Here is a 68,505-nt window from a genome sequence, read left to right on the forward strand (position 1 = left end):
CTCACCCCAAGAGGCAAGAAGAGGCCCTGAGGAGTGACCCCAGGCGACAGCAGCAGTTCACACCACACACACCACAGCTGTGGCCGTTTGGGCCGGAGCTGGCACCTCGCGCCGTCCACTCCAGTGCACGCTGCTGACCGGAAGCTGCCGCCTTCGGGCCCCGAGTGCCTTATGTGGCCCCTGAGCCAGGAAGGGGGTGCACCTGGGGGTGAGGGCGGGGCTCACCCTCCCTGAACCAAGGGGGACTGTGTGCTCGCCCGGGGATGGACTTGGGTTCAGGCTCAGGAAAATCACATTGAAACATACGTATCGAGTTATATATTTGCTACCTGTGCATTTTTTAAGAAGCTTTACTATCAATTTATGCAAACACCCCTCGGGCGTGTTTCTCACGGTGACCTGCCGGCTGGCTCCTCATACTCTGGAGCCCCGGGCATGCTGCCCAGGCCCAGATGGGTTTGTGTGGTGCCCAACCACAGATTTTACACTTATTTTTGTATTGTGGTTCCTATGATACATACCAGGGGATTTTTACACATTTGTGAATAACTGTACAGTTTTAATAAAAGTCGTTTTGAATCTCAGATGATCAGACCACACCCAGAGGTGCTGTTAGAGCTGAAACCATGGGCAACATCAGCCACTGTGTGTCCTGGCCCCCCACTCAGAGGGCCAGGGCCTCACCCCAGTTCTCACCCAATGAGGAGGGAGCCCTCCGCTCCCCTGGCAGCACCGGTTATCAGATGTGAATGTGGAAGAATTCCTCCCATAGGTTGGGGGTCAAGTGTGCCTGTTGGGGGTTGTCAGGGTGGCCCACACAGGTGAGTGAAGAAGACCCGGACTTCTGGGCGCAGAAGCAGTCTGCGAGGGCGGTCTCCAGGCCTCCCCACCTCGTCATTCCTCCCACCCATGAGGATGGTGGAGCCCACGGGAGCAAGAGGGAGATGGGCAGCGTTCAGCACCCGCCGGGTGGCCAGCGCCTTCCTCCACTCAGCTGCGCACAGGGAGAGGGAAGGCCCCGGGTCCCCCAAGTCCAGGCCCTCCTGGCTCAGCAGAGTGACAGCTTGGTCTCAGCAGGCGGTAGTCGCGGGAGCCAGGCTGCTGATCCGGGGCTCGGGTCAGGCCTCCCCCGCCCCCAATTGGCCTGGGTTCCTCCCCCAGGCCTCCGCATACACACTCTACGGGGTCCGAGCCCCAGGAGCGGTCCGCAGTGGCAGCTTCCAAAGCAGGCTCCTCTGCAGCGGGATCCCGGGGCGGCGAGCGGCGCGCCCTCAGCAGGGATGGGGCAGAAGGGGCTGGCGGCTCGCTACACGCACGCGCCAGGAGCCTGGATCGGGCCAGGGCCTCCGAGCTGCGGGGTCTCGGGGAGTGGACCGGGGCGGGGCCTGGGGGCGGGGCCGGCAGCAGGCGGGGCCCCGGAGCTGCGCGCCCCGCGCTCGCGCTCAGACGCCCCGCGACCCACGCGCACGTTCGGCTCTGTGTTGCCCGCCGGAGCGGGCAGGAGCACCATGGCCTTCCAGGGCAGGAAAAGCGTCCCCCGGACCACGGTGAGCCCGGGGGCGGGAGCGGGGCCGCGACCCTGCTGGACTCTGCAGGCGCCTGCGCGCGCCCGGGGCTGCTGGCCGCGTCACGGAGAGCCCGGGACCGAGCCCGCTGTGCGCCGGGACTTCTGCGCTCCCGAGGCCGGGGCGGCGAGTGCCAGCTCGGTGACGCGGGGCGCCTTCCTCCCCGGGCCGCATCGCTCCAAAGTGCTGCTGTCTTGGCAGTGCGGGGTGAGGGGGGAGGCGGCAACGCCGCAGCTGGAGCTCTTTGTCCGAGACAAAGGCATTTAGCCACCCGCACAGGGCCCGGGACCTCCTCCCCCTCCCCTCCTCCAGCCACCCAGCTGGGGTTCAGGGGCCTTGAGAGAGGACGGGTAAGTCACTGCGGGCCACCCACTCGACAGCCCGGCCTTAGCCGGGAGATGACTCCTAGTCCCAGAGGACTGAATGGCAGGCTGACCAGGACGGCGTGGCAACAAAGCCCATCTCAACTCCCTCCCACCGCCCCCCCACTCACGCGCCCCCACCCACAGCGAAGGAAGGAGGGAGGGCGAGGCAAGCCGGGCGAACCGGGTGCCTAGGGCCAGCCTGGTCTGGACTTGGCTTTAACGTGGTGCTGGGCAGCCTCATGGGCTTTGGCCTTGGTTCACTGCTCCCTGAACCCTCCCCTGCCCCTGCATGGGCCTCCTGCCCTCCCCACCCCACCACTGTCCTCGGTGCAGCCAGTGGGTCCAGTTGTCAGCCTGGGACCCAGTCCCAGTGGGTTGGAGCGAGGGTCAGTGGGGTGGGTGCACCTCCCAGGCCCCTGGGCTCCCAGCAGCTCTGACCCCCAGGAAGTGCCAGGACCTGAGTGTTGGAAACCTCCCCTGGAGGAGTTAGGCAGCTAGGGGGTGGGAGCGAGAGGCGGGCAGAGCATGCCTGGCTGCTGGCCAGTGCTGAGCTGGGAGCAGGTGGGCAGTGGGCAGCTGCAGGACACAGGGGGTCAGGCCCTGGGGTTGGGGTCAGCAGCCAGGGTGTTTTCAGCTGCGTGGCCCTCGCTGCCACTACACAGCCTGGTGTGAGTGCAGGCCTAGGCAGCTCTGGGGCTCACAGCCATCTCTGGGTTCCTTGGAGCGCTGGAGCTGGATTTTATGTGGACCGGACTGGTCCTGGCTGCAGGCCACCCTGGGTAGGAGCTCTCTGTGGACTGGTCCTGGCTGCAGGCCACCCTGGGTAGGGGCTCTCGGTGGACTGTGCTGGGGCTACTGACTCTGCAGACTGTGTGGACCTGTCGGAAGGATGATGTCATTGCCTCCGAGGCCATGACAGGGCCCCGTGGGCCTGTTGCTCACTTGGGTTCTCTTGATGTGAGACTGGTGGCGTGGGAGGAGCCGGGAGCCCAGGGATGGCCACCAGTGGTGGGGGGTGCCCAGGACTGGCCGCCGGTGGTGGGGGGCACCCAGGGCTGGCCGCCAGAGATGGGGGTGCCCAGGGCTGGCCATGGGGTATGGGGGTGCCCAGGGCTGGCCATGGGGGATGGGGCACCCAGGGCTGGCCATGGGGGATGGGGGTGCCCAGGGCTGGCCACGAGGGCTGGGGGTGCCCAGGGCTGGCCACAGGGGGGTGGGGGTGCCCAGGGCTGGCTGCTGGGGATGGGGGTGCCCAGGGCTGGCCGCAGGGGATGGGGGTGCCCAGGGCTGGCCACAGGGGGGTGGGGGCGCCCAGGGCTGGCTGCCGGGGATGGGGGCGCCCAGGGTTTGCTGGTGTACCCCATGCTGCTCTGTTTCTCTGTCCCCTTTGGGTTTCGTTCCTGGTCCCTCCGGGGGCCTGTGGAGTGGTGCTGTGATGTCCACCTCTCCCCAGCTCAGCCTGTACAGCAGGCCCCTGTCGCCCCACCCTCTCCAGTGCCCACTCCTCCCCACCACTCTGTGTGGTGGTCCCAGCCTAGGCCCTCCCCTCCCCCAGACAGTGCCCTCCCCCCGGCTGCAGCCGGCCCCCATTGGTGCCTCCACCAGGAGCAAGGTGCTGTCTGTGAAGCAGCAGCCACGTGTGTGTGAGCCAGCTGATGCCTATCAGTCAGTGCCAGGCCCCCTTGGCAGCAGTGGGAGCGGGTAGCCGGAGAGCCCTTGCCGGGTGGACAGTTTGGCAGTTGATGTGGTGTCTGGCGGCCCCATGGTCCTGAGCCCAGGCTGCTCTGTGGCCAGGATGTGACTTTGGGGCCCACGTGGGGTTCCCAGCGGCAGCACCCTCTGCCATGTGGGTATGGGTTGCAGGTCTGGGCAGACAGCTCGGTCTCCGTCACCGGAGGTGGGGCAGCACTGACTGGTTTTGCTCCTGGCAGAGTGACCGGCTGCTGATCAGAGGGGGCAAGATCGTGAATGATGACCAGTCCTTCTACGCCGACGTGTATGCAGAAGACGGGCTGATAAAGTAAGTCTTGTTGCAGAGCGCGGGCCCTCGCGCCAGCTGCTCCGGGACGCTGGCCCCCGAGCAGGGTAGAGCCCCCCAGAGTTGGGTCCCGAGGCCCTGTCGGGTGTTCACAGTGCTAAGCACAGAGCGAGGCCAGGCATGAGCAAAGTGCTTGGCCAGTGCAGCCAGCCTGTCCACTGCCACCAGCCCCTCAGCAGGAGTGCCCAGGGAGCCTGGAGCAGTTCCATGCCGGCTGGTCTGGCCCCAGTTGGAGGGCACAACCCAGACTCCCCATCCTGGTGCTTTCAGACAAATCGGAGAACATCTCATCGTCCCCGGGGGCGTTAAGACCGTCGATGCCCACGGCCTTCTGGTGCTTCCCGGAGGGATTGATGTCCACACGCGCCTGCACATGCCCGTCCTGGGCATGGCCCCGGCTGACGACTTCTGTCAGGGCACCAAAGCGGCCCTTGCCGGAGGCACCACCATGGTCTGTGAGTGTTGGCGCCCATCCACCAGCTGGGTGTGGACCACGAGTGCTGCTGTGGGTGGACAGCTCTGAGCAGTGAGCCACCACTGGGATGGGTCAGCCTGTCCGTGCACCCACTGTCTGCCCCTGGGGTACAGAGTTGGTGGAGGTGATGGGGAGGCGTGTGGCAGGGAGGAGCATCCTGGTCAGCACTGTGGACAGCGCCCGGCTCCTCACTGGGGCTGGAGCTCCACAGGCTCCCCGCTGCCTCTCACACTGCTTGGGGTGCCAGCTTTCCAGAAGTGGGGTGGCCTGAGCCCAGGCTGTCCCTTTTCTGTCCCTGCGCAGAGAGGCTGGGGAAGCAGAGGGAAAGGTGGCCTCTAGCCTCCCATTTCCCACATCTCGGGAGCAGGAAGGAGGCGGTGGGGGGCTTGGTGCTAGAGGCCAGCTGACCGGCTGCCCCCACAGTGGACCATGTGTTCCCCGACGTGGGTGTGAGCCTGCTGGCCGCCTATGAACAGTGGCGGGAGCAGGCAGACAGCATGGCCTGCTGTGACTACTCCCTGCATGTGGACATCACTCGCTGGCAGGAGAGCGCCAGAGACGAGCTGGAGGCCCTGGTCAGGGACAAGGGTGAGCCTGGTCGGGGACAAGGGTGAGCCTGGTCGGGGACAAGGGTAGCCTGGTCGGGGACAAGGGTGAGCCTGGTCGGGGACAAGGGTGAGCCTGGTCGGGGACAAGGGTGAGCCCCGAGCCTGGTCGGTGATAAGGGTGGGCCACAGGTAGTCCCTGAGCCGTGGCTGTCGTCTGCCTTTGAGCCAGGGGAGGGTGCGGAGGGTGTGGCATGTCCACGCAACTGGGCCTGGAGGTTCATGGGCTCTACCAGCCCCAGAGATGCCCTCTGAAGCCCTGAAGGGTGGACCAGGGCTCAAGGCCCTTCCCGTGGCTCTAGCCATGGCCTCACCCCAGTGCCCTCCCGTGCCCGGGGCCGCTGGACTCGCTTGGCTCAAGGTTTGTCCCCCATGCTCGCCAGTCCCTGCACCTCTTTGGCGGGCACCATGAACCCTGCAGGCAGGGCACCTCAGGTGCTGACAGCAAGCTGCTGCCACTGACCCTGCTTCTGCAGACAGCAGATGCAGCAGACGTGGGGGCGCCGGGCCAGCAGCCAGCACAGGACCCTTCAGCTGACCCCTTGCAGGGTGGGGGCGCTGGGCCAGCAGCAAAGCACCATGGCAGGGCAGGGCTCCCTGAGTGACTCCGCCCACTCCTCCCACAGGTGTGAACTCCTTCCTGGTCTTCATGGCATACAAGGACAGGTGCCAGTGCACGGACGGGCAGGTACGGCAGGCTCAGGCAGTGGGCACGGCAGGAAGTCCCAGGCTGTGGCTGACTGGCTGTCCTGTCTCCTCAGATGTATGAGATCTTGAGTGTCATCAGGGACCTGGGTGCCTTGGCACAGGTGCACGCCGAGAACGGGGACATCGTGGAGGAGGTGAGGGCAGGGACGGGGGTGCTCAGAGGTGAATGCTCAGTTCCACAACACCTTGAGGGAGAGAATGCCAAGTGTGCTAGGCTAAATGGTACCCGGAGTCCAAGGCCACGCGGCCTGGTCAGAGTGGGAGCAGGAGCCCTGGTGTCATGGCTCAGGCCTTCCTAGAGGAGGTGTCCTGTCCCCCAGTCTAAGCCACAGGGGCCACAGTTTCCTGGGGAGACCTCACCCCCCTGGCAGCAAACAGCCTCATCCTCCTTGCACACCCCTGGCAGCATAGGCAAGGGACTGGGGCGCCCCCATACTGCACTGGGGACTGGCCAGCTGTCCTGACCCCCATTCTGTGGGGCTGCATGGTCTGGGTGGCCCATTGGCCCCACACCCGTGTCCCATCCCCACACTCCGGTCCCACACCCTACCCTGGCTGCTCTGGCTTGTCCAGGAGCAGAAGCGGCTGCTGGCACTCGGCATCACCGGCCCGGAGGCCCACGTGCTCAGCCACCCGGAGGAGGTAAGCACCCACAGGCCCCAAGGCCATGTGCTGGCAGCTCCCCAGACCCTCTCACTGCTTGTCACTCCCACCCTCACCTTGGGGTGGCCAGGGTGGGCCCTGGGGACTGTGGGAGTCAGCCCAGACCCGGACATCGGGCCCCAGGCTGAGGCCTCGCCCCAGAGGGGTACCCTCATGGGTCCCTGAGGGATTCCCCTGTCCACCCTGCCCCAGGCTCTCATGTGGCCTGAGCCCTGCTGTGTCCCCAGGTAGAGACTGAGGCCGTGTTCCGGGCCATCACCATCGCCAAGCAGGCCAACTGCCCCCTGTACGTCACGAAAGTCATGGGCAAGGGTGCAGCCGACGTCATCGCCCAGGCCAAGCGCAGGGGTCAGTGTCCAACCAGAAGGCAGCCGAGGCTGGCCCAGGGAGGACGCAGCTGCCCCGAGGGCCTGCAGGGAGGGGCTAGACCCAGGCCTCCAGAGCAGCAGCCGCCGCTTCCCCCACCCCAGGCACCGGGACAGAGCCCAGCTGAGCGTGTCTGTCCCCCAAGGGCCACACATGGCTGTGGGGACATTCACGGCTGTGGTCAGCAGGGCCCAGGCCGTGGGGCCAGGTGACTCAGCAGTGGGAAAACGAGGTCAAGCCTGCATGAAGGGTCTGGGTCGCCGATCTCCCGTGTTCGACCTGCCCTCCCAGCCTCCCAGGAGCCACTGGTTCTGGTCCCACAGAGGCTTTGTGGCTCCGGCATGGGTGACAGGCTCAGGACCCACCTGGTGCACAGGGATGAGGGACTGTGAGGTCTGCCGGGCTGGAACCGTACCCCTGCCCCCCACCTGGCTCATGGGGCATTGTCCCCTGTCCCTGGCAGGAGCTACCTCAGCATGCAGCCTGAGTCCCATAGGCAGGCCCTCGGGTCTGGGGCAGGTCAGCTGGGTAGGCCGGGAGTAGATCATGGCCGTGCATGGCCCAGCTGCCCGGGGGCTTGGGGGTCCAGGCACCCACTGCCCCTGCCGCAGTACCTTCTGCCCAGGCTAACCAAAACCTCCAGAATGGGGGCCTGGTGGGGTATTCACCAGGCACTCATGGCCTAACCTATGGCAGGCGTGGTTGTATTTGGGGAGCCCATCACTGCCAGTCTGGGCACTGACGGCTCACACTACTGGAGCAAGAACTGGGCCAAGGCCGCGGCTTTTGTCACATCACCACCCATCAGCCCAGACCCCACCACTGCAGCCCACCTTGCCTCCCTGCTGTCCAGGTGAGTGGCCCTGGGCGGCCCCTGGAGCCCCAGAGCTGGAGCCCCAGGGCACCCCATCAGAGCGGCCCCTGGCCCCATTCCTCACATCCTATCCATGCCCCAAGAACCCCCTCCTGCCATGGCCAGTTCCTGGCTGTACTGCCCGGCAGGTGGGTGGGAGCCAGTGGGGGTGAGGGTGCCCTTGACTCCTCTCACCTCGCCCTGTTTTCAGTGGGGATCTGCAGGTGACAGGCAGCGCCCACTGCACCTTCACCACGGCCCAGAAGGCCGTAGGCAAGGACAACTTCACCCTGATCCCCGAGGGCACCAACGGCGTCGAGGAGCGCATGTCGGTGGTCTGGGAAGCATGCGTGGTGAGTGTGGGAGTGGTGGGGGTGGCAACTCTGAACAAGACCCCAGCACCACAGCCGGCTCTGCCCTCCTGTCACCAGGCCTCAGGGAAAATGGACGAGAACGAGTTTGTGGCGGTGACCAGCACAAATGCCGCCAAGGTCTTCAATCTGTACCCCCGGAAAGGGCGTGTAGCCGTGGGCTCGGACGCGGACCTGGTCATCTGGAACCCCAAGGCCACGAGGGTTATCTCGGCCAAGACCCACAACCTGGTATGTGCGGGGAGACCCCTGAGGTGTGGAGACAGGCAGGGCTGGCCCACGGGAGGAGAGGTTTAGCAGCTGCTCCCTCGTGGCCCCAGGAGTGGCTGGCAGGCAGAGGGGCTGGCTCCCCTGCGTGGCATTGAGGGCGCCTGGCCTGTCCCCCAGAACGTGGAGTACAACGTGTTGGAGGGGCTGGAGTGCCGGGGAGCCCCCGTGGTGGTGGTGAGCCAGGGCCGCGTGGTGCTGGAAGACGGGGTCCTGTCCGTCACACCAGGCGCCGGCCGCTTCATCCCCCGCAAGCCCTTCCCGGACTTTGTCTACAAGAGGATAAAGGCACGCAACAGGGTGAGTGCCCATGGGAGCGGGCTGCTGCAGGGCAGCGGTGAGGGGGCCTCCCACAGGCCGGGACCCTGGCACCCCATCAGCTGCGGGCACATGTAGTACTCCTGCCACCCGGGAGGGGGTGGTTGTCGCAGGTTGGCAGGACGGTGCGCACCCTCCCGCTGCCTCCATCCTGCCTCAGTATCAGGCCTCTGATGGGGAGGGGCTGGCTGCCCAGCCTGCGGTGCCTGCCCTTGGGGAATCTCGGGAGGCTGTGGCAGAGAGCAGCCCTCGCCCTCCTTCAGGGGGGTGATGTGGCCCCAGCCCTGGGGCACGTGAGGGAGGATGGGGGCGGACGGGCAGAGCCACTCGCCAGCTGGACCTCACACCAGCCCCCCGGCCCACAGCTAGCGGAGATCCACGGCATCCCCCGAGGCCTCTACGATGGGCCAGTGCATGAGGGGCCGGTGCCCGCCAAGCTGGGGGGTGGTGCCCAGGCCCGTGTGTCCTGCCCTGGCAAGATCTCAGTGCCGCCCGTGCGCAACCTGCACCAGTCAGGATTCAGCCTCTCGGGTGAGTCGCGCTGGGGGAAGCCCCAAGGCTGAGGGACATCTGGGGGCAGCCTTGGCCGCCTGGGGGACTCCCAGCCCGGGGCCGCCTGGGAGGAGGTGCCTACAGCCTCCGGGGGGCAGGTGCCAGTCAAGGCCCTAGCCTGCCTCAGTCTCCCACACACCACCCACCCACAGCTCTCACTGCAAACAGCAGCTGCCAATGCCTGCCTGGAGGGGAGGGTGGTCCCTGCTGGCCCCCAGCACTGGGACCAGGCTGCTGCACCTCACCCCCATGGGTTCAGCCTAGACCTTGCTACTCCAGACCATAGGGGCCTGTGGGCACTTTGCTGTACACCTAGGGTGACAGGGCCTGCCAACCTCGGGGAACAACCCCCTGGATGCATCGGCATGGGGGTGGCTGAAGTCCTGGGCTCCTGGACAGCCAGCCCACACCCACCCCTGCTCCCCTGGCAGGCTCACAGGCGGACGACCACATCGCCAGGCGCACAGCGCAGAAGATCATGGCACCCCCTGGTGGCCGCTCCAACATCACCTCCCTCTCCTAGACCTGGGGACCACATGCCTTCCCAGAGGGCCAGTACCCGCCCCTGCCCCGTCAGTTTGTCCCTCCTAGAACCTTCAAGGTGCTGCTCCCGCCTGCTCCTCCCCCACAGGCGCACCCTTGGGGACCCCCAGTCTGGTCCTGGAGAACAGGGACCAATTTCACTGCCAGTGCAAGGTGGCTCAGCAGGGGTGGCCCTGGTACCACCAGGTGCTTCGTCAGCTGCAGGGAGGCAGCCGAGGAGTGGAGCTCCGGCTTGGGAGCCCTGCAGGTGCAGGCTGCCTTCCTGCGTTCACCACTGCCGCCCTAGCCGCCCCCGTGCAGGGAGGCGGAAGCCCCGGGCCGCTGCGTGCCCAGGACAGGGCTGTGAATTCAGGGATTCCACAGAAACCAAGTTCCCCAGCCTGTGCCCCCTCCGTGAGAAGTCCCTGGGGGTGAGAACACTTGTAGCTTAGTCGGACACACGGTCCCCAGGGTGTTGTGCCCAGGTGAGGCGGGGACATTAAAGGTGTCTGCTTGGAGACTGCTGTGTGTGGGGGCCCTGACTTCCCCCCCATGTCCCTGCCGACTGCTGGGGAGGGGCCTCAGGGTCAGAGGGAGGAAGGACCCCCATACCCTACAGGTGTGAGGGGCTGTGGAGTCCGCTGGAAGGAACCAAAAGCTTCCAGAAATGGCCTTAGCTGCCAGCTCTGCACTGCAGATGGCAGAGTCCCTCTGCCCAGGCCCACCGGCCAGAGGGCAGTGCACGCCTGAGCCCCCAGGCTGACACCCTCCTTGTGCCCGAGGCCTAGGCCTCCAGTCAGCGTGGGGCAGGTGGAGGCTCCATTCCAGGCACAGCCACATCTCCTCCAGGTTCCCCAGTCACCTGGGTCCCGGCTGAGGTGGGCAGGGCATGGGCCCAGGTGCTGAAGTCTGCCCTCTGTGGGCATGGCCCTGAACTCCCCCAGCGGAGACTGAGAGTGCCTGGTGGCCGGGCGGGACACAGCACACGGGCGCCGATACGATGCTTCTCAGCTGTAATTCTCGGCGGCGGTGGGGACTACAGACTGCCGCGAGTCAGTTCCAACAGAAAACATACCCCGTGCCCCTCCACCTCTGTCCCTGCCGGGGAGATGGCCCACAGCCTCAGGCAGTGAACGTGTGATGGTGGGGCCCAGTGCCAAGGGCCACGTCCAGCTGAGCCTGGGAGAGCCCAGGTTACCAGGCACACAGTCCTTGGCCCGGACATCCACGACCTGCCAGCTAGTGGGCAGAGGGGCCACAGCAGGGGGAGGAGAGGACACTGCAGGTGACTGGGCCAGGTGGCACTGGCCTCCCTGGCCCCCACCTGCCCTGCCCGGGCACTCATAGTTCCTGGCAGCTGTAGCCACGGCCTGGTGTCGCCATGCACCCTGGGTGTGAAATATGGCCAGGGCCCCGTCGAGGAATGCAGTGCTGGGCCTCCCACGACGGCGCCAGGTCTCCAGCCTGTGGCGAGTTGGCCCTGGGGCCTAGCTGCTCCCGCCCGAGGGACACAGGGAGCCACACATGGGCAGGGCAGAGCGCTCCGCCTCGTTGTCTGCCCCAGACTCTGGCTCAGGGACAGGGGCCGGCTCATTCATCAGGTCCTGGCTCCTCTTCAGCCTGGGAGAGAGATGGGGGCTGTGCATGCCATGGCCTCTCCCTGCAGCTCAAGGACGGGGTTCCCAGCCTCCCCACTCCAGAACATGCTGGGCACTGAGCGGGGCTGAGTGGACAGGGGCAGGGCCTGGCAGCTGGCAGCCAGCAGCCGGCATGGATCAGCCTATATCCAGCCAGAAAGAGCCCTGGACCGTGCAGGTCCCATGTCTTGACAGGATGGGGGCCACAGCGACACCCCCGCCCCAGACCCTCCTGGGTGAAGCAGAGAGAGGTTCCTGAAGAAGGGAGGGCAGACATGGGTTCCACGTGGCCTGTCTCATCTGCCTCTCTGTCCCCCAGCACCTGAGCCTGGCACTGGGCAGGCGGCTGTGAGCATGGGGTCCTGACATGAGCATCCCAGCCCCCACACTCACTTTTCCCTGTTGAAGATCACAAAGTCTTGCTGGATGGCGTCCAAGCAGTCCTGCAGATAGTCATTCTCCTGCGACGTAAGGGGCACAGCTGAGTCCTTGGCAGCTGCCAGCGGGCCTGCCACCCACGGCTCCCCCCACCCCCACAGCCAGTCGCCAAAGCCCCAGGCTCACAGTTCCCAGGTAGCCTTGTCCAGGAAGGAGGCGGACCAGTGCAGGTGCCTCGCTCCTGGTCCGGGGAGGGTGGTTGCCTCTCCACGGGCTGGCAGGTTCTCTGGAGCCCCTGGCCTACCCAGGGCTGGCATCTGCACCCCCCATGGGAAGCCTGCCACCCCGCTCCCTGGCACATGAAGAATTTCCTTTCCAGAGGAGACTGGCCAATGCTGGGGGTGGGTCACCTGTGCGGCTTTGACCACAGCCTTCCCAGGGTCGCTACGCGAGGGTGAGCACAGAAGCAGGAGGGGCCCCCAAGAAGCCGTGACATCACTGTGGACTGGCGCAGAAAAGTGGGGTCACAGCCACAGGAAAACAGGGACGCCACCAGGGGAACATAGCGCCTTGCCCCCACAGTGACCATGCATGGTTCACAAGCCCACCCAGCCCCCTGCCAGATGGACAGAACACCTCAGGCACAGGCCCGCCTGACCCAGCACCTGCTCCCCTGCGTGCCACCCACACACCAGCAGGTGGCTCCAAGGCGAGAAACTGCAGTGCTGTGAGCAACAGCACATGTCGTGGGACACAGAGTGGGCACACGGGGCAGCACCCACGGGAACCTCACAGAGCTGTGGCTTGTCAGTAAAGGCCCCCGTGGGAACAGGGCTGGTGCACGTGGGACAGGACCCACAGACAGATCACGAGACAGCCCTTGATTGGCGCCCCAGATGTGTAGGGTGGAGTGGGCATGGGACAAGGCCTGGGCGCTCCCCACAGTGGCACAGGGCCCAGCAGCTCGGCTCCCTACACATTTCCTCTTTGGTGGTCAGGAGGCAGCAAGAGGGGCTTGAGCATGGGGGCCCCAGCACTCAGGGCAGGGGCCTGGATGGAGCTTCTGGCTTGCCACCCCTCCCAAGAGCCAGGGAGCAGTTTGACAAGGTACCATCCATGCACAAAGTGCACGCCGGAGGAAGAGAATGGACAGCAGCTGAGAAGTTCCAAATGCGTCACCCGAGGTGCGATGCTCTCAAGGTCACACAGGACACCAAGAACTCAGACGGGGAGGGCAGGGGACAAGGATGGCCGGACGCCCTCCTGGAGCCCCAACCCCACGAGGGGCCCACTGCTGGGAGAGGTCTTCCCCACGCCAAGCAGCCATCATGCCTCAGGAGAGGCAGGGGCCCTGGGACCCTGGAGGCAGGGCGCAGACAGTGATGGTGGTTCAGGCCACTGCCAGAAGCAGAAGCAGCCCGGCTGCATTCCCCTGCCCGCGTCCTCCCAGGGCTCAGCTCTGCCGGCACCTTGGGCCAGGCTTGTCTGCCACAGCACACCCTGCTGTCCCAGTCGCCTGTGGTGACTCATCCCACAGCCAGAGGCGCGCGTATGCCTGCACAGTAACGCTCCCAGCCACTGCCGTACCTGCGTCCTCAGCCATACATGTGCCTGGGCACTAAGGAACCAAGCACTGACACACCTGGGCAGCTAAAGCACTCTTCACAGGGCACGGAGAGGGTCACCTGACAGTCCTCCCACGGGTACCCAGCCTGCACTTCAGCGAGCGGGAGCGGGCTGCACATGCAGGGAACCAGTAAGCGGGAGAGGGTCACACGCAGGGACCAAGTGAGTGAGAGGGGGCCGTGCGCAGGGACCCCCAGAGAGCAAGAGGGGCCACGTGCACAGGGACCAAGTGAGTGAGAGGGGGCCGTGCGCAGGGACCCCCAGAGAGCAAGAGGGGCCACGTGCGCAGGGACCCAGCAACCCAGTGGGCGGAAGGGGGCCGTGCGCAGGGACCCCCAGAGAGCCGGAGGGGCCACGTGCATAGGGACCCAGCTACTCACAAGCAGGAGGGGGCCGTGCGCAGGGACCCCCAGAGAGCCAGAGGGGCCACATGCACAGGGACCCAGCGACCCACAAGCAGGAAGGGGGCATGCGCAGAGCCGCTGTCTCACCGACTGGGAGCTGTCCCGGCTGCTGTCTCGGGATTTGCTCTTGGCCAGCCGCTTCTTCTTCTTGTGCAGGGGCCGCGACTCCAGGATCATCTCCTCCAGCTCGAAGGTGGGGTCGCAGTGCAGGCGGCCTTTCTGCGGGGGCACAGGGCATTGAGCTGACCATAGCCCCCCACCCCACCCAGGGTCCGCGGGGTCCCACGAGGCTTACATTGGGCACAAAGCCCGGCTCCACCTTCTTCTCGCTCAGCTCATCCCACAGCACATCAGCCAAGGCCGGCGCCGCCTGCATGTCCTGGAGGCTGGCAAGCCGGTGCTCAGGGTTCACGGTCAGGAGCTGCAGGAAGCCCTGGTCAGTGGCCTGCACATGCTAGCCAGCCCAAGGCCAAAGCCAGCAGAGGGGCACTGCACGCTCCACCAGCAGGTGGCACCCAAGACCCATCTGACAGCCCCCTTCCCAGGCTCTGGGGGCAGCAGAGGGCCATTAAGACCAGGCCACTTTAGCCCAGTAGAGGATACAGGACGCCAGGCATCTGTGACGGTCAGGGCGCCTCCTGCCGGGCCCACAGTGACCGGGCAGCCATTTTCCAGGAGAGCCCATGTGAGGTTCTGGCCAGGGGCTCATGTGGGTCCATCCCTCTTTCCACTCAGGCCCATTTGAGCCAGACTCCCGCCTGGGAACGCCTTGGAGAAGCATGGTGTCAAACAGCTCTTGCAAGGGCTGGCCCAGCCTATGCACAGCAGACCCCACGCTCTGAGGGACCCCCTCAGACGGTAGCAGCCACAGCAGCAAAGCGTGGCTTGGAGTGGTAGCTCTGCCAGCTGCGGAGGGGCCTGACCATGGCCAGCAACAACATGGATCCACCAGCAGGTAGGCCTGGGCTCCCACATGGAGCCTCACCCCAGGAAGTGCCCAGGCCTGTTATAGTGGGCACAGCAAGGTCAGGAGAGCTCAGAGTCCAGCATGGCCTGCACCTGCCCCGTTGTCAGCCCCCAGGGGCCTGGCCCAGGGACCAATGCCCATGCTGTGGGTGCCAGGGCAGGTGGGTAGGCTCACCTTCCGCAGCAGGGCTACCGTCCCCTTGGACCAGGAGGGCGCATACTGCACGCTGGCCGTGCCAAACAGCTGCACCAGGGACTCCACAGCGTTGCTCGAGTGGATGTCGTAGGGCCTCTGCGGGCGGGCGGGCAGACAGCTATGCAGGCCACTGCCACCCCCAGGCACCAGGACAAGTCCTCCTCCCACCCCAGGGAGGGTGCAGTTCTGAGCACGAGAGGGAAGCTGGTGGGTACAGTGAGGGCAGTGCCCAAGACTGTCCCACTGGACACAGGGCTGGTGGCCCAGGGGGTCTGTACCCATAGGGAGAGCCCCAGAGCTGGGGTGGCCCCCTCCCTGCCCCCTCCCCAGGGACACAGCCTGCGGCTGAAGGTGGACCCTACCCATCCCCGTAGCAGCTCGTAGGCCATCACTCCCACCGACCACCAGTCCACCTCAAACGAGTAGCCTGTCCCGCCGTTGACAAAGGAATAGAAGATCTCCGGAGCTGGCCGAGGAGAACAGCAGCCTGTTGGAGCACGGCACCCCCAAACCTGGCCCAGGGCCCCTCACCCTCCAGGTGGACACCAGGCCACCCACAGAGCCACCCTCTGGGCACTTCCCCACCTCAAAGGAACACCAGGGCAAGGGCAGGGACAGGTCATCAAACGGGAGGGAGGGGATGAGGCCTGAGCAGCCATGGGCGGGGCCTGAGCAGCCATGGGCGGGGCCTAAGCAGACATGGGTGGGGCCTGTGCAGTCATGGGCGGAGCTTGAGCAGCCATGGGCGGGGCCTGAGCAGCCATGGGCGGGGCCTGTGCAGTCATGGGCGGGGCCTAAGCAGACATGGGCGGGGTCTGGACAGCTGTGGGCGGGGCCTGAGCAGCCATGGGCGGGGCCTAAGCAGACATGGGCGGGGTCTGGACAGCTGTGGGCTCACCCATGTAGGGCTTTGTGCCAGCTAGTGCAGTTGCTCTCTCTCCCTCCTTGACGATGGTGGCAATGTTGAAGTCAGTCAGGTGGGCATGTCCTGCGGGCACAGCACAGGGGCTCAGGGACGGCCCTCCACCTGCCCAGCCTGTCCACCTCCTCCAGTGTCCCCACCCCTCACCTTGCTCATCCAGCAGGATGTTGTCAGGCTTGACGTCCCTGAACAAAGCGGGGGAGGCAGCTGCTGCAGGCCCTGGTGGAGCGGGGGACTCCCCAAGGTGCTCCTCAACCCACGGCCATGGCCCTGCTGACACTGGGACCAAGCACCTCTGGACAGGGCAGGAGCCACCTTCTCCAAGGCCTGGGCACAGCCAGCCTCTCGATCTAACCTCAGCACCCCACCCCCGAGCTGAGCAGAGCAGGCACTGCAGACCTTGCCCTGCCCAAGCCCCAGGACTGGGCAGAACTGACCTTCGGGGCACTGCGTGGGCCTTGGTGGGTACCCAGCCTGCCTCCCCAGGACACAGGGGGCCAAGCACGGGTGGGAGCTGTGCCATGGTGGGCAGGCAGTCCCCAGTGCTCAGGTCTGAGAAGGTCAGACAGGCTGGGCTATAGGCTCAGGTCTGACAAGGTACTATGTCAGACAGGCTGGGCTATAGGCTCCACTCAGTTGCCTCCTCTCATCTGCTTGAAACCGGCATGAGTGGAGTATGAGTCCCCAGGACGGAGGGGGAAGCCAGGAGGCCAGTCAGGGCTGACCTCCGTCCATGTGAGCCTCCGGGGTTTGGCCTCAGTGGGGGCTGCTGGATGTGGTCTGCCCCAGGCAGAACCAGGGACACTGGTCAGCTTGAGAGCCAGCCAGCAGCAGGTGCTTGGGCAGGTGCAAGGTGCATGAGCCAGATCCGACTCTGGCCAAAGCCCTGGCTGACCTGGGCAGCGGCCTGCCTGTCTGGCACACACACCTGTGGATGATGCGCTGGCTGCGCAGGTAGTCGAGGGCCAGCGCCATCTCACACACGTACAGCCGCACGGTGTCCTCGGAGAACTGCACATTCTGCTGCAGATGGTAGCGCAGGTCCCCGCCCAACAGCAGGTCCACCACCATGAACATGTCTTCCTCATCCTGGAAGGAGTACCTGCGAGCAGCAAGACAGGCCCTGCTGGGCCCTGCCACCCCAGGCAGGGAGGAGCATGGCACCCACAGGGCAGGAGCCACCCTGCAGGGCACCAGCCCACAGCCCTGACCTGAGACCATGGAGACAATGGAGTAGGCTGTCCTGAAAGTGACCTGCCTGGGGACCAGACAGCCACAACTAACAGGTGGACAGCAGGCAGTGTTCACCGCTGGGTGCTTCAGCTGCCCCGTCTCCTCTAATGTAAATCAGACATGAGGAAGAAGAGGCGCGGCGAGTGGCTGCCCCATGGTGACCACAGCCACAGTGCCAGGCGGGCCATGGTGGTGGCACTGACAGGAACACGATGCAGACGATGGCAGTGATGATGTCATTGAGGACGATGATGGGGGAAGTGACAGCAAACACTTTAAAATGTCCACTCGGACCAGCATCGTGGCTCAACTGGCTAATCCTCTGCCTACAAGCACTGGCATCCCACAGGGACACTGGTTCACATCCCAGTTGTTCCACTTCCCATCCAGGTCCTTGCTTATGGCCTGAGGGAGGTGGAGGAAGGGCCGAGTCCTTGGGACCCTGTACCTGCGTGGGAGACCGGAAGAGGCCCCTGGCTCTTGATCAGCTCAGCTCTGACTGTTGCAGCCATTTGGGGAGTAAACCAGTGGGTGGAAGATGTTTCTCTCTTTCAAAATAAATAAATAAATAAATCTTTAAATAAAAACTTAAAAAAAAGATTCCCTCTGTGACTGGTTGGAGGGAATTCTCTGTTCATCAGCTGGCCCTTCTGACAGCAAAGTTCCTGCAACTTCTCGGTCTTCACGTGGGCAGAGCTGAAGCCAGTAGTCATGCCCTTGGTGGCACGCAGCCTGGAGAAAAGGAGATGTGGACGGGGGCCTGGGCAGGGTCGTGAGGACCCCCATGCCGGGTTCCCTGTGAGCAGCCCACAGGAGCAGGAGGCCTCTCCACCTGCAGGCGTGGCTGGGCTGGCCCTACCCTGCATGGCTCTGAACGGCAGCCAACCCCGGCAGGCTGCCAGGGTGGGGGTGGTCACTGCAGGGAGGGAAGAAAAGCTGCCAACCCAGACGGGCCCTCAACCCCCAGGACTGCCCTTGGAAGCAGGGTGGTGTGTATATGTGTGTGTGTGGGAGGATGTGGTGGGGGGATGGTGTGTATGCGTGGAGGAGCATGTACATGGGGCGTGCGTGGCATGGGGGAGTGTGTGCATGGGGTGTGCATGGTGTGTATGTGTGGGGGAGCGTGTGCGTGGCGTGGGGAGCGTGGCGTGGCGTGGGGAGCGTGTGCGTGGCGTGGGGAGCGTGTGCGTGGCGTGGGGAGCGTGTGTGTGGCGTGGGGAGCGTGTGCGTGGCGTGGGGAGCGTGTGCGTGGCGTGGAAAGCGTGTGTGTGGCGTGGAGAGCGTGTGCGTGGCGTGGAAAGCGTGTGTGTGGCGTGGGGAGCGTGTGCGTGGCGTGGAGAGCGTGCACGGCTTGTGCCTGAGTGGGGCGCCGCTCACCACAGGTTCACCAGGAAGCCGTGTTCCACCTCCTGCAGGATCTGCAGCTCCCGGAAGACATTGCGCACCTCATCGCGCTCGATGCACTGCTGCTTGTTCATGTACTTCATGGCGTACATCTTCTCTGTGTCCCGCTTCTGCACAATGCACACCTGCCGGCAGTGCGGCCCCAGCTCAGCCCCGCCCACAGACTCTGCTGCCCAGGGCCCTGGGCCTCAGTGGGACACAGCTGCACAGTGCCCCCCGCAGCTGTCGTCACCTCCCGGTCACCTGCCCCTTCCTAGACCCAGAGGACAGCTGTGGAGTGGACAGAACCCCCCTGGGAAGTTCTCCAATCGACTGCAGGTGCCAGGCCCTGGAGGGACAGACAGACCTGGCCAAGGGCGGGGAAGTCCAGAGCTTGGGCACCACCTTAGCTCCCTGGAAGGCACAGCCTGGCTGAGGCCCTGGGAGCTCCAGGCCTACAGGTGCCACCAGCCTCCTGGGTTGCTGACAAATTTCTGTCCACCAGGAAAAAATGCAGCTATATCTAGGGCTCCAAGCTGGGCTTCTTGAAAGCCAGGCGCTCACTGGCCAGATGCTGCGCACATGGTCAGTACCCTTAGACTGCCCCAGAGAACCAGTAGAGAACACTCTGGGCTCAGCTGACCCCTGCACAAGCCTCCTTCCCCAGCAGCAACTGCTCCATCCACAGCCATAGCTACTTCCCACGGTGCCAGATAGGGCACTGGCTCCTGGCAGAGGGGTCCAGGCAGTTCCGCCCCCTGCACCCCTGGCTGGGCCCCAGCAGGCCAATGGGGCAAGAACAGGACACATGCAATGGTGCGGTTCTGGGCCTCCACCTGGCACCCTCCAAGGCCAGGCCATCATGTTGGCTCATGAGACAGCCTTGGGGAGTTCCACATGGGCCCCGCCTCCTGATGAGGATCTTGGGGGTCTCTTCACCACCCCCATCTCCAGGGCCACCAGCCCTGGTGCCTGCTGAGGGGCCCTGGTGCCTCTCTGCCGTGGGACAGCCACGTCCCAGGATGGAGCACGGTGCTTGCTCAGTTCATGGTCACCAGGGCCATGGGAGACACGCAGGTGAGGGGAGCACCTCATGGGCATTGCAACAGGAGGAAGTGGCTGGTCAGGACCATGGACTCGTCACCTCTCAGTCTTTCGGCTGTGATCAAGTGTATGACCAAGGGCTCTGAACACCCTCTTCCAGGAGCAGACACCCTTTGGCCTTAGCGGCACTGCTGGATACGTGGGGTAGAGGGTGCCCAGCGGAAACAGTCAAGGAGGCATCCTCCACCCTGGGTATGGCAGCTGGCATGGAAGGTGCTGGAAGCTGCACTCTGGCTGGCCTGGTGGGGGCGGGGCCCATCCGCCCCCAAGGAGATCCCGAGGCGCTACAGCCATAGGCCATGGCCCTGCCTCATGTGAGGGCCATTTCCGCCCCTCCGTGCCCCTCACATGATCCACTGCTCTCTGGGGCTTCCTTGGAGGAAAGGAGCTGGCCCCCACTCTCCTGCTGGGCACGGGGGAGGCAACTCTGGGCTTGCCTGCCCTGACCCAACCTTCAGCCCTCACGTGCCTGGGCTCAGGGGTCTTGCTAGGCAGTGTGAACAGGGGACACGGTGTGCCTGGACTGCTCCCAGGGGCACAGGCTGCCCCATCCTGGCATGGCAGCCAGCAGGATGCCCACTGTGACTTGCACCAATGGTGCGACCCACAGCCACTGCACTGTGGCTTCCACAAAACAAGCACCTCCACCAAGACGGCTGGAGCACCAGGCCTCGGCCAGGAGCAGAGTGACCTGCACAGGGCCCCACCCAGTCACAGCAGGGGACTCAGCCCAGACCCCACAAATGGACAGCACGAGGGGCAGCAGGCCTTGTCTCAAGTCAGTGTAGAGGGCACCAGGGCCTCCCAGGGCCGTGATGGCCTGCACTTGCCTGCACCGGCTCTGCTGAGAACCTCTGTGGGCCCAATCCTGGCTCTGCCAGGGACAGGTGCCACTCCCCGGCCAGGCTACACACTGACCACCATTGATTGCTGTGGTGGTCACCTGTGCTGGTCAGGGCAGCCGTCAGAGCAGGGAGGTGTGAGCTCCTGGCCTGGGCTCTCACGTGGGATGTATCTATTTTCAGACTCAGCCGGCAGCTGGGCGACCCAGACAGCAAGCCACTCATCCACGTGGAGTTCTAGCCCACTTAGTGCAGGCACATGGCAGCCTCCACAATCCACAGGCGAGGCCACCAGGCCACACTTCTTTGCTACTGCGGTGGCAGCAATGAGGGCAGCTGTCCCGGCCATCCACGCTCCTGGGGTATTGGCCAAGGGGCCCAGAGCCCAGGCACAGCATACGCAATCAGTGTCCACGGCAGCAGGCTGGGCCCTGACCTGTTGCCCGGAGGAGGCCTCTGCCGCCATCTCCACAGGCCACCTCATCCTCCACTGTCCCCAGGGCTGATCGTAGGCACAGCACCCCACTTCCAGCCATGGCTGGTGTACCCGACTTTACTGCAGAAAGGTCAGCTAGATGCCCTGGGTGGGAGGCTGAGTGGGCACAGCTGGAGCGGCCAGTAGCCCCGGAGAGGGTGATGGGGGGGCTCCAGATTGGCTGCTGATACCCTCCTGTGACCCCCAGGGCCAGCATGTGGTCCTAACGGGGGGGGAGCACCTCTGTGTGTGCACACACGCAGGCACGAGGACTCCCTGTGGCCCGAGAGGCAGGAGAGCACACGGTAGGTAGGCCGTGGGCAGCTCGCTGGCCGCAGAGTGGCGAGCATGGGGCTGTGATGCTGGCATGAAGGCACCAGTTCCTGGGCAACCAGAGAAGGCCAGCCCAGCACTCACACCCTTTAGACACTGCTGGCCACCACAGAATTCTAGTGGCCACTGCCAGCTTGTCCCTTTGCCCAGGCCTCCACAGTGCTCAGGTGTGCGAGGCCATTGGTCAGCCTCTCTACACTCAAAGCATGCAGGTGAGGTCTCCAAGTCCAGGGCCCAGACCCTGTATGTCCCTAGGGGAGTGGCCAGATGTACAACAGAGCAGCCATGTCCAGGCTGCATGCTGCTGGACGCGAGTGGACACACCAGCCCACTGAGGCATGCAGGCCACTTTTCAATGGGGCTGCCAACACCAGCACCCTGAGGGCAGAGTCTCACAAGCAAGCACTCAGGCAGGGCTGGGTCCAGCAGCCCATCCGAGGCTGACCAACAATGCATCTGCATCCAGAACTCTGAGCTCCTAGCGGCCACGTCTCACGATGGATATGGGAAGCCCAGGCCCAGCCTGTGTGGCACAGAAATATGGCCAGAGGGCCAAGCTGGGCTGTGTATTGCCTTGGCAACAATGGCTGTCTTCTGCTCAGAGGGCAGTCAGGAGGTGGGTAAGTGAGCATCCCTGGGGCCAGCCTCTGCCCCTGCAGGGACACACAGCAGTCCTGGGCCAGCCTCTGCCCCTGCAGGAACACACAGCAGCCTGGGGTGGCCTCTGCCCCTGCGGGGACACGGAACAGCCTGGACCTTGCAAGCACTTGAAATGCACAGCACAGGCCTCCTCCTCAAGTCCCAGGATGGGTGTCACTCCTCCCAGCCTGGGTCACCTGCCTTGGCCAGATTACGTGGCAATGGCAACCACAGGCCCACTCAGCTCCCAGGAGCACAGGCTTGGTTTCTTTGAAGGAGGCAACAAGGCTTTGGGCGTTGGAAGATTCCAGAGCTGGAACACAAGGCTGTTAGTACACACAGCCCCAGGAAGCTTCATGGAAGCCTCACCACGGGTGCAATAAGTCTGACGCGTGTGACGGAGGTGCAGGAAACGCCATTCCCGGGCTTGGTCAGCTTGGGTGCCACCTTTCCTCCCAGCTGCCTTGACGCATGCGTGCACCCGGTTCCATCTCAGGTTTACTTAACAGCCTTGGCTGGGTCTACATAGGAGCTCAAGGAAGACATATACAAACTGGAGTGCAGGGTGGGCGTGGAGGGCGGACGCCCAGCGGCTGAGCATGGAACTTGCGCCCACCATGTGCACGCTGCCCTCAGGCCCAGGCTGCACACAGGCGAGTACAGGTGCGGCTCCGTGAGTTGGGGGCAGGGGCAGCCTGCGGGAGGAATGGCACTGCCCACTGCACCCGATGGCCACCCTCACGTGCCCCAAACCAGACCCTCGCAGCCAGCTCCCAGCCAGCACCCCTCCCTGGAGAGCAGAGCCCGGAGTTGGAGCAGCAGGACGGCAGGGCCTCGGCCAACAGCCGGTCTGAGCTGACAAGCCCCCCATGCTCCCCGGAGCAGGGGCCTTACCTTGCCAAAGCTGCCCTTCCCAATGGCACGAAGGATCTGGAAGTGGTCAAAGTTCACTGCAAGAGAAGCAGAGGCTGGTGAGGCCAGGAGGCCTGTGCCCGCGACCCCTCCCTGTGGCACCCCAGCAGCCTGCCCCGGGCGACCCCTCCCCGCAGCAACCCAGCAGCTTGCCCTGGGTGACCCCCCCCACGGCACCCCAGCAGCCTGCCCCGGGTGACCCCTCCCCGTGGCACCCCAGCAGCCTGCCCCGGGTGACCCCCCCACGGCACCCCAGCAGCCTGCCCCGGGCGACCCCCCCCCCGTGGCACCCCAGCAGCCTGCCCAGGGTCCCTCACCCTGGAGGATGCCTCAGGACACAGGGTTAGCCAGGGAGGGAGCAGACAGGCCCAGAATGCCAGACCTCTGGACTCAGTCCAGGCACCCACAGCCCTGCACTGGCAGCCACCCCACTCCACCAAGAATCCTGAAGGTGGCCAGGTTCCCTAGGAAGCTGTGTGCACACTGAACAGGCCTGGGCATACCATAGGCAGGGAGGCACCTGAGGCTTGGGAGAGGGCCAGGGTCTGTGCAAAGCAGAATTTCTGCAACTTCCTCGCAGGGACATCCATCCTAATCACCAAGGTCCCACCAGGGATGCACACCACAACCCGACGAGCCGTGGCCAGCCGAAGCAAGGGGCTCCTTGTCCCTCACTCTGCAGCCCAGAGGGTCACCCCACTAGAGAAAAGCATGCGCTCTCGGAGGGGCAAAGGCAGGGAATAAATACAGGTCAGAATCACGTTTCACACCAGCTCCCCCTCCCCCACACGCGGGATGCCATCATGGAACCACCCCGGGGCGCACGCCCGGGGCACTACTGCCTGGGACCCTGCCCGCTCATAACAGCCTCGGCTTCCCAGGAAGGGTGCGCCCTCCCTGGCTTCAGCCTCCACCAGGCCAGCCTTTGAGGGTAGGTGGCCTCAACGGGAGGTGGCACCTGGCATGCCCACAGGGAAGTGGCTCGGGGGAGATGCAGGTGGGACGGGAGAGCCACACTCCCTGAGGCAGGCTTCGCCAACTTCGCCTTGGCTGAGTCCCCTTAGAAGCCAGAGCAGATACAGTTCCTGAGGGACAAGGGATGGCTGCAAACTCAGCCAGCGGGGCCCAGGGAGGGGCCGTTGCAGCCTGACACCCAGGCTCCAGCCGCAGGACACCTGGCTGCTCACAGGCAGTCCTGACTCAGCCCAGGCCGGGGGCAGGGGGCCCTGCCCTGCCAGGGATAGCATCAGCACACTGGACTCCCAGGCCACATTCCAGGTTGGGGCTGGGGCCTCCCATACCTGTTCACCCTACCCAGTGCCCGACCAAGACCCGGATGCCCATTCCCATCCACCCTACCCAGTGCCCGACCAAGACCCAGATGCCATTTCTAGCTGCTCAGGGATGCTGGCTAAACTGCTGGCAGGGACCCTCTCTCAGCTCTGATACCCAAGGGCAGAGCCAAGTGGCCCCTGGGGCCAAGCCAGAACTGCCACAGCCACGCTCAACCTTCCCAAAGCTAGCCCGTCCACCAAACCCAGCAGAGGCAGGGCCAAATGGAAAATGGAGGGCCCAAGTTGGGGGTCCTCCTCCTCCCTGGAGGACAGGTGCCAGGAGTGGGCGCTGGGCTCCACAGGGCCTCTGTGGGGGTTTCTGATCAGGGCAGAAGCCAGGGCCTGGAGACCTGGGGACCTGGGGCCCAGTGACTGGGACCAGGCGGCTATGGGAGCGCCGCCCACTGTGACGCAGCATACAGAAACACCGCGCCCCTGTCCGGCCCCTTCTCACAGTGCAGCCTCCGTTGGCGAGTCACTGGCCCTGGCTGTGAGTGGCTCGGCCAGATAGCGCTCTCCTAGATGCAGTGATCTCGACTCTGGGTGTCAAGGCTTCACCTCTCCAGAAAGCTCCATATGCAGAGCCGCCGCCCACCCGGGCCAGGCTGGGGAAGTGGGTCAGTGGGCCCGGTTGCTCCACGAGCCCAGCCAGGTCCTCCCTGGGTGCACTGGCTGACCTGGCTGCAGCCTGGTCCCCCTCGTGCCAGCCTGGATGCCTTCACTGGGAACAGCAGCCCAGAGCGAGGCCCGGACAGCAGCTGCCACCCCACCTCACACCTGTCGGCCCAGACAGCAGCCACTGCTCTGGTACCCGGTGATGGCAGGGCTCAGGCAGGACTGGTGGGCAATGCCAGACACTGCACACTTCTGCCTGCAGTGCCCCGCCTTCCCCGGGGAGCTGGGTTAGTGCTCCCCTGCTGAACAGGCAGGAGGGTAAAAATAGAGGCTGAGTCACCTCCACTGTCACAAACGATGGCTACCTCCCCCAACCCAGAGCTCGGGGGAGCTCTGCCCAGGGGTGAACCTGGTGGGAGGACAGCTGCCCACCATCCAAGCACCAGCTTCTACAGGGTTACCAAGGCAGGGGTTAGGCCCAACCCCTTGTCCACACTGGGAGGGGGTCCCACTGGGAGAGGGGATACCTTGGGGCCTCACATGCTAGAGAGCTTCTTGCCACCATTTCCTGCTGTCACACGACTCCCCAGCTCTGAATGTTCTTGGAACAAGGAAAACCCTCTGTCCAGGCCACACAGACACCTTAGGGACACTCAGCACCCCGGCCAGCTCCCCATGGCCTACAGGCAGCAGGTGCCACTGTGGCTGCCTGTAGGGCCACAGCTGAGGCTGCACCCACTTCACATATGGGAAAGCTGAGGACCCCTCCACACACACCAAACAGCAGAGAAAGGCGGGTCCTGTGCCCCTTGCTGGATGCCCAGCCCTAGCCAAAGGCCCCGGCCAGCGCTCAGGACATCTCAGGACCCAGAGGTCAAGCACAGGGTGCAGGATCTGCTTTTCTCCGACCTTGGACTCCAAGTCATGCCCAGGTAATGGCCACCACCCATGACGATCCAGCTGCTGCCTTTGCTACCCCCACATTCAAGCAGCAGGCCAGGGACCCATGGCTCAAGGACAGCCCCTTTCCAGCTCAGAACAGGTCATGTCCCAGCTGAGCTGCTGTGGTCCTTGGGTTCCAGAAGGGTTCTGCCTCCTGCTGCCTCCCTCCTCCAGTGTCACTGCCAGTGAAGCGTGCCAAGCAGCCACTGTGACTCCATCCTGTCTCACCCAGAAGGCTCTGGAATAGCCATTGTCAGACTCTGTGACCCCGCCCCATCTGGCCCAGAACCACCTGGCGCTGGGAGCCAGCACTGCTCCATCCTCACGCATCAGCCGATCAATGCGGCCTCATGGCCGGCCACAGCACAGCTCCCCAGGGCCCAAGGGGAGGGGAGTAGAGATGACCAGGAGTCGCCACAGTGGCCGGGCCCTGGGCTGCTCCTGAGTAGTCAGAGTGGATACCAGAGGAGGTGGCAGGAGTACCTGGAGCCTGGTGGAGCACGGGGGCAGGTGCCCAGGCCCAGCCCAACAAGGGAAGGACACCCCTCCTCCTGCTGCTCCCAGCCACGGCTTCCCCAGACTGTGCTGCCAGACTTGGCCCTAACCCCATAGCCTAGAGGCCTGGTGCCTAGGGTGGGCATGGGACACTCCCCAGAAGGCCCAGGGTCATTGTGGCCAGGTCAAGGCCTCCCACATCCCTCAGCCTTGGTCCTTGCAGGAAGACAGCCCAGACCTGGGCCCTGAGCAGCAGCAAAGTCATGAGGGCGAGGTTTGGGGGCAAGAGGAGAGAGACAGGGACCCCCACCTGGGGCCAACATGGGGACACCCCCACCCCGAGGCTTCCCAGGAGCCCCTGGGGCCACTGTGTAAGAGGCACAGGGTCTCGGCAGCTGGACTCACTGTACCTGTGCCCGCCAACCCCTGCTAAGGATGAATCACAGGCCTGACCCTCCAACCAGGTCCCTACAGACCCCAGGAAGGTGCCCAGAGCAAGCCCCCTTACAGGAGGTTCAAGGCCTGGGTACAGGATGGGGCGGGTTCCCTCCTTTGGCCCTGTAAGCCAGGGCTCCCACCTCACATGTTGTGCAGCACCCAGTCTCCCAGCCACTGAGGCCTATGAGCCCATCGAGGAGGGCAGAGGGGGACTTTCCTGGCCAGAAGGTCCCTCCCTGGGGGCTCAGACATAGGTGAGAAGTCACTCCTGTTCACCCCAGGCATGGCAGGTTGGTGACTCACCAGCTCACAGCCCCAGGCCCCTGTCCAACGGGCTGTGCTGGATACCAGCAGTGGACAGAAGGGACTGTCAGGGCCTCTGCCTCAGGGCACAGCCTGCAGGCCTGCTGGACTGACCACCCTGGAGACAGGGCAGGCACTCCCAGGCAAGGCCTCCACAGCCCTGCAGCAACCCCCTCCCGTCCCCTCTGCAGTCAGGACACACCCAGTCCTGCCCAGCTCCCTTGGGGTCTGCGCCAGTGCTGTAGTGAGCCAGGACCCATGGGCCCAGTCTGGACACGAGGCCTGGCCCTCAGTCTCAGCTAAGCAAAGCTCTGACCCGGTCACAGCCGCACCCTGGGGAGGCCCTGCTGGAGACAACTTTGGACAGAGGCGAGGGACAGGTAGGACAAGAGACTCCCAGCCACCCCTCTCCAGAACACTGAGGTTAGCAGGGAGCAGGCTGCACTCTGGGACACAAGGGAACCTGCGGTCCCCCATCTCAGACACCCAGCCTCCACCAGTGCCACCTCCCCTCGAGGCTCCACAGCCCTCCTGGAGTCACAGCAGTGACCTGGCAGCGCCCCACGTCCCACACAACTAGGAAAGCAGCTCAGGATGTTGCTATGGCAACAGTGTCAGCGCCTGCGTCTGCTTATAGCCTGGGTGGCGCATGGGTGTCCTTACACCCAGACACACTGCATGCCACCCCCAGGCCCACACCCACACCTGTGGGTCTGCAGACGGCCTGCGGGCCACCCACAGGCCCACAGCCTGTGCATGGCTCTGCACCTGCACACCTGCGGGTCTCCATGTGTTGGGGCCTGTGTGTGCTGTGTACACACCATGCAGAGGCAAACGCATCCTGTACAAGGCCTCTGTGTTTCATCCGACAGACACACTGCCAGGGTAGAACCTGCCACCTCAGTCTTTCTCCACCTCACCCACAAGCACTTGGAGGCCCTGCTGAATGCTGCTGGCAGGAGCGGGAGGGGACACTCGGAAAAGTGGTCAGGGCAGGCACGGGTCCTGCAGCCCCACAGGCTGCTGACAGCTACCACAGTCAGACCCCACAGCATTCTGCCAGGGCCCAGAGCTGCAGATGCAGTTCAGCCCAACAGTAGGGGAAGCAGGCACAGGCCACATGGCGCCTCAGCCCCATGCCAGGCAGGGTGAGGAGAGGCACCTGGCACAGTTCAGCCCATGCAGTAGGGGAAGCAGGCACAGGCCACATGGCGCCTCAGCCCCATGCCAGGCGGGGTGAGGAGAGGCACCCGGCACAGTCGAGCTGCTACATGATCCCTGCTGGCTTCACTTCTGACTGCTGCTCTGTGACGAAATGTGTAGACTTCTGACAAAAAGCCACCATGTGGAGATGGGACTTCACAGGCTGCACAGCTGGAAGGGGTGACCCCCACACCAGGTCCAGTGGGAGCAGCCATCCTACAGACTACTCCAACCACAGAACAAGCCTGGCCCATGCAAACGCACGTGTCCTGGCATCCAGGACTGGGAGGGCCCAGCACCTGCCATCCAGTGCCCCCTTGGCAGATACAAGCTCAGCCATTCAGGGGTCAGCACAGATGGTCACATACTCCCCAGGGACACAGGCTGACGGGCCTTCTCTCAGGACATCCTGCTCCAGAGGACATAACGCCGATGGTGGGAGCTGAGCCAGGGTCACCACAGTGTCCCCAAGAACTATCCTGTTACTACCGGCAAAGGGCCCTCCCATAAGAAGGTGGGAGGATTGTCCTGTTGCTGCTGGCTCCAGCAATGGTTGCAGTAAGTCCAGCATCCCCGGACCTGTGGTGTCTTTAGGTAATGCTGGCCTCCACCAGCTGCAGTTCCACAGGACAGTGGGTGAAGACGAGATGAATGGCCCTGCTCCCAGGGTGCTGCCCAGAGGGAGCACTGAGCACAGCAACACGGCCTGCAAAAGCTAAGGGCAGAGAACCACGCTGGGACGAGGCCAGGAGGTCAGAGGTGACTCCATTCTCCGTCCAGCTTGGAGTTGTGAGCAAACGCCCAGAGAGGCAGTGTGCAACTTCCCTCTTTTGGAACATGAATGATGGGAAAGCAACAAAACATCTATGCTTTTACTCCAACTCATACTGAAGACATTTTTTTCTTCTTTTTCCCAGGGAGTGAAAGAGAGAAAAACAGAGCAAACAAGTCCTCCATGTGCTGGGACAGCTGAGAGCCAGTTACCTGGAGCTCCATTTGAGTTTCCAGTATGGAGGGGAGGAACCCTGACCTGAGCCACCCTTTGCTGCCTGCCCAGGTGCACCAGCAGGGAGGTGGGCATGCAGGGAGGGCAGCCAGGACCCCAACCACTGCTTTGATAAGGGTTGCTGGAGCTGAGCCCACTGCGCCACCAGGTCGGTCACTCGGGCTGACCTGCTCTAAATCCTCACCCCTAAGGGCTGATGCAGGTGGTGGCCTAGGTGCTATTCACTATTGGTGTGGATTTAGGTAACCGAGGACCACAGCTTTGAAAAAGGCAGTGATGTGCTGAGCCACTGTAGTCCCCACTGGAGAAAAACAACAGTAAAATGCATTAATGTAGAGGGAGGATCAGGATGATCAGCTCAACACAGGGGATCAGGTCAACACCACAGACACCAGGGATCAGGTCTACACTGGGGGATCAGCTCTACACCACAGCCATCAGGTCAACACCACAGCCACTAGGGATCAGCTCTATACCACAGCCACCAGGGTGATCAGGTCTACACCACAGCCACCAGGGATCAACTCAACAACACAGCCACCAGGGATCAACTCAACACCACAGCCACCAGGCCACTCCTCCAGATTTGAGGAGGGACAGGCCAAGTGGCTGCATTGGGTAAGGTGCCAAGACCCTGCTCCCAGGGCACAGCACATCAGCCACCCCCATGCAGTAACCCTAGTATGGATGGCAGGGAAGGACACCAAACCTTGGAAGGCACATGATCATCTCAACCAAGGTTCATGGTGATCCCCGGAAGGAGCATGAATCTGCAACTCACGGGGAAGTGAATGAGAGGCACACATGCAAGCTCTGTGTGCAAGTGCACGGCTGGGTGTGGGTCACATGGGCTGGGTGTGTGTGTACACGGGCTGTGTGTGTGTACACAGGCTGGGTGTGTGTGTACACAGGCTGGGTGTGTGTGTACACAGGCTGGGTGTGGGTCACACAGGCTGGGTGTGTGTGTACATGGGCTGGGTGTGTGTGTACATGGGCAGGGTGTGTGTGCACACGGGCTGGGTGTGTGTGTACACAAGCACGGTGTGTGTGTACATGGGCAGTGTGTGTGTACACAGGCACGGTGTGTGTGTACACGGGCAGGGTGTGTGTGTACATGGGCTGTGTGTGTGTGTACACGGGCAGGGTGTGTGTGTACATGGGCAGGGTGTGTGTGCACACGGGCAGGGTGTGTGTGTACATGGGCTGGGTGTGTGTGTACACGGGCAGGGTGTGTGTGTACACGGGCTGGGTGTGTGTGTACACGAGCACGGTGTGTGTGTACATGGGCTGGGTGTGTGTACACAGGCACGGTGTGTGTGTACACGGGTTGGGTGTGTGTGTACATGGGCTGTGTGTGTGTGTACATGGGCAGGGTGTGTGTGTACACGGGCACGGTGTGTGTGTACATGGGCAGGGTGTGTGTGTACATGGGCAGGGTGTGTGTGTACATGGGCACGGTGTGTGTGTACATGGGCTGGGTGTGTGTACGTGGGCTGGGTGTTGGTCATATGGGTGGGTGTGGGTCACTTAGGCTGGGTGTTGGTCACACGGCCTTGGTGTTGGTCACATGAGCTGGTTGGGTGTGTACACAGGCTGTGTGTGTATGTTCTCGAGCTAGGTGTGGGTCACACAGGCTGGGTGTGTATATATACTCAGGCTGGGTGTGTGTGCACTTGGACTAGGTGTGGGTCACACAGACTGGGTGTGGGTCACTTGGGCTGGGTGTGGGTCACTTGGGTTGGGTGTGGCTGCTGAGACAGACAGGAGGAGCCCCAGCACTCAAATCGGCGCCTCCACTTCCCATCCAGCTCCCAGCTGATGCTCTGAAGATGCGCCAAGTGCCTGGGCCCCTGCAGCCACAGGGGAGATCTGGAGGAGGCTCCCAGCTGCAGCCCAGTCATCCCTGACTGCTGCCTCCCCCTGGGGAGTGAGCCCACAGGTGGCCCTACTCACTCTCTCCATGTCTCCATGTCTGGGTCATTCTAGCTTTCAAATAAAAAAATAAGGACTTTTAAAGGGCCAGACCCCTGCCCCGTGCCCTCCGAAGGCCCCAGCTCGTCCTGACTGCAGATTTCCGGCTCAGACTTTGGAGTGAGAGACTTCCAAGCCTGGTGTAGCCCAGTGAACACAGATGCTCAATCACCCGTGGAACGCAGCCAAGAGGAACTCAGCAACCCGGAAAACCAACTGTGGAGTGCCAGGCTGGTGTAATATCCCCTAATCAATCAGTGCCAGAATGAAGGAGGAAATCTTACCACCACCACAAATAACGGGGAAGCGCGGCAAGTTCCAGCAGCCATTAATGAGGGCAAACAAAACCAGTGCGCTGAGAAGACGGAGGCAGCGGGCAGCACTCCAGGAGGGGCTCCAGCAGGGGCTCCTCTCAGCTCACGCTGCGGGTCCCTGACGGCCACACGGGGAGAACTGACAGTGGCTTCACCCACAGACAGAGACCATGGCGGGGCAGCCCCAAGAGTCACCAGTAAGACTAGGAGCGAGCAGGAAATGCCAAGACCATGACAAACCCAGCAACACCTGAAATCATAGAACAAGTCTGAGGAAAGCCAGGAAGGCACCTCAGGCCAGCCGTCATGGCCTGAGCCACAGGCCAGGGCACCCCAGGCCAGCCATCGTGGCCTGAGCCACGGGCCAGGGCACCTCAGGCCAGCCGTCGTGGCCTGAGCCACGGGCCAGCTGTTGTGGCCTGAGCCACGGGCCAGGGCACCTCAGGCCAGCCATCATGGCCTGAGCCACAGGCCAGGGCCACGGACCAGCTGTTGTGGCCTGAGCCACGGGCCAGGGCACCCCAGGCCAGCTGTCGTGGCCTGAGCCACGGGCCAGAGCACCTCAGGCCAGCCATCATGGCCTGAGCCACGGGCCAGGGCCACGGGCCAGCTGTTGTGGCCTGAGCCACGGACCAAGGCACCCCAGGTCAGCTGTTGTGGCCTGAGCCACGGGCATCACAGAGACCCTAGACGTCCTCAGAAAACCACAGGAGCGCCCACCCCTGCAACAATGAAAGGATGCAGAGCCACTAGGGCCACTACGCTCACTGTACTTGCCAGGAGTCAGTCAGGTACGGATGACCAAGGGCAGACCCAGGTTGGCAGGGCCACACCCACAAGCAGGCCGGCAGTTGTGAGCCAGCATGTGCCCAAAACGACAAGGAAAACTGAGATCCAACACCCATCCACATGGCAAGGAGGAGGAGGCCGAAGACCAGGGTAGGGCAATGGCCAGGACACAGGCAGCACCCCCTAGAATCTCTGAAGAACCCCTGGTGCGGAGCGGGCAACAAGGCCAAGAGAGGCTGGCACAGGCCAGGCCATAAGGAAGAACAAACCACCAAGCTACCCCCAAACGACAGGCTCTCCTCTGCCCCAGCGGACAGCCAGCTCCAGTGGCTGCAGGCATCCCCCCGCCCCAGGTTTGTCGGGGATGGGGGGTGTCTCCAAAGGCAGGAGCAGCCACAGCACTGGGCACATTTGTCAGCTCCGGGTCACAGCCCTAAAACAAGAGAATTGGTGATGTAAACTGAATTTTGGGACATGCTGCATTTCCACGGTAGAAGAATAATGCGCCTTCTGATCGGCACAGACAAGCAACCACTGGGACAGATCTAGCACAGGACATGTGGACCCCATGTCCCAACACCTGCCACCAAGAACAGAGGCACTTAGAACCCAGGAGAGCAAGCAAGTATGCCACCCTGAGCTAGTGTCCCCAGAAGTGACTGACATGCTTCCCGCATCCTTAGTTCTACAGAAATGGACGTGTCGCTCAAACTCAGTGTAACCTCTATAAGTCCCAAGATTGCCAAGGCCATTGTGGACTACAAAGACTCCGAGTCCACCACGAGCTGCCACTGAGGAGGCACCGCAGACACCCCACCCTGCCCCAGGCCCCTGGCCCTCGCAGTTCAGGGCCACCATCTCCCGCGAGCACACGGGCATGTCTGTCTCTCTCCACACCCACATTGGCTCAAGCCAATAAGCGGCAAGGCACCTGCAAGGCAGAGCTGTGTGTGGCTCCTGAGTGAACACACCTGTCCCCACCCCAAGGTTCCCCACCACAGACATTCAGGTCAGCCTTGCCAAGGACGCCTGCCCAAGGCCTGCAAGTGGTTTTGTGTGTGTAGCTGTGCGATCTGTGTGTCCCTGGGTGTGTGTGTGTGTGTGTGTGCGTGCGTGTGGCTGTGTCCGTGTGCAGGGAAGCCCCGGCGTGTGGCCCTGCTCTACCCTGCGACAGGGCCTCCCGTGCTGTGGAGCTCCCCGGGCGCGGGAGGAGCTGTGTCAGAGCTGCACTCGGCTGAGAGGCTGCCACTCGACAGCAGGTGTAAACACAGAGACTTCAGGCTCCTTCCAATTACGCCACTCTGCTGAGGAGTGAGCGCCCGTCCTCTGGAGGATTGGGTCCTTCAATTAAAAGGAATTTGAGTTCATTTGGTGAGCAGTTTCATGAGATTCCTGCACAGAGGTCTACTGCAGACGCTAGGGGTTGGGGCCCCAGGCTGGTTTGGGAGAGGAAGGAGTTCAGGCCCTGCCTGGCACTAGGGCACAGGTCATGCCTGGCTCTGGGCAGGTGGGCACAGGCCCTGTATGGCACTAGGTGGGCTCAGGCTCTGCCTGGCTCTGGGCAGGTGGGCACAGGCCTTGTCTGGCACTAGGTGGGGACAGGTCCTGCCTGGCTCTAGGGGGCTCAGGCCCTGCCTGGCTCTGGGCAGCTGGGCACAGGCCCTGCATGGCACTAGGTGGGCACAGGCCCCCAGGCCTCTAACCCATGCTGCTCTTCCCTGTGGAGCCCCCACCTCCTAGTCACACAGCCATGCCTGCAGCCCCCACACATCACCCACCACAGCCAGCCCTTGTGCTGAGCCACCACCGAGCCGCTCATGTGGAGAGGCCTCCCAGCTCTGTCCTGTGATGACAGGACAGTAGCCGGAGCCACAAAGGATGGACAGAACCACAGCAGCCAGCTGGGAGCCAGCGAGGCCCTGCCGGCCCTGGCTGCTGTGGCAAAGAGCAGCTGAGCCCCACGGACCGCCAACAACCACCACTGCCTGTCACTCAGCGTGTCCCCTGCACCCGCAGGGCACCTGGCTCACAGGAGGTGTTGGGAGGAGGCCAGCTCTGCACCGCACCTGGAAGTGGGCTGGGAAGGGTCTGAGGATGGCAGAGGGCAGCGAGGATGCTGGAGACTACGAGGAACCAGCAGGAAGAGGCCAGGGAGCCTGGGGCGAGCTCAGTAGGGAGACGCAACAGGCAGAGGCAGGTCTCCATGTAGAACTGGGCCCAGCATTCCATATGGGTTCCAGTTTGAGTTCAGGCTGCTCTACTTCCTATCCAGCTCCACGCTAATACGCCTGGGAAAGCAGCAGAGGTTGCCCCACGTGCTGGGCCCCTGCACCCACACGGGAGGCCAGATGGGGCTTCTGGCTCCTGGCTTGGACCTGGTCCAGCCTGGTTTTTGCAGCCATCTGGATGGAAGAGCTCTCCATCTTCCTAAGCTTGCCTTTCACATAAACAAAGTATCTGCCCAAGTCCAAGGAGAGTAAGGTTAAGACCCGCACGCCACCGGCACCAAGAGAAGAAAGGTGGAGACACAGGGCAACACCCAGGCCAAAGCAGGGCACAGGCAGAGGGCACAGAATGCCTCCCCAGGTCCCCTTCACACAGAAGCCTAGCTTCAGGCTCAGTCCTTGGAGGGCCACGTTTATGCCACCCACACTCCCCACAGCGCCCAGCCCTGGCACGGCCATCCCCACTGGGTTGCACCCACACCCCCCACAGTGCCCAGCCCTGGCACGGCCATCCCCACTGGGCTGCACCCACACCCCCCACAGTGCCCAGCCCTGGGACAGCCATCCCCACTGGGTTGCACCCACACCCCCCACAGCGCCCAGCCCTGGCATGGCCATCCCCACTGGGCTGCACCCACACCCCCCACAGTGCCCAGCCCTGGGACAGCCATCCCCACTGGGCTGCACCCACACCCCCCACAGTGCCCAGCCCTGGCACGGCTATCTTCAGCGCCAGTCCTCCCCACAAGGAGCCTGAGCAGATAGCCTGGGGGTGTGCCCAGGAACTCAGCACAGTGAGACTGCATATGGGGAGGGCCAGATGTGACAGTGGACAGGTGGGTGATGGCTCACACTTGAGGACACCTGAGGAAGGGCGGTCAGCGCAGATCCTCCAGGCAGGGCTGGGCAGCAGCGTCAGCACTGTCCTGTGAGTGCACCGAGTGCAGCAAGCTGCCCCATGACTGAGCACACGGCCTGGTGACTAGCCAGGCCAGTGCGCACAGAGCACCCCAAGGCCACAGGGCTGGTCACAACATCCAGCAGCAGGCCAGCATTCATGCTCTCCAGCTTCAAGGACTCTCAATCACCAGCACAGCTGAGACCCAGCCCTGGCCTGTACAGCGACGGGCGCTCACTGCTTCAGCTACAGGAGTCCCACTATGGGCAGGCAGACTCACGCCTGCCCTACCCGGCCTTGGGCTCAGGACCCGCTGGGCTCTGGACCCACTGTGCTTGGACCCCACTGGGCTCTGGACCTGCTGGGTTCTGGACCCACCGGGCTTGTACTCCGCTGGGCTCTGGACCCACTGGGCTCAGGACCCACTGGGCTCGGACCCCGCTGTACTCTGGATCTGCTACATGCTCGCTTCTGAGAGGCCTGGTACTCATCCTGCTGTCCTGTGAGCCCACACCCGGGGATGTGACAGCCACCAGGAGCGGCTGCCATGGACAGACCAGGATCCCTGGTCACCATCACAGGGAACCCATGGCTGACAGGCAGGGCCTCCCCATCGGGGGCAGAGCAAGAAGCAGGTCTGAGGTAGCAGTTACGCCCAGGAGCGGGACCAGGGTTTGGCCAGCCATGCTGGGCAACACTAGTGCATTTGTGCTCACACAGGGCCCTGGAGGGCATGTCTATTTCACACATTCTGGCCACACAGTAGCCATGCCTGAGGTGGGTGGGGATCCAGGGGTAGCGTCTTTGGAAGAGTACCTAGGGCAGCTTCCAGACAACATTACCTGTCCATGGGTCCTGCAACCCAGGGCAAGTGATGCCAGGATGGGAGTCTCAGGCCTGCCTTCCCCGGAAGCCAGGGTACATGCTCAGCCCTGGCCCTTAATACTAACAGCATACTATCTCCTCCACCCTGGCAAAGGGGCTCCTTGGGAAGAAACCCAGTGGACCAGGAGTGCATATGTGCCTGAAGCCACACAGTGGCATCCCAAGTAGCTGAAGGGTCAAGAACCAGCCGAGACATCATGTCACAGTGCCAAGCACCACACACAGCCAGGAGTCCACGGCAACTGAACAAGGACAAGGCCATTCCACAGGATTCTAGGCAGACACAATCCCCAGGGGCGGGGGCTGGAACCTACACATGGGCTACACATGCAGCTTCCTCCCCGGGGTGCAGGGTGGGCAGATCCTAATAAGGAGACTTCCACAGTCCAGGCTCCTTGGGGTCAGCTCAGTGCCTGCCCAGGAGTGGGTGCTGGGGAGGCAGAGAAGTGCAGGAACTCTGAGGAAGCCAATGGCACATGGACACCAATCACAGGACCGATGCCTCAGGACAAGCCAGGGATTTGGGGGGGTCCTCAGAGTGTGGATGCCGCATCATTTTCCTGTAACTCTAGATGTCCATGGGACCCTTCAAGTATCAGAAACGTGGACCTCATGTGACCCGGCAAGAGAAGCTCCAAGCAGGGCGGCCGGGAGCGGTTTCTCCCCTTACGTAACAACTGCACCACAGGGAAACGGTTGTCACGGGGGCGCAGGGAATTCATCATCACACCAGGGCACCGTGTGAGGGAAAGGGGACACCATTCATCACCATGCCAGGGCAGCGACAGCCACAGACCGGGGCACTCCCAGGCTCCACCTGCTTTGCTGGCCCTGGTCACTGAGACCCAGGCCACATGTGGCATCCACCCAGCTACTCCACATCCTGCACACGTGCGATGCCCCATGGCTACCCCACCCCCTACACACGTGCGATTCACCCACAGCCACCCTGCACCCTTCCCCCTACAGGACCCCATGACTGAGCACTGCCCCTCCCAGCAGCCACCTCAGCACAGGAGGCCAGGCCCCTTCCCAGCTATGGACCCCCGGCACTGGCTCCAAGCCTAGAGGAGACACAAGTACCAGGCATCGCCAGCCTTGCTATGGCACCCATGCGAGGCACAGTGGGCCCCAAGCACAGCCTCTTCCACTGGGAGGCGTGAGCCTCACTGCTATCACAGCTGTCCCCACGTGCTCTGAGCTGAGGGACCCACACCAGAGCTGGGCAAAGTGCGGGACTCCTATTTTTAATAAGCTGGAGGCAACACTAGCTCCCCCCACGTTGCCTCCTTGGCTCCAGAACTGAACCAATACCGTGCTGGGTTTCCACATGTGCAGCAGCCAGCAAGGATGGGTCAAGGCTCCTGGGGTGGCCAGGGAGACGGAAGCGAACCGAGGCACGAGGGGGCCAGGGCAGACATCTGAGATCCCTGTGCTTGCTTTGGCTTTTAAAATAACAAATTCAAGTCCACGGTTAAGTTGTTTCTGGATGAAACAGGCGTTCCAGCTTTTAAAAAATAACCTTGACTGCATTAATTACAATATTTCTCCCAATTTGTCCCAGACCACAACCATGATTGTCCAGCAGGCTGGGCCAGTCTGTATTTGGGAAAGGGGTGGCTGGGCTTGTGACCATCCAGGGGTCACATCTAGGCTGGGTGCTCATCCTGGAAGGAGGTATGTCTAGGGGGCTCCAGGCACGGGCACCAGACAGGCAGGGGCCGGGAGGACCAGCCCAGGGCGGGGCAGGACAGAGCAAGGTAGACCACAATGGGGCAGGGTAGGGCAGACAACGGCCAGGCAGGGCAGACCACAGCAGGGCAGGGCAAGCTGGACCACAGCAGGGGCTGGGGGGGCCACAGCCGGGACAGGGCAGGCCAGCCCTACCCACAGCTCTACAACAGAAGGACTCAGCCACCCTTGCCCACTGGCATCCCCATATCTGCACTGGAGTCAGACAAAGCCGGGCGTAACTTCCAGGAGCAGGTGCAGGCAGTGTCCAGAACAGGATGCTAACCCTGGTGACACAGCTGCCTGAGACAGAGCAAAGCACACGGGCACACCACAGGCTACAGTGTCTCAGTTCTGGCTACTCACTGGCAACTTTGAAACAAGTGCCAGGTGGGTCAGACAGCAAGGAAGGGCTTCCCACAGGCCCAGCCAGGAGCAACTGGCTTGGGCTCATCTTGGCTGGGAAGGGGGGCAGTGCCTTGGGGTGGCTGGGGTCTTGGCCATGTTTAACCCCACTGTCCACCACTGGGTTCCTGCTGTTCAAACCGTATGTATCCCAGGCCCAGCAGGGTCTGAATTGCAGAGTGCCAGGCCTCTGCCGACCTGGGAGCTGTTCCTGTATGAGGGGCTGATCAGAGCTGTCCTGGCAACCTTTCAAGGCTTGGCCGCCTCCAGCTGCCCTGGGTTCCTTGTTTGCTCCGAGAAGAACTGTGCCCAGCAAAAACTGCCTCTCAGGCCTTTTCCATTTACTTCCCAACCAGAAAGCTGGGTGGTTAAATTTTTAAAAGAAAAGCCAGTTTATTTTTAGCATTGTAAAATGCACAACCAGATGGGTAGACACGCGGAGCTGACATTTGTTACATAAAAAAGTCCCACAGTTGGTCGCAAGTCCGTCCCAAAGCCGCCTTGTCAGGTGGGGGCGGGAGATGCTGTGTCCAGCTCCATGGCTGCCTGAAGGCCCACCTGGGATGCAGTTGCCCGCCTGGAACCTGCAGGTCCAGGAAGCATGAGAGCAAAGCTGTAGGGTGGGCTGGGACCACACACCCTCTCAACCCTCATACACACACAGATCCCAGGCTCCCAGGCTCCCGGGGTCACCGCTGTAACCAGTGTCCACCAGCTGGTGCAGGTCCTGGCAACTACAGCCACCACAGTCCCATGTGGACGGGGAGGGGCATGAAGCAATACCACCTCCACCCTCAGTGCCCTCCCCCAGGTCAGGCAGCAAGGGCAAAGGCATTGATTGAAACTCAAGTGCACTTCCGATGCGTCCCTCAAACGGGGCACCATCACTCGGCTCTGTGTGCTCTGGGTGGCGGCACAAGGAAACAGCAGGTGTGGGGCCATCATGGGAGAGGCCAGGGCCACGCAGAGGGCCCCAGAAGTCGCTGGGAGCCATGAGCCAGCAGGAGTCCAGACACAGAGTGGGGACTCTGGCCTGCTGTTGGGGGCTGAAAGAATTAACTGCAACCGAGATGGGGGCTGAAATGCCCACACCATGCTCAGCCAGGATCAGTCACATGTTGTGGCCAATGGACTGCCATGTTCCAGGTCAAAGCAGACCACAGACCCCCGAGAGGGAGTACATGCCCACGCACCCCTGGGTCAGCCGTGTAACACTGCGCCAGGGGGACTCCCCAGGCAGGTGTGGATGAAGCTGACCACACAGAAATTACACACAACTGTACCAACAAATAAGCTGCAGCATCAAAGGCTAAATGGCAAACCAGTGAGAGGCTGTGAAAGAGTACGCCTTACATGTGAAGAGGGGAGGAGGGAAGTGACGGCCAGGATGGAGGGAGGCGGAAAACACAAAGGCAACCGTGTAAATGGCTCTAATCTCATTTGTAGCCAAAGAAATGGCACAGCACTCAGGCCATCTTGTCCAGGGCACACAGGGGCGAGCCCAGCGACCTACCCCTCCTAACGACCCCATTCACAGTGAACCCAATGGCCCCACGTGCCCCGGCGTGGGCGGACACCACTGCACACCCAGAGCGTGGGGCGGCGGCTGCTATGCACGCTGCACGTCTCCCATGGAGTCCTCCGCCTGGCCAAGGTGCAGCCTGTGCAAGACGCCAGGTGCACAGACACGTCGGCACCAGGAGCTCAGAGATCGTCACAAGTGGAGAAACCCTCACATCCGTCACCAGGAGGTGGGGAAGGTCCACCTTATGGGGGACGGACACCTAGCCGGTGCTGGAGTCCACCGCTCCCCACTGACTCTGCCTCAACTGTAGTTCCTGGGGCCGGGGCCAGAGTCTATCGAGTGTCACACACAGGCCCGGTTAGGAATGAGGGTGGCCAATTCAGCCAACAGGAAAACGCTCCATGGCGAGACACCACGACTTGCATGCTTGACAGAGCTGCCGTGGTGCCCAGCAGGGTCAAATGGCAAAGCAGTGGAAGCTGAGCTTGCACAGGGAAAGGCGTGCATTCCTTGAAGGCACCAGGCACAGGTGCTCACTCAGCCCCGCACCCTCTCTTCTAAGCAGACCCACTCCTCAGCCCTGAAATCAGAACCTTGGGTTCTCAAAGCCTGACTCCCCCTGCAGAGGGCTCCCACAAAACCCCACACCCCCCAAGCCAGGTGCTGCCCCATATGGGGGCCACAGCCCTTGGGACAGGCTGGCACTCAGTGGATGGTGCTAGGGATGCCTCCCGGGACCACAGCAGGTGGGAGCAGAGGGTCCTGCCCAGCCCCGCCCAGCTCCACACGCCCCGAACCAGCTCCTGCCTCCTGTGGACTTCCTCACAGAGGAAGGGAAAAGACGTGTATGGCCCTGTCGTGTGCCCCTGCCCCACATCTGCCACGTAAAGATAGTGTCCCAAAGAATGCACAGCACGGCTCAGGGTGGAGATTTACCTGGTGCTTTGTTAAGCTGCCCTCTCACTACCCGGAAACCACATGCAAAACAGTAATTAGGTTTATAATCTAAAAAAGTTATCAGATGGTCTGTTGTTGCCATAGTAACCATGCAGTGCCCAGCATGGCACCACCACCTCCTTGTGCCGCACCTCAGGAGGGACCAAGAGGGAGAGTCGGGGCCACGCCCCTTCCTGGAAGGCTCCCTGAGCTGGGACCCAGGCCATGGCGGGAACACGCACCTTCACACGCACAGCCACCCTGCACGGCATGGTACGGCGTCTGCCACCCAGGACTAGATGCCAGGACATGGAGAGCAACCAGCACAAAGTGCCCACAGCTGACCTCACAGATCCAGTCTGCCCCTGCGTGCCTGCTTCACTCCCACTCCCGTGTTACACGCATGACACAGGTGTCACACCCCAGCATGGTGTGCAGGGTCCCAGCTGCCCCAGCGCCCTGAGGAATGCTGGCCACAGCCCCACGGACACCAACATGGGCTGAGGTCACCTGTCACTGTTGCGATGCTAAAGTGATTTACTAGAAACACAAAGCTGGGGCCTGACAGAAAAAGACCCAGCCCACTTCGGTAGACGCCCACCAACGAGAATGTCCACCGTTCTAAGATGTCAATGGGCAAGGCCTGCAGAAAGAAGCCCGGCGGGTCTGCCCGTGCCTGTGACAGCACCCTGGGGGCTACTGCCTGCCACCACCCCTGCGGCACACCCCAGAGCCTTCACCCGGGGGACCTCACACCGCACCCGCCTCCAGGGCGGCCCAGAGCCCAGACCCATCCATCTCTGCCTCTCGCCCCCGCGCCACCTGTGGCACCCGAGTCCCAATTCACAACTCGCACGCCCCGGGGCGGGCGAGCGCTAGGAAATAGAAACACCGAGCCCCCGCAGCGCGGGTGGCTTCGCGCCTCGGCCCGCCAGCTCCGCGCCACGGGTGGAGGGGCCCCCGGGGCCCGGCGCGCCCAGGGGCCAGCCCCGCTCACCGTCCTCCTTGTCGTCAAACACCGGCCTGCGCGCCGTGGCCGCCGACATGGACGAGCCCATCCTCTTCTTCCACTTGCTCCACGAGAACAGGGGGCGCGGCTGGGAGCGGCCATCGCCGGCGTCCCGGGCCCTGGGCGGGCCGGCGGCGGGCGGCGGCTGGGCGAGGGGCGCGTCGGCGCCGAGGGGGCGCGCGCGGCCGGGGGGCGGCGAGCCGGGGGGCGCCGCAGCGCTGCTGCCTCTGCGCTCGGCGCCGCTCCTCATCACGGGGCCGGGGGGCGCGCCGCGGCCGGGCTCGGGAGCATGGCCGACGCAGGGGCCGGGCGCGGGAGCCGAAGGGCCGGCAGCGCCGCCGCGCGCCCAGCCAGCCGGGCGCTCGGAGCTCGCGGGCGGCCCGGGCGAGCGCGTGGAGGCGGGCCGGGGCGGGGCCGGGGCGGGGCCTGCGCCGAGCCCAGGCCGGGGAGCCGCGGGCCTGGGCGCCGGGGTGGCCGAGGGTGCGCTTGGCTACGTCGGGTGCGGCGGGAAGGCCGGGCACGGGAGCGCCTCGGCCAGCGGGGTCCTGGGGGTCCTCTCTGCTTCCGCAGCCGCGCCACCCGGGTGCGATGTGCCGCCCCCTCGGGGGGTCTGCGGTGGGCGCCTCGCGAGGCAGCCGGGGATGCGATGGCCGCGGCGCACGGTCGGGTCAGGGCGCGGGCCCGTCCTGTGGCTGCTGCCCGCGTGGGGCGGGGCCGCGAACGCGCGCTCACGCCGGCGCGTGCTCGCAGACCCGGGCGGCGCCGAGGCCGTGCGCCCAGCCCGCCAGTGTCCCACGTGGACCGGCGCGCCCGGCTCCCCCGGGAGGCTCCCGCGCAGCAGGGGTGGTGAACGCAGGTAGTCCGGGGCCTCCGGCCTTACCGTATCCGACAGAGACCTGGACACTTACTGGGCGGGCTTGCCCCCTGCAGCCGTGTCCGCACCGCTGTCCCGGGCTTATGTTGTTTCCTTCCGCGAGAAGCGGGATGCTCTTGCTGTTGCTGCGCAGGCGATGGTCAGCGCACGGCCCCTAGGACCTGCCCTCTCCGGCCACACGATTTCCAGTGCTGTTTGTGGCAACAAAGCTGTCAGGCAGGGGAACTGGAACCTGGGTCCCTCAGGGACTCAGGACCCAAGCCACCTACCTGCCCACCTGCCTTGGACACTGGAACGGGGTGGGAGGTGGCTTGCGGAGGAGGTCAGCTGCTGTGTTGAGCTTCTGTAATTCAAAGATAGTTTGACTCATTCCACCAGGGCGCCCCAGCCAGATGCAGGCAGACGCAGTCCATGGTGGCTGGAGCCCAGGGTGCTGCTACTGGGGGGGGTCCCAGGGCGCCGTTTTTGGCAACGGGTGTGATGGCAGGGTGGACACCCAGCTGCAGGTGGACTGGGGGACTGACTCTCCACCCACGCAACTCCCTGTCATGCCAGTGCCCAGGGTGGCCATGACAAACCACCGCAAAGGTGGTGGCCAAAGGCGGCAGCAGTCTCCTCAGCCTGGGAGGCCAGACCTAAAGCTCACGGTGGCAGGGCTGGCCCAGGGAGGTCCCCAGAGACCCCAGCTTGGGCAGGCTCGGCCATCCAGAGTGGCCTGGCTTGTTCTTGCCCCAGCCCGCACTCCTCTCCACGGGGGTCCTCTCAGCTCTGCACCACAAACCCAGGGATGCGGCTTGGCAGAGGCCCTTTCCCTGTACAGTCCTGTGTGCTGACAACTGGGGGGACAAGGTCCACTGTCGGGTCCCCCACACCCAGCCAGCCTCACACATGGAAGCCATCTGCCACCCCCGCACCCCCCAGGGTGCAGACCAGCCCCCTTTCCCATTAGGGGCGGGAGAGGGGGAGGTGACCTCTGTATCCAGCCTTGCATTGCTGCTGCTAGTGACAGTAGTCAGCCGAAGTCTAATTCATATGTTAAAATGCTGTTTACTTAAAAGGCAGAAACAGTGGAAGAGTCCCCATCCTCCCCTCCCCCCCCAGTTTACTTCCCAAACCAGGAGCCCCGCAGGCCTTCCAGCTGCTGAAAGCAGGGGTTTACGCGCCAGAGCTCTCGGCTGCTGCCTCTGAGGGGAGCTGGCACTGGAGATAGAAGTGGGCCTGGAGCCCCAGCACCCTGGTCCTAAACGATGCCCTGGCCGCCGGATTCCTGAGTCCTCAGTTCTGGCCTGTTCCGAGCAGGGTGAGCATTCCATTGGCTCCGACTTCCAGGACGCAGCTATCCCTGGCTCGCCCATGAGGAGCCCATCAGAGTGGCTGTTTCAGTCCCTCTGAGCTGATCCTCCGTAACGCAGTAGCCGCACTGATGGCCAAAACGCTGGCCAACGGGAGAGGCCGACGACAGCATGGGCTGCCCCTAGGAGGAACTGGCAGCTCCGACCCAGCGTGGCAGCAACAAGGTGCAGCTTCCCGGGATACGCAGCTAGGGCCGATCTGAAACTGGAAGAGAAGAGCAAGTTCACGCTGGTTCTGCTATCACACCTCATGTTGCAAGACGCAACAGGGTGCATGCCAAGTGCTTCGCTAATGAGAAGGCGCTAAATGTGTGAGGAGGGGCGTGGCATTGCTGCTCTGGCTTTGGGTGGCCCTGCGGGTGGACTTGTCCCTCCCTGGCAACTGTGGCCTCTTTACCCTTGGGTCGGGAAAATGCACTCTAGGTTTCCCAACCCAGCAGAGCCGTTCCCAGAGGGAGTAAAGGCACCTCCCCATTAGTGCCAGCACAGTCTCGGGAGCACTCCAGTGGCCTGGGGATGCGAGCCGCTCCCCTGCCTCCCAACTGTGGAATTCTGGGGGTCGGCCGATCGTTCCTGGTCCTGTATGTGTCAGCCACTGGCAGCTCCCACAAAGTTCTGGAATCGGCAGGGCTTACCCGAGGGGAGTATTTGGCCAGAGGCCTCTCCCAATCTCCGCTGCAGTGGCCAGGCAGCCTCACGAGTCCCATGCCTGAGCTCGCCCACCCTCTTCCTGGAGCAGGCTTCCCCCAATGCACCTCTATCCTCCCATAAACAGCGAGCAGACGGCAGCTGCACGTTTAGCCAATGCTGGCAATGCTGGACAACGAGTCGGGCAGGGGGCCGCGCCTGTTCAAGCCTTGACAGCACCACCAAGTCACCTGCAGACACGCCCCTGGGGTCCATGTTCTCACAGCCTGTGTCTTGTGGGCCTGTTCAAGCCTTGACAGCACCATCAAGCCCCCTCAGACACGCCCCTGGGGTCCATGTTCTCACAGCCTGTGTCTTGCAGGCCTGCTGACCACCTACACAAGGAGCGTCTCCCCACTTAACCAATTACAGCTGTGCAGCCGCCCCGGGCCGTGGCACAGGTTGGCCGGTAATTCAGCCTCCACCTGTGGAGAGGGAGCAGCCTGCAAGAGGAAGGGCAGCGCCTTGTGGTTCAGAGACAGCTGTTTGGGCACACATGGAGGGGGGCTGAGGACAGGGGGTCCCAGGACTCCCTTGATGCCAGCTCTAACACCATTGTCTCCTCCAGGCCCAAGTGAGTCATGTGGTCTCAGGTGGACAGGCACAAAACAAACTGGGGTCTTTATGCTCAGGGGTGGCCGACTCGCCGCTCCACGTGCAGGAGCAGGCAGAGATGGGGTCCCAGAGGCCAGGTGTGCCATGGTGTGCATGGACCCAGGCACCTGGCAGGGAGCACTGGTCAGGGGTCAGCTGGGTGATAGGACTCCGTGGCAAGTGGCAGCCTCAAAGCCCAGGGAGAAGCCTGGAGGTTTAAAGAGATGAGGTTGGGGATCTGGAGATGCCATTCACAGCCAGTGCACCTGCTGAGCCATGGCCATTCCTGACACAGCCCAGGAGCCCTGCACCTGCTAAGCCACCATGATCATCTCTATGGGAGATGGGAGCCCTGTGTATGCTGAGCTATGGCTGTCCCTGGGGGGCTGTCCCTGGCTGTCCCTGGCACCTGTGCAGCTCCCTTCTGTCTCTGCCTCTCTCCCCTGTGTGCAGGAGCCAACTCTATAAACTCCCAAAGAAGATACAGAAGCGCTCCCTGCGGCTGGACTCCACCAGAGGCTACCAAGGGGATACGGGGACAATGAGCCACAGAGATCTCATGAACTGTACTTCATTCATCACAGTGAAAAGTCCGGAAGCTTTGAGAGACTCCATCGAGCACAGATAACAGCAAATGTTGCACCAGTGTTTCTGGAATGGGATCTGTACCCACAACATGCCCAGGACCCCCAGGATCGAGTTACTGTCAGGATTTACCTGACCTGCAAGCCCCCAAGGTCACAAGGGGTGAGGTGACAGTGTTTTTCGACCACAAGAACCACCGGAGATAAACTGGTGACAGAAGTCCATTTACTGGGGGAAGTTACAATCCTAAACAGTATTAGACAAGGAGCAATGCAGAAGGGCGGTCCCGATGGTTCTCCCACCCAACAATGACACTGCAAGTGGCTAGCAAGCATGCCTGTCTCTCCGGACCCTCCAACCAGGTCACGCTCCTCATACATGGCTACAAGCTGAGCCTCAGTTCTTGAAAGTGGGGATGACTCAGTGAGTACAAAGCTAGCACCTAGCCTGAAAGCTTTGCCTTGGTTATGGCAGGTGAACTGTGACCCATGCCCACCAGGTAACAGGCAGAGATCCAGGGGCAGTCACCCACAGGTTACAAGGAGGCCAAAGGCTCGGGTTGGCATCTCATCCAAGAAGACCTTCAGGGGGTCACACAGTCAGGGCACCAGCACTGCTTATCAAAAATCCAACCCCAGCAAGATGCCACCATGCACTGCCCAACTGCTCAGCAGGAGCAAAATGACACCGAGCACTGTGTGGGGCACAGCCTTAACTCCCCGTGCATGGACAAGAGCATCAGGGGCACTGGCCACTTGGACGGAGTCAATATCCTGTAGACTGAGGCAGGAGCCCATTGCACAACTCAGCAATTCCACTCCCAGGAATTGGCACAAGTAAAGCCAAGTTTGTGCCAACTCAGACACCTGTGCAGGAATAACCCCAACATCATTACTTGGCAAGCATCCTTAACTGCACAGGGTACGAGCACTGCGCTCTGGCAGAGGGCTTTGCCACAGTTCCCCACGCAACAATGAGGCAGCGAAACACTGACACCAGCCAGCCATAGTGGACCTCGATTTCGTTCCACTTCTCAAATGCAGCCTGCAGGAAAGACGACAGTGCAGGCTTGCGTTCATGAGACATGCCAGGAGAAGGACAGGTGGGGCAGCAGGGTCTGCACCCGCTGTGGGGTTGCCCTGGGGCCATGGAGCTAACGCTTCACCAACAGCTGTGACCAGGCCTGCGTCCTACTTCCTGCTGTCATCCCGATATCTTTGTTGAAGATAAATATGCTGTGTTATGTTTTATCACCACCACATTCCGTTGTACTGCTACCCAATATCATGCTAAACTACATTACACTGTATCATGCTGTATTATATCACTCTATACTGCACTATACTGTTACACTGTATCATACTATACTATGTGATACTACACTGTATCATGCGGAATTACCTCATACTGCACTACACTCTACTGTTACTGTGTCATACTGTACTTTATCATGTCACGTTACACTATCCTATATTACATGCTACTGTATCACACTGTGTATACCATACTGTCATAGACTATATCACATATGTGACACTATACCGTATCCTGCTGCATAATACCATACTGCACTATACTGTTACACCATATTATACTATGGTCTATTAGATGGTATCATGATATAATCACTATACCATGTTGCGTTAAGCTGTACAATCCTATTTACAGTATACTGTGTCACACTGTATACACTGTATTTTATATCCTACTGTACGATGTTAGACTAGATCATCCTACACTATGTGACACTGTATCTTATTGTGCTGTACTATGTACACTGCATCACGTTCCACTACACTGTACTATTGCAGTGTAGCACACTATACTGTTAGACTATGTCATATCACGTGACTATTTATCATACCACATTATACTATATCATGCATTACAACACTGTACTATTACACTGTATCATTCTATACTGTTAGACTGTCTCATGCTATACCATACTGTCATGCTCCATTATAAATGCACACTGTACCATATCACACTATACTACACTATATTGACATACTATGTCACACTCCTACACGTTCACATACTATGTCACACTCCTACACGTTCACATACTATGTCACACTCCTACACGTTCACATACTATGTCACACTCCTACACGTTCACATACTATGTCACATGTTCACATGATCTATGACACTATATCACACTATACTGTGTCATGTTGTACCACATTATACTTTGTTATATCACATGATGCTATATTATATATAGCACATTATACTGCACTGTACTGTCACTGTATCATGCTATACTACACTGTACCGTCACTGTATCATGCTATACTACACTGTACCGTCACTGTGTCATGCTATACTACACTGTACTGTCACTGTATCATGCTATACTACACTGTACCGTCACTGTATCATGCTATACTACACTGTACCATCACTGTGTCATGCTATACTACACTGTACTGTCACTGTATCATGCTATACTACACTGTACCGTCACTGTGTCATGCTATACTACACTGTACTGTTTTGTATATAATATGCTATACTACACTGTACCGTCACTGTATCATGCTATACTACACTGTACTGTCACTGTATCATGCTATACTACACTGTACTGTCACTGTATCATGCTATACTACACTGTACCGTCACTCTGTATCATGCTATACTACACTGTACTGTCACTGTATCATGCTATACTACACTGTACCGTCACTGTGTCATGCTATACTACACTGTACTGTTTTGTATATAATATGCTATACTACACTGTACCGTCACTGTATCATGCTATACTACACTGTACTGTCACTGTATCATGCTATACTACACTGTACTGTCACTGTATCATGCTATACTACACTGTACCGTCACTCTGTATCATGCTATACTACACTGTACTGTCACTGTATCATGCTATACTACACTGTACTGTCACTCTGTATCATGCTATACTACACTGTACCGTCACTGTATCATGCTATACTACACTGTACTGTCACTGTATCATGCTATACTACACTGTACCGTCACTGTATCATGCTATACTACACTGTGCCGTCACTCTGTATCATGCTATACTACACTGTACCGTCACTGTATCATGCTATACTACACTGTACCGTCACTGTATCATGCTATACTACACTGTACTGTCACTGTATCATGCTATACTACACTGTGCCGTCACTCTGTATCATGCTATACTACACTGTACTGTCACTGTATCATGCTATACTACACTGTACTGTCACTGTATCATGCTATACTACACTGTACTGTTTTGTATATAATATGCTATACTACACTATATTGCATCTTGTTAGATCACATTTTACTGTATTACACTATACTACATTATACACGTTATACTCTATCATGCTATATTATACTTTGCTATACTATATCACACTATACTGTATCATGTGGTACCACAGTGTACATATTATATCACACTACACTATAGCATGCTATACTATATTACACTATTATGCTTTACATGTATTGTGTCATGCTATACTATATCCCAGTATCAGATATTTTGCTATACTGTATTTTATTATTATACCATATCATGCTATACTGTAATATACTATATCATACTCTGCTCTCTCACAGTATACTATACTAAATCATGCTATATCATGTTATATTACAGTATGCTATTTTAGACTATATCACACCACACTATTACATACTATACTATATGACATTAGATTATATCACACTATATTATACTACTGTACATCACACTATACTGTATCATGTGATATCACATTAAGCTATATCATGCTAGACTGTATTATGCCATCCCACACCAAACTCCAGTCTACTGCAGCATGCTCCTCCGTGCCATATTTCATACCGTACCATACCATACCGTACCATATCACCATGCACACATTGCAGCTCAAGAGGGTGCTTTGAGAAACAACAGGAGAGCAGGCAAAAGCAGAGGTTCAGCTACTGGACAAGGAACCACGTTTGCCTGCGACCAGTTGGGGAACCTCCAGGGGAAGCCAGCCGTGGGGTATTCTGGGTGCTGAACCAGAGGCAATTTTTGGGTGCTGGCACAAGCAGTTTATTAAAAAAACATAAAAAATAACAGTGTGACATTATAAAAAGCAGGACAGACTGTGTCTGGAATCTGGGCAATGGCCCACGAGTGGGCGAAAGTCCCAGGGCAAGGTGGAGGCCTGCGGTCGAGGGTCTGCAGCTGGGCCAAGGCCACAGGGCTGTGTGCTTTTTCAAATCCTTGAGACAGTCATATTCTGACTTCCTTACTTGGGTCTTGCTGTTGCTTCCTGATCAGCAAGCATTAGCTGGTTAACATCAATATGGAACAGAGCTATCAGCACTGGTGCCACATCAACTTCCTATTTTGACTCCCCAAGCAGTTGGATAAAAGATGGAGACAGTGAGCCTTCTCGGTTCACCACCACCAACTCTCACAGTCTTTGCCTTGTATTTGTCTCACTTGTTATTGTCTCGATTGCACATTGCCCCCGCTCCAGCCCTGTTCATGTCACATTGCTCATGGTACATTCAGGGGCTCATATCCACCGGGTAGTCCCACAAAAACTCTGAACAAACAAACTTTAGCGCCATCTGTCTGCCTCTCACCAGGGTCATCTACAAGTGGCTTGGCTGGTCCTGGAAAGATCTGGGTTCAGTTCAGCTCTGTTCCATAGATTTCACTTCCTTCTGAGCTCAGCAGGCCACCCTGTGCTTCCCAAGCACCCGCAAAGGTGCAAGAGGGTGCTGTGGAGGACTCCAGGACTCGCTCTGCTTGCCTCCCAACTCACCAGCCCATTAGCCATTGCAAACCCACCTTGCTTCCAGGAATGCTGGACACCTCACCTGCGGAAATGTCCTGGGGAGTGAATACACACAGGGCCTTGCAAACATATGAGGGGGACGGGCAGGGACACCATCTCGGGGTGCATGGACCACACCCTGGCTCAGGGAGGGCGAGGCTGCTGACAGCCCACAGTGGAGATGAGGAGCTGAGAGTCACAGGGCTTGACACCCCACGGGCTTGAGGACACTTCCTGGAGGGGGGTGATGAGGGCACTAGGGCTGGGTAGAATTACATTCCGCAACAGGCACAGCACTTGCTGGCATTGCGGCGAGAAGGCAGAGCCCACAGTCATGACCAGGAGGGCACCAGGCGTCTGCTGTGTACAGGTGAAGGCAGACACAAACCACAGGTCACCTGCCTGCCACCTGCCAGCGCTGGCTGGCCTAGTCTCTGGACCCTGCCCTTTACTTAGACCTGATGAGTCGAGGTGTGTGTCAGTGACGCACGGATGGGCGCAGAGCCCGGCTCCATCCGTAAGAACCATGTGTCTTGCCAAGTTCCTGGCCCTCTTGGAGCTGGGGCCCCCACCTGTGCACAGGAGAGAAGCAAGGCTTCCACCAAGCACGGCGCCTTTCCTCCGACTGAGAGGCGCTTGCCCTGCCCCAGATCTGGCTCAGACTGGGTAGAGGGTTGAATCGCAAGCATTTGGTCTCTGCTAATGAAAAGGGGGGAGGGCAGCCACGGGGTGAGGCCTCCTCTCCCCCAAGCTCCCCCCACCCCCACACATCCTTGGGTTATTCACTTATCCCCCACCTTGCTGCCCACAGGCGAGGAAGTCTGGGCTCAGAAGTCATTGGGAGGCAGGCCTTGAGCCAACGCGTTGAGGTGGGGTGTGATGGGGCCTCGGACGGCCTCACCACCTCAGAGGGCCCGGGGAGAGTCCCGCTCTGTTTCATTTCCAGCCCTGGCTGTGTGCAGCAGAGCACGGCTCAGGGACCAGCCCTGGCTACTGTGGGCATTTGGGGAACAGACCAGCAGAGAGAAAAGTCTCTGGGTCTCCTTCTCTCTGTTGCTCTGCCGTTCAAGTAGATGAAAACATAGACAAAACATATCAAAGGGCTTTTGTCCCTCCAGAATCATTTTCTGCTCACTCGAGCTTTCCATGAGCTTCGAGAGGAGGCCCCCTCCCCCCCATGTGCACATGGAGGCCCCCTCCCCCCCATGTGCACATGGAGGCCCCCTCCCCCCCCAATGTGCACATGGTGTGTTAGTTATCAGCAGCCTCTCTGTCCACGGCCGGCCTTGCTCCCGGGGGGGCCCTCAGCTCTCTGGCCTTGCTGGTTGTGGGGTGCCGTTCCCGCCACCCATTCTGCCTTCTGTGCTAAGCCGACTGCGTGTAGGTTGGCCGCTGTTTTTCAGTCTGGCATTCAGTCACCCTGTTGGCGTCCCTGGCATCCATCTCGCGTCCACTGCCCCACATGTGTCCACATCATCGAGGCACTTGCTGGACAGCTTCCTTCTCTGCTCCAGGGCAGTTCCTGCTTCCTGGCATTTCTCTCGGGTCCAGTCACGTGTGCCTGCTGCCCTAGCTGTGCCACACACCAGCACACCATGGGTGTTCTGAAGGGTGCCGATGTCCCCTGGTCCCCAGGAGGGAGCGCAGGAGCCCGGCACCTGGCTGTTTCCACAGGATTGGGGGGCACTGGGCTCCAAAGCTCTTCCTCCAGCACCCACATTCACTGGGTACAGCATGTGCAGTCCCAGCCCCACCTCTCTTTGCCTGGGCTCAGGGAAAGGATGTAGCTCTATGGACCCTGGTCAGCAGACACAGGCAGCTACTCTGGGGAGGGCAGCCGCCACAGCCAAGTTCCCCTTTGGAGAATCTTCACTGCTGGTGTTCAGGCCTCAGTGGAACGGCAGGTGTGAGTGGCAGCAGCAGCCAGTAGAGGACAGAAGCTCAGAGCCTGGGACCTCTGGGTGTGAGCCCACATCCGGGACTGGGGGGCCTGGCCCTGGCTCCGGCCCCAACTTCCTGCCGGTGCCCACCCTGGAGGGTGGCAGTGGCCACTCAGGTGGTGAACTCCCTGCTCATGTGGGAGACAGGGTTGGATCCTTGGCCCCTGGTGTCCACCCTACCAGCCTTGGCTGCGGCAAGTCTTGGGGCAGTGAACCAGCAGAGGCAAGCTTGCCATCTCTCTCAAAGGAAAAATCCTAAAGAAAACAAACAAAAGACTCTGAAACTCCTCCGTGGGTTTTGTAGTGGATCCTTGCTTGCCTGCTCAGTGTCCTCTGCCATGTGCCACAGGGACACAGCGGCACCTGAGGGTCCGTGGGGCTAACTAGGCCCTTAGAGTTCCTCCCAGGGCACCCTGAGCTGGCCACACTGCCCGCGGGACCGCTGAGGGGACGTGGGGCAGGGGGTAGCCTACAGGACAGCTGAGGGTGAGGGGACGCGTGCGCGCCCCAGACACTTGGCGCCTGCGGGACCCCGTAGGGCGCCGTCTCCCTGGCAACCGCACGCTGCGCGTGTGAGCTCTGGGCGCAGGTGGGGCGGCGCAGACCCGGGGCTGGGGGCCCGACGGGAGGCTAACGGGGTCCCCAGAGCGCGGGGCCCTCGGGCTCTGGGCGGGCGACGACAGAAGGGAAGCCGAGACCTCGCCCGGAGTCAGGTGTGCGCCTGCGTCGCGGCTCTCCGACTTGGAGTGGTGGGGCCTGGGGTCCCCCTGGAACGCAGGCGCGGCGGCCCGCAGCGTCACAGAGGCCGGGCTCCTGTGGCTCCTGAAGGCCCCGAACCCTGCACTGTGCCTGAACAGACCTCGGTGAGCTGCAGAGCTCAGCACGCAGGTGGGCGGGCTGCACACACCACACACAGCTCACACTCCACACGTCTAACACACACGCACCTGTAACAGCTACGTGCACCACACGGCTCATACTCCGTGCACATGTAACACCCACACACGGACACTTCTAACATACATGCACCACACCTGGGTCGTACACCACACGACATGCACGTGTTTGAACCTGTAATGTGTGCACACACTCACACACACACGATGTATGGATATGCCTGTAAGTCATACACACAGGTCACACTCGGGCTCATTCACCACACGCTGTCTCTAACTCACACACACGCACCACACGTGTGCTCATCGCACAAACATGTAACACATGTATGCATAGTGCACACACCACGTGGTGCCCATACATGTACCACACATGTGCAGGTAACATGCACCACAGCACGCACGCACACCAAGTGCAGGTGTGCCATTCACCATGTGCCTGGGTTGCAGAGGCCCCGCCGGGCATTGCAGGCTCGCCCTGGCCCCTGCCCTGCCTGCTGGTGACATCCAGGAGGCTTGGGCGGGGCCTGGGCCTGGCAGAGCCTCCTGTGTTCCAGTTTTGCTGGAAGTTGCTCTTGGGTCCTGGGGGCTGGCACCTCACTTGGTCGCAGTGCCAGCCCAGCCTGTCCTGTGTCTCCAGGTGGCCGCAGGCCAAGGATGCACCGTGGCCCCCAAAGGAAGCCGGATGGAGGGTAGCCCTTCTCCCGGAGCCGCCTCGGCAACCACTGAGGGCCCCGAGGACAGCATGGCCCCGGCTGAGGGCCTGCCTGGCCCCCTCCCCCAGGACGCCCGCCAAGGGGCCCTGTCCTGCTCCTCATCAGTCTTAGACCTGAGTCAGAGCGGCCTGCGCCATCTGGGGGAGCTGCTCAGGATCCCCAGCCTCCAGGTAAGGGGGTCCCCAGGCTCCAGGTAAGGGGTCCGCAGCCTCCAGGTAAGGGGGTCCCCAGGCTCCAGGTAAGGGGTCCGCAGCCTCCAGGTAAGGGGATCCCCAGCCTCCAGGTAAGGGGGTCCCCAGCGACCAGGTAAGGGGATCCCCAGCCTCCAGCTAAGGGGGCGCCCCTGGATGGTCTGGCAGGGCCAGGGTGCCAGGGCTGCGGGAGAGCAGCGCTGTGAGCTCTGAGGGGCTGTCAGGTGAGGCACCCCTCAGAGTTCTGCACTTTTGGGGGTCACAGCTGTAGCTGCAGTGCCTCCTAGGCCCCAACCACACCAGCGCTTGGTCCCGTCCTCCCCAGCAGCTACTGGGCGTGGGGTCCAGCTGCCAGCTGGAGGGCTAGGAGAAAGGACACCTTCTCCGGACCCTCTGCAAACCCCCTCCTGCCGTTACGGAGGAAACGGGGTCTCAGGCCGAGAGGGGAACCGGGACAGCCCCTCCCGCACCACGCATGCTCCCAGAGACATTCAGGGTGAGGCTTCCCATCAACACTCCTCACACGGAAACCAGAGGGGTTGTCTGGGAAGCTTAGCAATGACACTGGATGGGGTGGCATAGAACTGTGAGAGGGCAGCTGCCCACACGTGCCCGGGGCAGAGCGACCTCATGGCAGAGACCGTGTGTGCCCAGGGGCAGAGCGGCCTCCTGGCAGAGCCCGTGTGTGCCCAGGGGCAGAGCAGCCTCCTTGTGGTCCCCAGGAGTGCCTGGGCAGGAGGCCTCTTCTGAGAGGCGGCCGCCGGGCTCTGTTTCTGGGAGGAGGCTGGAGCTCACGGAGGCTTCAGAACCTGGAGCTGAACTTGGGCAGGCTGGCTGCCAGGCTGGCGCGGGGTGCCCTTTTCTACCCTAGGTAGCTGACGGTGTAGATAAGTGAGTCGTGGCTGTGATGCCCCCCCTTGTCCATGGAACTGCACTCCATGGTGTCAATTTCCTGTGGTCGACTTCGGTCTGGGGAGATTGCAGAAATCCGCAAGTTGGAAGTGTGGAAGCTAAAAAAAAAAGTGTGGAAGCTTGCACAGCTCTGTGCCTTTCACCCTGTCCGGCTTTGTGACGAATTCCTGCTGCTGCCTGTCATGGGGCCTGCTGGACACTGAATCGTAGCACAGGTGTGGGTGCGTGGGAAGCCACGTCCTTGGGCTGGGGTGCTGCCCAGAGTAGCAGACCCCCTCAGGGGCTTAGAGACAGCCCCACCCTAGGCAGGACTGGCGTCCATGTGCAGAGGGCTGTGCAGCCTTCCACCGCAGCTTGTCTGTGAGCTTCTGCAGGCCCCCTGCGACTGCTCTTCCATCAGGCTGCTCCTGAGAGAGCCACTGCTGGGCAGGACTGGCGTCTTGGTGCCACCACCCTTCCACTGCTGCTTAGCCGCTGGCCCTCCTACTGCAGCCTGGCTTGGCGTGGGGCCTGGGAAGGAGAAGGGGACCTTTATACCCCTACCAGGGATACGCACTGTGATGGCTGCTGGTTTGCATGACTGGGGTCTGAGACCCGTGTGTTGACGGACTCTGGTCATGTCTTCCTGTGGAAGCAACTACACCTGCAGAGGAACGCACTGAGCACCATCCCCAAGGACTTCTTCCAGCTGCTGCCCAACCTCACCTGGCTAGACCTCCGGTACAACAGGATCAAGGCGCTGCCCTCTGGGATCGGAGCTCACAGGTGGGCTGCATGGCTACCCCACAAGGCTTGAAGTTGTGCCCACTCGGGATGCACAGTGTTGCCACAGGCAGCCAAGAGGCAAGGGGCCCGACCCCCCGCTGCGACTGCAGCTGTGGTTGGGACGGGCATCAGCATGAGGCTGCTGGGAAGGTGGTGGGATGTGCCAACCGCTGGGGCTCAGGAGAGTTAGCCACCTGGATAAGGCTGTCCAGTGTCCAGACAGGAGGACAGTCCGCCCCCTTGGGCAGGAGTCTGGCTCCCCCATGGAGTGCTGGCGTGTTCGTCAGTCCGTGCTGCACCCTGAGCCAACGTGTTTGCATTGGTTAGATGGCCACAGGAACGCTTGTTTGTGACAGAGAACAGAATGACCATCTCAGCCCTACACCTGCCCCCACCCCAGCACGTCCCTGGATGCTCTATTTCCTCATTTCCTTTGGGGCTCAAGTGAACCTTAGGGCCTGGGGTCGGGCACTTGTCGTCCCCAGATGCCCAGAGCCCTGGGATGCCCTTGGCCGTGTCTGGGAACATTTGTGGCTGTCGGCGTGGGGCCTGGGGATGCCAGTGACAGGAGATGGGGCAAGGCCAGGAATGCAGAGCCTAGGGCTCAGAACTGTGGACCCCACGTCAGACGATGGCACCCAGATCTCAGGCTCAGAGCCCGCCTGCCCACGGACGCCCCCGGAAGAGCCGGAGAGGGGACTTGGGGTCCTTTGGAACCCGCCTGCCCACGGACGCCCCCGGAAGAGCCGGAGAGGGGGCTTGGGGTCCTTTGGAGCCTGCCTGCCCACGAACGCCCCCGGAAGAGCCGGAGAAGGGGCTTGGGGTCCTTTGGAACCCTCTGCTCCTGCTCTTGTCATGGTTCTCCTGCTTTGTCTTGAAGGCACCTGCGAACTCTGCTCTTAGAGAACAACCCCATCCGAGCGCTCCCTGCGGAACTGGGTGAGTGCCGAAACTGCGAGATACTCACTTGGGAAAGACGCGTTTAAACACTGTCTCTTCAGGTCACAGAGCCTGTCCTGGAGGTGGCCATGTGGTACGGGGCAGGATAAGTGGCACTTGAACCCCCTTCTGTCCTGTTCTGGGGCTCCAAGGTCCTACACATGTCGGGGTGATAGGGCTGCCAAGGCCCCAACAGGTGCTGCAGAGCACAGGGACGGAGCAGCTGCACGTATGAAGGGGGAGCAGGAGTGAGGCATGTCGCCCAGCGTGGCGGCAGTCGCATGGCGGGCCACCCAGCTTGGGGGCAGTGGTGTGGTGGGCCAGCTTGCCAGCCTACCCCAACCCTAGCCCTCACCCCACTGTGATGTGGGGATCAGACAGAGTTCCCTTCTCCTTTCTGCAGTCCAGCAAGCCCACCTGCTGTGCTGTTGGCACCCTGAGAAGCGTGTGACAGGGAACTTCCATGGGGACTGTGGATTGCCAGCCTCTTTTTTCCTCCCTGTCAGTTTTGCGTTCTGTTTTACGCCAGGCCCTTGGTGGGGCAACGCCTGGGTTGGAGGCTAACATGGGGTCACAGACAGAATACCACCTTCCTCGCCCCTGGGAGCATGGCTGCTCCTGGCCCATGTCTGTGTGACAGGGCCTGTCTGTCCTTTTACCGTCGAACTGCCCGTGTCCCGTGAAGCCCGGCTCCTCTTTCCCGTAGCCAGATGGTGTCTGATGGCAGGCAGGCAGGCGTGACCACTGTGGCACTTCATGCAAGCACTGCCCACTCTTCTTTGGTCTTCTGTTCCTGAAGTAACTTGTGCTGCGTGCACAGTCCACACCAGTGAGGCCCCCTCTACGTGCCGTGTTCAGCTGCTATGTGTGAGGCTTCTTGTGGGCTGTCCAGGAGTGAGGGTGGAGGGACTCCTGTGGACACGCTGAACAGGAAGCTGGCCCGTCAGAGTGCTGGCTGCTGCTGGGGTGCGGTCCACAGCACCAAGAGCCCAGGTGCTCAGGTCCCAACTAGCATTTGCTGTTGCCAGCCTTTTTATTCCTGGCATTGCTGTGGCATCATGGTGTGGTTTCAATATATGCACTTCGTCCAGGTAATGTGATGGATCGCGGGCATGAATGATGTGGGTCTCTCACGTGGCTGCTGGGCTCACCAGGAGAGGGGTGCTCTGTGACCTCCCAGTGAGCTGGGTGAATGAATGTTTAGCTTCCCATATTAACAAATGTACTGCCCTTCCCCCTACACATGGACATGAGCTGAGCAGTGACCCTGCACATCGTGGCTGTGGGGTCAGGCGGGGTCCCAGGCGATGGGGCTGCACAGGCTGTGGAGTTCGCCTCTGTGTTTTCCGTTTCGGTTCCCACCATTTTCAGCTCTAGGAGCCACTGGACACACTGTCCTCTGGGTGCTAGTGCAGGCCTTCATGTCCGAGAGCAGGTCCACGGTGGGCATCCTGCACACTCTGCTGTTCCCATGTTGCCCGGGGCTCAGCCTGGGTGCCATCCAAGCTGTGCCTATGTTGGTCAACCTGGGTGCCGTCCCAGCTGTCCCCACATTGGCCTGGGCTCAGCCTGGGTGCTGTCTCAGCTGTGCCTATGTTGGTCAGCCTGGGTGCCGTCCCAGCTGTGCCTATGTTGGTCAGCCTGGGTGCCGTCCCAGCTGTGCCTATGTTGGTCAGCCTGGGTGCCGTCCCAGCTGTGCCTATGTTGGTCAGCCTGGGTGCCGTCCCAGCTGTGTCTATGTTGGTCAGCCTGGGTGCCATGCCGGTGTCCCCTTGTGGTGTGCTCCATGGAGCAGGACAGGCCGTCCAGACTGCTGCCCCTCTCTGTTGCAGGGAACGTGGTGACGCTGAAGGCACTGAACCTGAGGCATTGCCCCCTGGAGTTCCCTCCTCAGCTCATCGTGCAGAAGGGGCTGGTGGCCATCCTGAGCTTTCTGCGGATCTGCGCGACAGAGCACTCCTGTCCCCATGAGGCGGTGCCCCGAGGTTGGTGGGAGGAGTCTGGACCATGGTCGCCTGAAGCCACAGAGCCTGGGCTCTCCTAAGTGTACTTCTTGGACTGTCAGAACCAGAGAGGCCTCCTCCCTGCTGTGTTACCTCAGGCCTAGCCACAGCACCTGGAGCTTTGCTGGGCCAGGCCCAGTAGCTCCATGCAGGTCGTCCTTCTGGTGGCAGGGCACATAGGCACATGCAGTAAGTGGGAGTCGAACCCAGGCTTCTGGCCATGGGGCTGGGGAGAGCTCACACGGCCTAGCTCCAGGCCCAGTGTGGCCCTGAGGATAAGTGGAGACACACCACTGCACCTGGCTTTCTGGGGTGGATCTCCCATGGACGTCGCCCCAGTGCCATGGGTTCAACTGTGCCCACCTCACGTCTCTGGGGTTTGTGTGCAGTAACCGAAACAGCAGAAGCTGGCTTCAGGCACGGCTGCTCAGGGTTGAAGCCAGGCGCAGCCTTCCAGGAGAGAGGCTCAGGGAGGAAGTGGAGAGGAACGTCTCCTCCCTACAGGCCTTGGAGTGGCCCCAGCTTCAGTGCCCTTCAGAGACACCAGGCGGCCTGTGTGCTTGCTGTCCTTGGGGCCTGGGCTGGCAGAGGGAGGGGCGGCACAGGAACCTTCGCTATCCTCAGAGAGGTGGCGCCCGCGGAACGGAACGGCCTGCTTTCTGAAGCAGTCAGGTGTGCGGGGGACAGGCCGGCAGTTAGGCTGTGCTCGGGACACAGGCCTGTCATGCCAGTGCTAGGGCCCTGCTGGCCACGTGGGAGGCCCAGATGGGGTTCTGGTCATTGGGTCCCTACATGCACATGGAGTGCCAGGCTCTGGGCTCTGGCTTGGCCCAGCCCTGACTGCTGTGGACAGTTGGAGAGTGAACCACTGACATCAGTTAGTGGTGAGAATTTAAAAAGCAGTAGCCTGTTTAGAAACAAGAAGGGCTCAGATGGGATGAGTGAAGGCATCTCTCCACCCTGCTGTGTGTGGCCCCATGGTGCTTGACGTGTCCCAGGAGGGGTCCCCTATAGCAGCTCTGGGACACGGGAACTTGGGGGCCAGTGTCCACTGCCCACGGGTAGTCTGGTGGAACACACAGATCCAGTCCATGTGCTGCAGGAAGCCTGATAACGCCTTAGTCCTTCTGAAAAATCGATTTGTCCATTTTCTTTGGGAGGCAGAGAGAAAGCTGTGTTGATTCACTCTCGAGGTACTGCAATGGCTGGGGCTGAGCCAGGCTGGAGCCAGGAGCCAGGGCCTCTGCCAGGACTCATGTATGGGTACAGAGACCCAATGACTGCCAGCTCTCCCGTTCTAGCAGAAGGCTAGAACTAGAAGCAGACCCAGGCTCAGACCCAGGCATCCTTGAGCAGGCAGGCTCCCCTGCCTGTCCTTACCACTGCACTAATGCTGTCCAATGTGGCCCAGAAGCCCTGAGCCCACAGCAGTCAGAATGCGGGGTGAGCCCACAGCGGGCAGAGTGCGGGGTGAGCCCACAGCGGGCAGAGTGCGGGGTGAGCCCACAGCAGTCAGAGGTCAGGGTGAGCCCACGGCGGGCAGAGTGCGGGGTGAGCCCACGGCGGGCAGAGTGCAGAGTGAGCCCACGGCGGTCAGAGGTCAGGGTGAGCCCATGGTAGGCAGAGTGCGGGGTAAGCCCACAGCAGGCAGTGTGGGTGAGACACTGTCCATGTCCTTGTGTCTGCTCTGGACTTCGTGTGGTCACATGTGGTGATGCTTGGGTCTACCAGGAGACAGAGGTCCCAGGGTGCTGGGTGGGCCCACAGAGCTACTCCAGGCTAAAGCCGGGAGTCTAGACGGCCCTCCCATCCAGGTCTCCCAGATGGGTGCAGGGGCCCAACACGGGAGCTACCTTCTGCTTTCCCAGGTGCACTAACGGGGAGCTGGGTCGGAAGTGGAGCAGTTGGGACTTGAACTGGGGCCTCTGGCACCGTAAGTGCATCTTCAGCACAGCCCCACCCTGATTGGACGTTTCCATCTGAAATTCAAAAAAGAGTGTCCTCCCTTAGGTCAGGCAGCCCCTCATCACACGCCTCTTAAGGGCAGGCAGGTTACTACACGGTCAGCCTGGGAAGAGGTGGGGACAGTTCAGCAGATCATTAACTTGTGGTCAAGCTGCCCGACCTAGGGGCTGGGAGTGACCACACCTCTCACAGGAAGTAGCTCCTGCTGCTTCTGGGTGCTTGGAACTCGTGAAGGAAGATGATGGAGTGCCACTCATGCCTGCCCAGCCACAGGCCCCCATGCCCGGCCTGCCCACTCCCGCCCACTCCTGCCAACCCCGAGCTCTGGCCTGCGGTTGCGTGTGAGGGAAAGCAGACGCGGCTGCACCCCAGCTTTCTCCCAGTAGAGGGAGTTAGGGTGGCGCTCCAAATGGCAGGTGGCTGGAGACAGAGATCAGGGCTCTGAGGGTGGTAGTGGGCAGGCAAGGCATTCCTGTGGGATTACCCTCAGACAGGGGCGGCTGGGGAGATGCACTCTCCCCCACAAGGCAGGCAGCAGCAGGTGCCACACCCTGCATAAGCTTGTATATGGGACTGGTGCTCCTCCTCCAAGGCCTCCCTCAGCAAGGTACAGCCATCAACTCAGGCCTGGGGCCTGCCATTGACACACTAACCCCACCCTACCCCCTAAAGTGGCCACTAATGCAGCCTTTCTTTCTAGAAAGTTCACCTGTGATAATGGCACAGCCCAAGGAGCCTGCGGGCCCCACGTGGGACTTGCCAGGGGACCACACCATCTTGGTGCAGGGCCCAGGGGTGACCACCTTCCCCGCCGTGGAGAAGCTAGAGCTCCACCTACTCAACAGGCCAGACTCGGCCAAGCACGTGCCCAGCGAGGCAGAGCTCCGGCGCTTCTGGAAGGTGAGGCAGGAGATCGTGGGGTACCAGGGAGCCGATGTGCTCGCCCACCAGCTGCTGTCCCTACAGCTGCCCCCACACGTCCAGGCCGTGCTGGATGGCAAGACGGAGGACCAGGCTCAGCCCGAGACCAGGTAAGGTTGCGTGGTGGGGCCCCCCAGGCCCGTGGAGTGGGGCTGCTCAGGACCCTTCCCAACCTCAAGTCCACGCTGTGTCCCACCCCTCTGCTACCCTGCTGCCCCGGGTGTGCAGCACAGCTTCCAGGGTGGGGACATCCAGGAAAGGGGCCCCCACAGCAGCTCAGCAGCAGGAGAGGTTCTGAGAGAACAGCTCCAGTCATGGTATGTGTGTGTAGTATGTATATCTATGTGTGGTATGCATGTGTATGTGTGTGGTATTGCTGGAGTCCAGCTCCAGCTGAGTTCGGAGCTCGAGAAGGGTGCGTGAAATAGGCGTAGAAAGAAGAGAAACGGACCACTACAATTCCATGACCATCGTGGACAATGCACGAAAGCTGTCCACTTTATTTATACAGAACTAGTCAAACTTTGGCTCAGACTTTTTACGTCATGGCCAAGTGGGTGTTTCCAAGGATAATTCTGCCACTTGTTTCACCTTTAAGCCGGATGTTATCCATCCTGACCCTGTGGTCAGGAAGTTCTCAATACATGGTGCATATCAATGAATAACACATTCCTACTACAATCCTCATTCTACAACTTAATCTTGAATAAGTTAAGGGAGGAAAGGCATCACAGAGGGAAGGACCTAAAGATCAAAAAGAGAGGGAAAGAATAGATTCCCACTAGACCTGGGGATGGAACACCCTTGATCGGCATAGGTCAATGGGGGCAGCAATAAAAGGCCCTTTGGCTAAAACGGTATCAGCAACATCAACTTCCAAGCTCACATTGGTAGTAAACATGAACTCTGCAGAGGCAGACAATGCCTAACTAGATCACAGACTTCTCATCGGGTGGTCCAGTGTCCATGCAAAGGGGAGTGGAGCTGCAGTCCAGTGGTTGTAGAGACGTGCTGGGCCCTGCCATACCGCGGGAAGTCCCTTGCGGCCCTGCCTGGAGTGGAACAACACTCTACCACACCTTCCTGTCTTCCACACCCATCACACAGACCCCAGCATGGTATGTATGTGTATGTGTGTGGTATGTATGCATGCATGTATGTGGGTGGGTTGTGTGTAGCATGTATGTGTGTGTATGTGGCACGTATGTGTTATGTATGTATGTGTGTGATGTGTGTGGTGTGTGTGGTATGTATGTCTATGTGTGGTGTGTATGTGTGGTGTGTGTGTGGTGTGTGTGTGTGGTGTGTGTGTGGTATGTATGTGTATGTGTGGTGTGTATGTATGCAACAGCACAGCCGATTTGTGGTGTGCATATGTAGACAAACGTGTGACATATATATCAGCCCTGTCTGATGGATGTGCCATGTGTCTGTCCCACCCTGAGGGCACGTTGCAAGCTGGCGGGACAGGCGGCCAGCATGCAGTGTGCAAGCGTGTGCCGCCTGGGTCCATGACTGGCCTGCAGATCCCAGCACTGTAGATGACCCTAGGTACTGCCTCCTGCCCTCTGTGCCCACTGTCACACGAGGACTGCCCTGGGCTCTGCCCTTCCCCCAGCTACTGTGCAGCCATGAGTGACAGCAGTGCAGGTGGCTGTGGCGGCTCATGTTGGGGCAAAAGAACACAGCCTGAGACTTCATCCTGTGCTAGGGAACCTTGTACCCTGCCAGTCTGGGGCAGCCCCTCTGAGCCCCCTGCAGCCCCAGCCATCTGCCCAGCAGCTCATCGCACTGAGCAGTTGCCAGAGGCCAGGCCTGGCCCACTCAGCCACTGGCCCCTCCATTCAGGAATGGTCCTGTGTCAGGGAAGCAGGTGGTGCTCCAGGCCCCTGGCCAGGGGCAGGGTCCTCTTCCCTGCACCACCTGCCCCTTGCCTAGCCAAGGGCCATTCCTGAGCAGAGACGCCAGGAAAGGGTCAAACACTGTCCTTGATGACGTGACTGAGGGTCAGGAGTGGGAGCACTGGCCTGGAACCACACACTGCTGAGCCATGGGTCCCACCCTGAGGGGGCACGGCCACCTGGACACCCCCTTCCATGGTGTGGCCTGCCGTTCAGAAGCCTTGAGCCGGGCAGGCTGTGACGGGGCTGGAGCTGCATGGCTATAGCCATTCGCACCTCGTGCGGTCACGTTGAGCGAGCCCGTCTGGTACGTGGCTGGCCCTCGTGACAGCTCCTGTCACAGAGAGGACTGCATTGTGTCAGAGGGGAGGGGTACATTGTGTGTGGGGTCTCCCCAAGGAGCCTCCTGCCCCGCACACCTGGCTCCAGCTGTCTGTTGCCTGCTTGGCTCGGCACCTCGGTCACCCACTCCCATCTGGGTCCTGCAGGCTTTTCTCAGGCCCACGGGCTGCTGCTGCGATGGGTTCCTGGCAGCAGCCACTGTGGTGCAGGGCTGGCTGCAGCCTGCTGGCCTTTGCTGGGGTCAGCGTGGCTGGGCTCCAGCACCAGGGCCTCCCTCCGTGTGGTTGTCACAGGGTTCCAGAGAACACACGGCTGAGAGCCTTGTGTGACGTCCCGAGGAAGGCGCCCTCCCTCAGGAGCACCCTGCCGGGCCTGGTGCCACCACGCCGGGCAGAGGTGGGAGGCCGGCGGAGGGAAGTGAGCCGGGCGGTAGCCCTGGCGGAGCTGCGGGAGCGGCAGGTCCTGCTGGAGCAGCAGCGTGCGAGGTAGGCCACATTTCCTGTTATCAAGACCCGACATTCTGCCTCACAGCCCCCGAGGGTCCACCCTCCGCCCTGGCCTTGTCACCACTCCTGCCTGGCTGTCCCCTGACCCCCAGGGCTGTCTGAGGAGGCTGATTTAGGAAGAATGGCTTAAGGGGTGACATCCGTTCTGGTGTTGCTGGGGACCTGTCTGGGTTCCCGGCATTACTCAGTGTCTTCAGCGTCCACCCACTGTCCACCCAGCTGGAGCCGGGAGCTGGTTAACATGGCCGCACTTCACCTGGAGTGGGCAGCTGGGGCAAGGTGCAGCGAGCATGGGGAGGCCTGGCTACAATCACTACCACCCCCAGCATGCTTGGCTGCTTCTCTCCTTTCTGGATGTGTCCTGGGCCTGGGATGGCTCCACCAGGCTGCTGTAGGGTCCTGGGGCTCTCCGCCCCCTCCCCTCCTGAGCAGTCCCTCTGGGGGCATGGAGGGGCCTCTGTTTTCTCATGGGTCACCAAGGGATGCAAACTGTAGGCAGGACAAGATGGGTGTTAGCTCGGTCACCGGCAGCCCCTGCAGGCCCCTGCAGCTGGTGATGTGGCCTCACAGATTACCGCAGGAAGGCCATCTTGGCGTGTGGCACTTAGCAGATGCCTGTTTGCATGGGCCCTGCCCCCATCCACAGCGGATGGGACTCAGGTGTGCTGAGGCCTGCCAGAGGCTCCCAGCCAGGGCCACATCTATCCAGGCAGCCTGGATACCAGGCGCATCTTCCCAGAACCCAGAAAAGACTGACAGACAGCTGTCAGATGCCAAGAGCACCAGGGCCCTCCCTGTGAGCCGCAGGGAGCCTGCCCTGCCTTGGGGTGACCCCTTGGGCCTGACCGGTAAGCAGGATGCTATGTCCTGACACCCAGGGTGGCAGACACCAGAGCCCTGTGGGCTCACTGGGGCAGGGTCTCAGTGACGCACAGGTGGGAGAGGTGGCTCCGAGGCCACTGACACCTGTACTCCAGGGCGTGTCTGGGGGGTGGCCATGGTATGTCCAGTCCCAGGGTAGCACTGACAGGCACGGCGTGGCCAGTGGGCAGAGGCCAGGCAGAGGAGGCAGTGCCAGGCACCTGGACTGATGGAGCCAAGAAGAGACCAGGGTGGGCAGTCAGTGGGAGATCCTGAAGCTGGTTCTGGGGCTGGAGGGCTTGTGCTCCCCCCGGGTGCAGCCTGACCTCGTGACCCCGCCCCCATGTCCTCCCCAGAGACAAGAGGATGCTGCAGGAGTGGAGAGCGCGTGCCCGGGTGCTGCCACGTGACCGGGTCAGCCAGCTGCTGGCCTCACAGAGGAGCCTGGTAGGACATCGGGGGAGGTGGGCAGCGGGAGGTGGGCAGCCACACCTGGCCGGGGCAGCTCCACAGAGCAGGCAGCTGCTGTGCGTGGCCGGTGTGTCTGAGGTCTCAGCTCACAGGGCTGCCTGCCAGGCTCTAGGTTGCAGCTTTAGTCTGAGGAACTGGGTGCTGTAAGAGGCAGGAGGGAAGTGGAGCTGTGGCACCAAGTGTGTTTCTACAGGCACGGCGGGGCACCCAGGCTGTGTGCCATAGGGTACCCTGAGTGCTGCCACTTTACTGTTCCCCTGAGCCATTTGGGGCTCTTCACCCACTCAGGCACAGGACGAGGGGTGTAGGGCAAGAGGGGGCTGCCCCGCCCCAGCACAGTCCCTGTCTGCCCAGCACTGGGAGCACAGGCTGCGTGCGGCTTGCCAGAGCCAAGGCACTTGGCCACCCTCTGCAGCTTTCCCAGGGCATGGGCAGGAGCTGGATTGAAAGTGAAGCTGCCAGGATTCAAACCAGCCCCCTGACTGTTCCTTTTGTTGCCACCTCCTTTCCAGTTTTCCCCATGTACTTAAACTTTTTGAAAATATATTTCATCACTTTGAGGAATAAAAACACTTGCACAGCTAGAGAGCTGAAGAACTCAGTCAGACCAAAGACAGAGCCTGGGAGCCATCAGCCAAACCACTGGCCATGGCCCCGCAGACACCCACACTGCGGAGCTGGACACACCAGTGGCACTCTGCACGTGCCTGCCCCAGCTGCTGGCTTGGCAGGGTAGGGCACAGAAGTGTTCTTGGCCCAGAGTCAGTGAGCACCCCCGGATGCCTGTCCCAGCATGGGACAGCAGCAGCACAGAGGCGAGCGGTGACCCCTCCCAGGCCTGGACCCCCCTTGGACACACAGGAGGCCCGGATCCTGCAGCCTGTCAGGTCAGAGGAGCATTTGTGAGAGTGTTGGTAACCAACGTGCACAGAATAGCTGCAGGTTGGCTCTGAACATCACTGGACAGGGACGGGTCATGCCAGGCAGCGAGTGAGGCAGGCATAAACCACCGACCTGTGAGACCATGCCTGCCTGCCTGCGTGGGTGTGATCTTGTGTTCCTGGAGTAAGGCCCAGAATTTGCAGGTACCAAGCTGAGAATGGTGACCTGCAGGCTGGGGGACCCACAGACCATGGGGGGCCTGCCTGCAGCAACTCCCTGCAGTGGGGTATGGGGACACAAGGGGGCTCCGACTCTGTGCAAGGGGCCTGGGTGGTCACAGCTGCCATGGTCTCAGGGACATCACAGCTCAGAGACCATCAGGACAGATGCAGTGAGGATCTTGCTGCTGGACTGTGGGGGTCAGGGTGAGGGGCTGGGGCTGGGGCTGGGGCTAGGAGAACATGGGTGGGGTGAGGGGCTGAGAATAGAAGTGAGGGGTTGGGGATGGGGCTAGGAGAGCAGAGGGTAAGGATGAGGGACTGGGAGTAGAGGTGAGGGGCTGGGGCTGGGGTTAGGAGGATAGGGGTGGGTGAGGGGCTGGGGGTCAGGTGAGGGCTGTGGTTGGGGCGCCAGGGGTTGAGGGTCAGAGCGAGAGGCCTGAAGTCAAGGACAGCGGTGCTGGGCGGGGCAAGTATTCTCCCTTTCCGTGCTTGTGCGACATGTGGCTGAGTGGACTGGTTTCCAAACAGGCACGTTTAAGATTTGTAAAGAAAGTTGAGTGTCTGACTCTGAAGGAGCAGCGACTGGCCAGGGCCGCCCCTGTGGCCTTCCTGAGGAGGAGCCTGTGGCCCCAGCCCCAGGCAGCAGCTTGAGCTGTGTGGTGTCGGGAGTATCAGAGGGGACAGTGTGGGATGACCGCTTCTTCCCCAGCCTCTTCCTCCTGGTGTCCAGTGCTTTAGGTGTCGAGCTGGCTGGAGGGCAGACAGGCAGGGCCTTGGCCCAGGCCCCTGGGGCAGGGTTGCTGGGGTCACCCAAGGCCACACGCCACGGGAGTCTGTGTCAATTTCTGACCATCCCCAGCACATACACACACAATGAGGAAACACAGACACACACAGACACACACAGACACACACATGCACACAGTAGGTACAGCACATACCTGTGCACACAGTGTGCAGATACACATATGCACACAGTGAGTACACACATGCACACAAGTACACACGTGTACACAGTGTGTACACACATGTACATAGTACACACATGCACACAGTGAGTACACACATGCACACAGTGAGCATACATACACATGTGTGCACAGTGAGTACACACATGTACACACACTGAGTACACCACACATGTATACACACCGAGTATACCACACATGTGTACACAGTACACACATGTACACACAGTGAGTACATGCACATGTACACAGTGAGTACACCACACACGTGTACACAGTGAGTACACGCATGTACAGTGAGTATACACACAGTGCAGTGAGCACACATGCACACACATGTATACCACACACATGTGTACACATTACACACTGAGTATACACATATGTACACACCGTGAGTACACCACACATATGTACACAGCGATTATATCACACATGTACACACTGTGAGTATACACACATGTACACACAGTGA

At 61.2% G+C, this 68,505-nt stretch overlaps 3 protein-coding genes across 7 annotated transcripts in view; 2 read left to right on the plus strand and 1 right to left on the minus strand.

Moving 5' to 3' along the window:
• Nucleotides 1-1,419: 1,419 nt before the first annotated feature.
• On the plus strand, nt 1,420-10,186 carry DPYSL4 (dihydropyrimidinase like 4). The gene is made up of 14 exons (XM_058671344.1): nt 1,420-1,547; nt 3,862-3,950; nt 4,239-4,423; nt 4,867-5,031; nt 5,675-5,736; nt 5,810-5,890; nt 6,330-6,398; nt 6,647-6,767; nt 7,482-7,638; nt 7,850-7,991; nt 8,070-8,240; nt 8,397-8,576; nt 8,960-9,125; nt 9,578-10,186. The coding sequence occupies exons 1-14, from the start codon at nt 1,509-1,511 to the stop codon at nt 9,667-9,669; spliced, it is 1,719 nt and encodes a 572-aa protein (XP_058527327.1). The 5' UTR covers nt 1,420-1,508; the 3' UTR covers nt 9,670-10,186.
• A 476-nt stretch (nt 10,187-10,662) lies between these two features.
• Nucleotides 10,663-42,258, minus strand: STK32C (serine/threonine kinase 32C). Of its 3 annotated transcripts, none has more exons than XM_058671259.1 (12): nt 41,731-42,254; nt 22,701-22,756; nt 18,408-18,559; nt 16,726-16,899; nt 15,945-15,982; nt 15,774-15,863; nt 15,289-15,341; nt 14,855-14,971; nt 14,009-14,134; nt 13,801-13,932; nt 11,699-11,766; nt 10,663-11,288 (listed from the first exon to the last, which is right to left on the minus strand). In XM_058671259.1, exons 1-12 carry the CDS (start codon nt 41,990-41,992, stop codon nt 11,156-11,158), a joined length of 1,401 nt encoding a protein of 466 aa, XP_058527242.1. In that variant the 5' UTR covers nt 41,993-42,254; the 3' UTR covers nt 10,663-11,155. The 3 variants fall into 3 exon arrangements, with proteins under 3 accessions (XP_058527242.1, XP_004579790.2, XP_058527243.1); XM_004579733.2 differs by having other exon boundaries at nt 15,238-15,341; nt 41,731-42,250; XM_058671260.1 differs by lacking the exon at nt 14,855-14,971 and having other exon boundaries at nt 15,238-15,341; nt 41,731-42,258.
• Nucleotides 42,259-53,138: 10,880 nt separating this feature from the next.
• LRRC27 (leucine rich repeat containing 27) overlaps nt 53,139-68,505 on the plus strand; it is a 20,038-nt gene continuing 4,671 nt past the window's right edge. The window contains exons 1-8 of one of the 3 annotated variants that reach the window (XM_058671660.1): nt 53,139-53,283; nt 54,107-54,352; nt 55,920-56,050; nt 56,931-56,989; nt 58,822-58,974; nt 61,658-61,988; nt 64,415-64,606; nt 65,845-65,935. In XM_058671660.1, the coding sequence (XP_058527643.1) occupies nt 54,152-54,352; nt 55,920-56,050; nt 56,931-56,989; nt 58,822-58,974; nt 61,658-61,988; nt 64,415-64,606; nt 65,845-65,935 (1,158 nt within the window). In that variant the 5' untranslated portion in view covers nt 53,139-53,283; nt 54,107-54,151. Of the gene's footprint in view, nt 53,284-53,316; nt 53,459-54,106; nt 54,353-55,919; nt 56,051-56,930; nt 56,990-58,821; nt 58,975-61,657; nt 61,989-64,414; nt 64,607-65,844; nt 65,936-68,505 lie in introns of those variants that run through there. The other 2 variants (XM_058671659.1, XM_058671658.1) reach the window with 2 other exon arrangements.

Source organism: Ochotona princeps, chromosome 13 (assembly GCF_030435755.1).
Source record: "Ochotona princeps isolate mOchPri1 chromosome 13, mOchPri1.hap1, whole genome shotgun sequence".
Classification (NCBI taxonomy): domain Eukaryota; kingdom Metazoa; phylum Chordata; class Mammalia; order Lagomorpha; family Ochotonidae; genus Ochotona; species Ochotona princeps.

Excerpts from the sequence above, each read along its gene's own strand:
- STK32C (XM_004579733.2), bottom strand. The coding sequence starts at position 41,992 with ATGAGGAGCGGCGCCGAGCGCAGAGGCAGCAGCGCTGCGGCGCCCCCC. Across the intron at positions 15,864-15,944 it reads CATCCTGCTGGATGAGCAAG|GACATGCCCACCTGACTGAC; the intron begins GTGAGGGGTGGG and ends CTGTGCCCGCAG. Across the intron at positions 15,342-15,773 it reads TGGCACAAAGCCCTACATGG|CTCCGGAGATCTTCTATTCC; the intron begins GTGAGCCCACAG and ends CTCCTCGGCCAG.
- DPYSL4 (XM_058671344.1), top strand. The coding sequence starts at position 1,509 with ATGGCCTTCCAGGGCAGGAAAAGCGTCCCCCGGACCACG. Across the intron at positions 4,424-4,866 it reads CGGAGGCACCACCATGGTCT|TGGACCATGTGTTCCCCGAC; the intron begins GTGAGTGTTGGC and ends CTGCCCCCACAG. Across the intron at positions 6,399-6,646 it reads TGCTCAGCCACCCGGAGGAG|GTAGAGACTGAGGCCGTGTT; the intron begins GTAAGCACCCAC and ends CTGTGTCCCCAG.